The following is a 54,650-nucleotide window of genomic DNA, read 5'->3' as shown; positions in this document are numbered from 1 at the left end:
ACTATTAATTATTGTTATTAATAGTTACTATTAATTATTATTATTATTATTAGTTAATTATCAGAATTATTATATAATAATTAATAATAATTGCTAGTTATTAAATAATTATAAATAATATAATATTTAATTTAAATTAACAACTAATATTTAATAATTATATTTAATTAAAATTTAAGTTATAACTAATATTAATTATTAAAATAATTCGTTAATAATTAATAATTAATAATGGTGAAATAAAAGTTATTAATTTTTAATTCTTAATTATAATAATTTTTATTAATTAATAAATAATAGTTATTGTAATAATAATAATAATTAATATTTAATTAATAGTAAATTTTCTATAAATACTAATCATGATAATAATTAGTTAAAAATTAATATTTGTTATTTGTTAATAATTAATTATTAAAATAATTATTGTTATTAGTTAATAATAATAATAATAATAATAATAATAATAATAATAAATGATTAATGAGTAATTATTATAATAATAAGTATTAATTAGTTATTAATTAACTTTTAATTATTATTATTATTATTAATCAATAATAATTATTATTGCATATGAGGCCCTTGAGTTATAAGGAGGGAGATGTGTTTTGTGTTTTTGGGGTATCATTGAAAAACAAAAAAATATAAGATTCCACTTTAATGTCTGATTTGATGGAAAAAGTAGGGAAAATGAAGGAAAAAGTAGGAAACCTATACAAGGTTTGTAAAGATTTTCTTTCTTTTCCCTACTTTTTCCTTCAAAATAAACATAGTTTAAAGGTCCGTTACATTTACAGGAAAAACAATCTGGAATCGGAATTGGAATGATAACTGTTTGGTTGGATGGAACTGGAATCCCATCTTTATTCCTGGTGGAATGGCATTTATCCATTTGAGGGAATGGTCATTCCCTCCCCTCTCTTGGGAATGAGATTCCATTCCAGCTGATTCTCGATTACCATTTGAATCAAAAGAACACACCATTTTGATTATAATTCTAAAAAGATCTAAATCCGATTTTAGCATTGAACCAAACAAACCTTAAATATTTTTATTTCGGGCTTTAGGGCTGTTCATAAGAAGGCCCAAACCGACCAACCCAGCCGACCCAACCCGAGTCAGCGGGTTATCTTTAGCCCGGGTCGGTTTCGGGTTGTAAAACATCATAAACCGATGGTTCGAGTCAGTTTCGATTTTCTTGTGTGAAAACTGAAATTGACCCGAACTGAACCAACTATTTGTCCCTTTATGAATTTTAAATTAATTAAGCCCTCATAACTAATTGTCCCTCTTCAAATCTATTACATTGGCTCGATTAATGATTGTAATTAACTGTCTTGAAGTCTTCCTATAGAATTCACCCAAATCCCAATTAAGACAATTAAACTTCAAAATGAATATATAATCAAAGGGATAGGTTGGTGGTTTTGGAGATAAAACTTAATTAATGAAAAGATGTATAACATATATACCTCTATAATAGGCATTATTATTATATATGGGTTTTGCTCTTCTTTTCCTCTCCAAAGTCCAAACTGTGGATTAGAGGTATATCATGTTTATCAAAAACAAGGCTTTTTCCGTGTTCACTACCTCACATACTGTGGTGCCATAGTCCCCACATATATATTGCAGTTGAGTTTCTGTCAAGCATGGTTGAACCAACCCAACCCGACCCGTAAACAGCCGACTTTACTTTCATGGGCTTTTTTTTTTCAGATCATGGGCCTTCTCATTTGCATCGGGACTGAGTTGACTCAGTGGCCCGGGTGACTAACAGTGAAGCCGTTTGATTGTACTCCCGATATCTTATACTTTTTCTCCTGGTTCGGATCTACTACTCACAGAACGCACAACGACCTCACATTCTGTCTTATATTTCCACTTCTATTTATTATTCATGGAGATATTCCCGGTACAGAGTGGGATGTGGTCGAATGGTTGCTGTAGAGCGTATCCCAATTCCTTTTCTCTTTGAACGTGAAAATTATAAGTATAAATATTTGTAAAGCATAAAAATGTGCATATAAGTACATTTAATCACACACTTGTCATCGACCGAATGGATGACCCAAAAAGGTTGGAGATCTGAACCCGTTGGATTAGAACTTTTTAACTTGAGATACTGATACGTTAAGATTATTAAACTTTGGGCATGCGCTACCACGTGGTCGTTACAAAGATCGGAGTTCGGATAGGCTCTACAAAGCGCACTCCACACACGTCCCACATGCACATATAACCGTGCACTGGGAATACCTCTCGTACTTATCATGGGAGATGTTCCCATGGACGGTTGGATGTGAATGAGGGGCGTGTTCTGTGGGGAGCTCATGTGAGATTACACAAATTAGAAGTGGAAGTTCCAGTGTGGCGTGGCGTGGGAATCTCCCGGGTTTTGATTTCTGTTTTCTTCTTTCTTCGTTTATAGTCCATATCACACTCAAACACTGTTAGAAATGTCTTCAAAGCCTACTGCGAAGAGAAAGAGAAAGCGACGCAAATCGAATATTTTATTAATTTTAACCAAGAAGTAATGGAAATTTCAGTCCCCCTAAAGAAGATTGAAGCTGATAATCGGTTCCCGCTCGCTTTCTACTATAGAATCGCCAATCAACTCGTCAACCAGGTGTGCTCTTTATTTTCTTTTTTCTTTTTTGGTTTTAGTTTCTTCTCTGTTTTTCTTTTCATCTTTTTTCATCTTTATTTCTGTGATAATTATTGTTTTTCCTTTTTTTTTTTCTTTGGTTTGCTCCTCTCTTTTTAATTAGGCCAAGGTCTATAGGGATGACCAAAACGTTGATGATCTCTGCACAACTCTCAACAGATATTGCAGGCATATATTTCTTCAATCTCCCCTTCCATTTTTTTTCTTTTTTTTTTGGAAAATAAAAGGAAATCTTTCTTAGATTTCTATAGTTAATCTTGTTATACCATTTTTCCTATTACTTCTTTTGAAATGGATGATGCTTTATTGTGATGAATTTTGAAGAGTTGATGTTTATTAAATTTTGAAGAGTTACATAAGATTTACTCAGTTTCTGAGAAGCTCAACAATTTCCTGCCAAGACTTTATTCGCTAGCTAAAATTATTTCTAACTTCCATTAACAGACTTTTTGATGTTATACCTCAACATCGGAGTTACTCTACCTATTCTGCAAAAGAGAAGCTTCATCACAACAAGGTACGGACTACGGAATCAGTTCTCTGTCATTTTATTTTTATCTTTATTTAAGCCAAGTAAGTGCTCCGGGGCATGAAACAGTGTTTGTCTAGATATACTCAGGGTTTTACTTGCTCCGAGCTCGACTATAAGATTACTGCTTGGAATCTGACAAGCTGTTGATTAATGAATTTTTTGGTGTAATCCTTAGCTTTGACTGTTCGTACTATATTGGATCAGATACATAAGGAGTTTGTCAAAGAACTGGAAATTTTGAAGCCTCTACTTGGCCGTGATCTTCAGTCTCCAAACAACCATTCCCTTTCATGTTCCAACAAGGGGAAGGTAACCCGTTCAGTCTTTGCTTTATAACACAACACAAACACATCATGAACTTGTCAATTATAACTGTACAATTTTTATAGGAAAAATCCCTAATTTTCCAGTTTTTGACTTAAAAAAAAGTTAAAGATAATTTTATAAGGAACAAGGTTATGATTTCTGATTGTTGACTACTACTTCTAGACTTTGCATGCAAGCATTTTTTAAGGGGGGATGAATGACTACTTCTAGACTTTGCATGCAAGCATTTTTTAAGGGGGGATGAATGAATAATATTGGGGCAAATGGCAATTCATAATCTATTAGACTGTCTTGGAGTCATGCCACTTAACTATATGATTAACCGCATTTTGGCCCATTCACTCGTTTTTTTTTGTCTTTGGCTGTATCAATCGTCGCTACCGGATTACTGCCAATAATGGTGCAATGGGGTTCGAAACACAATGTTTATATATCAACTAGTAACAATAGTTTTATGAGTGGTTTGAGATGGGGTTACTGTTCACTGCTTCAATTAGCCTTGTAGCCAACTCTTCCTTGATTTCTTTGGAGACTTTGAAGAAGTTCAATATGCTATCTTATTGCTTCAAATAGCATTATTAACCAACTCATTCATATTGTTTCAAATAACCTTTGCCTTTTGGCAATTAACTCCCTGAGAGACAAAGCTTTGAGCTGGAAATTAGAGTTCCAAAGCCTTCAACATTAGTACCTTCCCCTGGAATTGTCCTGTAGATAATCAACCTTTATCAGAAACATTCCTCTACGCAGCTGCTTCCTCTTCTAGAAGATGATAGCGACAGTGGACTAGTCACCTCCTTCAAGCGGCTGGTTGAAACTGAATTTCAATGGGAGTTGTGTGGGCAATCCTGGCCCCTCTGGAATTGGAGGAATAATCAGAGATGATGAAGGAAATATACGTGCTTTCTTCTCAGGTCCAATTGAGCAAGGTGATGTGGCATCTGCAGAATTCTTGGCAGGTGTTTTTAGAGTTGAGAAAGCTAAAGAATTGGGTGTTGAAAGATTAGTTATTGAAGGTGACTCAATAGTTGTGGAATGGTTGAAGAAGGGAGAAGGAGTATCTTGGCATCTAAGGAATGTTCTTAGGCATTCAAATGGCTCTCTAGGATATGTTTATTCAAGTCAATTGGGTTAGAAGATCTGCCAACAGCCTAGCAGATGGTCTAGCTAAGCAAGGGGTTCAGAGACAGACTATGTTTTGGGTTCAGCTGTAATATTTTGGGGGGTTTAGACACTTAGTGTCTTCTTGTATCTTCCACATTGTCTTGATATTCTGCTTTCTCTTAATATTAATAAAATCTTTTTTTCTGAGTTACTGATAAAAAAAAAATCCTCTATGCAACTATTTGTAGATGTTGACTCTTATATTCTCTACCTCTCAACTGGATTTTGGTTCTCAGAATTAGGATATGGATTTGGGAGTGGCTCTTGGTCCATGTTAGAGCTTGCAGATCATATTTTATGTAGTCTTATACTTTTGTACAACTGTTTCGCATTTTATATACAACAGTACTTGGTGTATTAACTCCTTTTACTCTTTGGGTGTTATCTGTTCTGTAATGTTTTTTATTCATTAAAAACACACCCTTTTTATTGATAAAGGATCTATATGCTGGCTAGAGGAGGTGTAGAAAGATCAGACTTGGGGGGTACAGTGTCATACTTGATTCTGCTTTTCTTTTGGTGGGTTTGGTATGCTACATGCTGGTCTGTCATCGTTTTTCCGTCTCTCTCTCTCTCTCTCTCTCTTCTGGATGCTGTACTGTGATGGTTTGTGCCATTTTATTAGTTATTACTACTCTTCAAATAGTAGTTATCTTTTATTGTGACTGTTTTTTTTTTTTTGATGAATTTATTGTGACTGTTGTTACTGATAAAAAACAATAAAGTGGTTATTTCTTACTAAATATTGTTATTCCATAGGTCAAATGTTGTGGTACAGCAGTAACAAAAAGTCAGAGGTATAATTCTTTCCAACTTCAAGCAATGTTTACCCCCTGTAGGAAACCTAGGTCAAACTGGGAAAAAGTTCTTTACAGGGATCTTACTTACAAAGAGGGTACTTTCTAGAAAGCCTGGGTCTTTTGGTATTCCATTTTATTTCTTTTCATTGTATAACTTGCCTGTGATATAAAACAATGTCAGCAGAATTTATGAAGAGAAAACTGGGTTGGTATCAGTAATGACCATCGGTTCAGCCTTTGCTTCCTCACCACTTGAACCCCTTTGTTCTGCCCCCGCTACTACTGATAAGGATTGGAATGTCCATGTGCATGTTGTCACACAGTCCGTCCCTTCTCCTGCTATTTCCCACACTGAGAGCATGCCTCAGGCTGCACATATTTGGCTTCTCACTTCAGATTCAAGAAATGACCATTCAAAATCTTCAGTTGCTGGATCGTCAGAATCTAAGGTCCTTCAAGATATTCATATTGTAAGTATTCAGAACTTTTTATGTTTCTTTCCTATACCTTCTTGTAGTTGTTTAAGATTGCCTTGGCTACTAAGTCGATGACATTTGTTTTTCACAGTCAGCAAGATTGATGGAAGATTTTCTTGAACTTGCTAGAGATAACACAAATAAGGACCTGGAAACCTGTGGGGTTCTCGGTGCTTTCCTTGTAAGATCCAAATACTTCATACCAATGATTTAGATTTTGATTTTGACCATGCTTTGACCTGATATGAAATTGAAATTTTGGTGGAATTTCATAGTCACGTTCAGACTTTTAAGAATATTTAGAACAGTTAAATAACATAATTAACTATCTTGATTTTTATCTCTTTTTCTCATTATACCTATTTTTTCTTAATCAGGATCCTATCAATTATTATTTATCATCTTTATTATCCTTATTTTTCTCCCTTTGGTATCAAAATTTTAGGGGTTTCTTATTCCCTATATACCTTGTTCCAGTCACTCCCAAAACTTGAACAATATCTCAAATGTTCAAACTTTATGGAGACTCAATCTTTGCTTCATTCATTATGACATTGAAGCACTTGATCTCCTTTTTTCATTACTTTCCTTCAACCTACAACTTGACTTACATGTGAATTAATTGCTATAATGCAAATTGTCACCTTGACCTATCATCCTAAGCATCAGTTCTATTGCATTCCTTTCAATGGCAAATGTGGGGTACTAGGGGAGAGAAAACAAAATAAAGAAAGAATGAAAAAAATATCTTCCCAACTGTTATCAGAACAAGAAATTTTTCATTTGCATTATTTTTGCAGCCTGTCAACTAGAGAGCTCACGTCAGGCATGGCAACATGAAGGAGAGTTAGAAAATTATTTCCAATTATTTTATATTATTAATCTTCTATCTCATGTATCTGATATTATTCTCCATTTCCTGTATCCAGAAGAAAGGAACCTTCTATGTGACCACCTTAATAGTGCCTAAGCAGGAGTCAGCTTCCAATTCTGTAAGTCTATGGGGAACTTCCCTTTCTTAGTGCAAAATTTTTCTGCTCATCTTCTATGGCAGGACCAATCTTGGCACTGCAAGCTGCCTTTGTTTTTTCTTTTCTTTCTTTTTTCTTTTTTTTATCTGTGTGTGAAGTAACCAGGCATGGTGAATGACAGTGTCAGGCACTAAATGAGGAGGAGATTTATGCCATACAAGATGAACAGTCCCTCGTTCCCATAGGATGGATCCATGTAGGTGTTTCCTCAGTTGTATTTGTTTCTTTCTTGTATTGACATTTCCTTGAACGCAAGCTTTAAAGATGGCTTCAGACTTCAGACTCTACATGGTTGCTGTTTCTTTTTTCTAACCTCTAATTGCACTTATAAAACATCAATGTGAGTACAAACTGTTTTTCAAATATAATATAAATCATAAGGAAAATTTATCAAGAAGCAGTTTGTGGCATTAATTCTCCTTTCACTGCTTCCCTCATGTGAGGTGTAATATAGGAAAATTTATCAAACTCCATGACTCCATAGAAAAAACTAAAGAAGGAAGATTACCAAAAAGGTATGACTTTAATTCCTTGTGCCAACTAAGGATAATCCAGGAAAATCATTGCACTAGTTTTCCTCGAGAACTTCCTTCAATTTTCTGTCTCTTATCAAGCCAAACACAGCCTAAACAAAATAAAGATGAAAAGTGTAAATCAAAGGAAGAATATAATTTGACTTTGTAGAAAAAAATACAAATATGAACGAAAATAAAGTGAAAAAACTACTCCATCTTTGGCAAATTTCTCATAAACAATAATCAACATCAATAGAAAGGCTGTATGATGTCTAAAGAGCCATTTTAAAAGTATCTATGAGGTTGAAGTGGCCCATATCAGTGATTTTTCCAAAATAAAAATGCCTGGGACTAACCAGGACACTAGATCTGCTAGACAGACTTTACAGAATATGGTCCTTAGTTCAGCAACGACTATGAGATAAGCCTCATAATTTACCCCTTATTTCTGTGCACTGATTAGACAAACACTGCTTAAACATGCTTGTCATGGTTGTGTCCATTGCTGAGAATGGTTGAAGGCATTGCCAAAATACGTTTTTCCATGTAATTAACAACTCTCATCAGGTGGTGTTCTTTTTCTTGGACTAGTGATTCTACTTTCATACTAAATTGCTTTGTTCCTGTTTTTGGATCACATCTTAATCTATTTGTTTTTATTTCCAGACACATCCTTCTCAAGGTTGTTTCATGTCATCAATAGATTTGCACACTCACTACTCTTATCAGGTAACTGGCTTTGAGATCAGTATTAAGAATGATAACGTATACTGTATAACAGGTGGTCAGATGGCTGTCTGGATAGAGAATTTTTATTTTTCAGCCCAAGACCTGTCAGTTTTCCTGCAGTGACCAAGTAGTGGGCTGAATCCTGAAAATCAACAACTGGTCAATCAATTTAGGTCTTAAACAATATACACTTATTGATGATATCTCTCTCACCAAAATAACAAAATAGGGACACCTTCTGACTCTGAATTCATTGATGAAATTGATTTGATCACCTCTGAATTCAGAAATTGCAAAGTGTCTACCCCTTCCCCCTGGTTTGATTCGTTTGGACTTTCTGGTCCTCTTTAATTTTACAAAAAGTTCATAACATATCACGCCTTATCAGGTTCGATTGCTAAGTTGATTTCGTAATGACTGTTTGTACTTCTTGAAAATGAGACAATGCTTTGTTTGTTGATAGATCCCATATGTTGGTGTTTTTTTGTTCCATTCTGACAGGAACTATGGAATATTCCGGCTATCTGACCCTAGTGGAATTACTGTCTTGAAAGAATGCCAGGAGAAAGGGTTCCACCCCCACCAAGAACCACCCGATGGAAGTCCCCTTTACGAGGATTGCTATAATATTTATATAAATCCGTATCTGAGGTTTGAAATATTTGACCTACGCTGATATTGTAGGATATGCATTTATGCATGCGTGTTGATGGGTGGTGATGTGTATGCAAAGCGAATTCACGTCAGAGAGCTGGACCTGGAAAGCAACCCTTTTCTACAACATTGTAAAATTAAAGGCATGATGTTAGCTATATCTCACGAGGGAATGTTTATTAATCCTCCTGAAAAGATGCATGTATTTGTAATTAATTACCTAAAAACATTGACATGGTATTATCCGTCACATAGTCTGATTGATCGGACTGAGCAGTAAGGAATAAAATGATTTTTAAGTCGTCCCTGCAGTTAACGTGAATTCTCTGGTCTGGTGGTTTCAGAAATCGAGACATTTAAAGTTTAAACTTTAAACCTATGTCACTCTATTGATCTTCTATATCTCATCCTGCCTGTTAAATTTCCTCGTGCTTCTTGCGTTAATAATCCACGGTTGCGCCTCATCTTAAAAGAGATGATTAGCAGTTGCTTCACGCTACAACGTTTCTTCGTCGTGTTCATAATTTTAGTATAGTTGTTAATAACTCCACTTGTTTCTTCAAAAAGAAAAAACTTCACTTTGTTATTTGTCAATGGTTATTACAAAGAATATGCAAGGAAAACTAATTCGTGCTTAAGTACAGTCGATTTGCATGCAAAAATCCAAACAGGAACATTAGGTGGGACTTGTTTTTCTTTGAATTTTATCAGGTGGCAGGTAGGACTTGTTTAAACATTGCAATATGTAGCCGCTTTCATCATAATTCCACCTAAGGTCCAGTTTCACACCTTAACATATCCCTGCGCTTCCACGAGAGAGAAGCTTAGAGTCGTTGGTTGCAACTTGCAACTCAGACAGACTCAGGTTCGCAACAGTAATCTGTAACTTAGGCGAAGGATTTAACACGCAAATCATACCTAAACGAGCTTCCAAAACACAATGCTGCCGAGCGCGTTGCACCTCCACCGATCCAGGTCTCGGTTTGATCTTCTCTGCCTTCCCCCAGCATTGCTGCTTCACACTGTAAGGAAAGCTCCTAGGGTTAGCGTCACAGGGGCAAGATATGGAGCCCTTCAAATCCCACATTACCTTCTTTGATAATCAACTCACAATTGACAAGAGATGTGGTCCAAGACACTCTAGCTGAGCAAGACCCCGACAGCCTTGGCTGGAGCCCACCAAATTGACGGCCCAACTTCTAGTGGCGGAAGGGTGTTTTCCTCCCCTCCAAGGCTTCATCTTCCATGGTCTCACAAGATTAACAGTCACTGGCAAATGAGAATAAAATTGCCTTGTAAGGACCTTGTCAAGTTATCACCTTCCACTTCAGGGATACTACAAAGTGACGCTGCAAGGGTGTCAATACATGGGATACCCCAATGATAAAATCTACCCATCATCCCTTTGCAACCCTACCCCAAATGATAAAATATTCTTCATGTTTCATCAATACCATGAACACAACGGGATGCAAAATGTGATGTGGCCATATGTAGTAAAATCGCCTGTGGTGTGGTGAGCCCAAATCAATTTTGGGTCAAAAGTAAAATCGTTTATAAGACGTTTTGTACTATTGTATGGAATCATAACATCATAGATATAGATTTTGACCTTTAACGAGATTTTTGTAGTCTGAACAAAACCTTCGTCATGTTCAGGGTCAATTCCGGTATAAGAATACAAAACAAGAATACCAGAAGCCTCAATTTGCAAATACTCTATTCAGCACAACTCTTAGCCATTTCACCAATCTTTTGTACATTGTCACTTGTAATAAATACCATATACAAACTTTGGAAAGAAAAAGGCAAAACAATGGGTTTGGATTTGATCAGGTTTCCTAGGCCCCTTGCCACTGGCCCAACTTATTTTAAATGGACTGATGTTTGTCAACGTTGGTCCGACCTAACCTGCATAAAATCAGGTTGATTCATTAGTGTGTAAGCTTAGCCTGGTGAATTCAAACAACTCCCGTAATATTTACAAAAGTAACATATATGTAGAGCTATAAAGTGGGCTATGCCAGCCTTTGTCCTGAGGCCCAGCACAACATGCGACATGTCAGGTTTGGAATACCCCTCCCAACAATTATAAAATGACTAGTTTTTAAGGTGTTTTGATCAATTTGAATCAATTCCAACTCCGATAAATACTATTACCCTCCATCATTCTCATACTGTCATACTCTTATACATTCATTTACTCCCATTACTCTTATACACTCTCATACCCTCTTAATCTCCTGCTCTCTAGTCCTTAATTCTCAGCTCTATTCAAGTTTCAACAAGAAGAATGCTAGACCAAGTATCTCAAGTTAGCAATTTGGGAGGCTTAGAAATTTCATCAGTTGAAATCAAGTTGGGATTCCAGACCAATGGACCAAGTAAGTTGCAATTAATTTTCATTTTTTAGGGTTTTAAAACTACAATTTTTAAAAAATGATTGGCTCCTCTCAAATCAATTTCCCAACATGTTTGGCTTTGAGAATGTACAATCACAATAGGACAACAGCAATATGGGTGCTAGTGATTCTATGATTGATGTTGCTGGAACCACCCCTAGTACTACTACAAGGGAAAGAAAAAGTTTGCCTAGCCCAGTCTGGGAAATATTTATTATCAAAATTGTTGAGGGGAAAGAAAAAAAAAAAAACTATTTGCAATAAATGTAAGAGTGATTTTAGTTATAGCAATAAAGGTGGTAATAGCCATTTGGTTACACATATGACCACTCATCTAAAAAATAATGATAGTCAAAAATAATCACAAATTGGTCATGTTTTTTTTTAGTAATTTTCAATATTTCTAAGAAAAAATGAGGCAAAAATTAGATAAGCATATTATACATGCTGAACAATTGTTTTTATTCGCTAAAGACCCTAAGGTTAGAAAGACTTTTACAACAATTAGTAAATCCCCAATTTAAAAAAGTTTCTAGAAATACAATTATAGAAAATGCTTTAAAATTTTTTTATTCATATAAACAAAATTTAATTTATACTTTGTCAAATTCTAAAATTGCATTTACATTTGATATTTGAACTTCTAAATATAAGTTGTTATAGGGCATTTTATTGATAAACATTTACTTTGGGCCCAGTTGTTGTTGCAAGTATATTAAATAATTTACATACATACGAAATTAAAAATAAAGTTTTTCCTATTAGTTTTGATAATGCCAATAATATTGATTCAACAATAAATATTTTAAGATATCAATTAAGCCATGCTTAAATGGTAAATTATTTCATTTTAGATGTGCATGTCACATCTTGTGTTCAAAATGCTTTAAATATTATTTCTCGTTATATTTCTAAAATTAGATTAAAAGTTTTGGTACAAAAAGAAAGAACTTAAATATTTATGTCAAAAATATGGTCTAAAATATAGAAATTGTGTATTAAATGTTCAACATAGGTGGAATTCCCAAATATTCTATGTTAAAGAATTGTGTTTCATACAAAGATATTCTTATTAATTTTTATAATGAGAAAATGCCCTATAATTTTATAACCGATGACAATTAGGAAATTGTTGCTTGTATAAAAGTTTTTTTTTCAAATTTTTTAAATGAACTTTGGGTGTTTATTATCTAACTTCTTGCATTTTAGTTAATCATTTATTTACAATTAGTGAACATTTTTCAAAATATAGAAATAATTTAAATTTTCAAAATATTATTGATATAATAAAAGTTAAATTTAAAAAATATTGGAAAAATATTTATCCTCTATATTGCTTAGCTACAATATTAGATCCTATGATTATAAAAGATGGTTTAAATGTTTTGCTTCAATCTTATTGTGAAAATATGAGAACTGAATTTGGAACAAAATTAGATAAGACTAATAATTTATTATTTGAAATATACAGTTTACATGAATCTTAATAATTATGACACAGGAGAATTTATACAGGTATAGCCTCCACTATTGAAACATCTAGTTCTAATAGTGGAAGAGAAAAAAAAAATTGGTCATTGATAAATAAAAGGAAAAAATCAATTGTCACTTCATCATCAAGTTCATTTATTAAACTTAATTGAGAAGGTATATAAAACGATGAAAGCTTTGAGATGTGTATATGCTTGAGGGCATGGCACTTCACCTGATGTTTCACTAGAAGAAAATGATATAGATCAAGGTCAAAGAGATGTAGGTGAAAATTGAAGAAAACAATGAAGTTATTTTGTATACTCAATAATTGTATAGCATTTTTAAAATTATTGTAAATTTTGTTTTTTCAATTTTATTTAAAATTTGTTACTTATTTGTTATTTTTTCAATGCCACCATAAATTTTTATTTTCAATTTTATTATATTATTTTTATAATTTATTCCAATTCTAATATTCCATTGTATTTTTTCAATTTACTTTTTTTTTAACTTTGTAATCATTAAATTCAAATGAAATATAAATTTTAAAAGTCTTTTCAATTCATTGTCTATTTTGTATTTTGTTAAGTATTTTTTGTCAAATTTCTACTTTTTTCCCAAAGTTTGTATCATCTTTAGACTTAGTAAAAATGAAAAAACAAAAAAAAAAAAAAAGACTCGACGTAGTTGAGCAAGGGCCCGCCTGAGCTCGTGCCATAGGCCATGCTAGGCCTGACCTTTTAGGGGTTCTGGGCTAGGCAAGCATAACCCACTTAGGTCCACATGACAACACAACACGACTCACTAAGGCACGTGGGGCCTGCAAACACGACACAACCCACTTTACACCTTTATATGTATGTTAAAGTTCTGGTTAGATATGTAATATTTTAGGCTTCTATTAGTATATTTATGTCTTTTTCCCCGGAAAATTAGGAAAATTGAAAAAGTATGTGATACCTATTCTCCAATATTTATTGATTGTAATATGTTTACTTATATAAACTATTAAAGTATGCATTTATTATATGTTTATACCATAGTTTTCAAAACTGGACCAGAAAAATTCTGTTTTACCCTAGAACCGTTATTTCGCCAAAAACCGTTGATTTGGTCAGCAAACCATTGACCCGGGCATTCGAACCATCTAACGGTTTTGGCCTTCTTTATTTTTTTGTCAGAACAGGCCGTCATTCAGTTTGAACGGTTGGACCGTTCGACCTGAGAACCAGACCCCTGACCAGTTCATTGTCTGGTTCGGTTTTAAAAACCTTGGTACCGTTTTTATGATTTTTTTCAAACTTAAATTTAGTGTTTTACAACAAAAAAAATTGTATTTATGGGATTTATAGAAGCTTCCCTGATAAAGTTAGTGTTATACAACAAAAATTGTTTTAAAAACCTTGGTATCGTTTTTATGATTTTTCCACCCTATTCATTCATACCCATCACGATATGTATCCATTTACAAACTTACCGATATGATACACGATACTGATATTTTGAACATTGATCAAGTGCAGCTATTTTGGAGCTAGTGTGACAGGACAGATGGAGAATGCAACACATCGAGCTGCCTTTGCCAACATGAATCGTTCAATTTCAGTCAATGGCCTCTCAATCACCTTCACAATCATGGTATCCTACAGCATTAAGAGCAGATAACGAAATAAATCAATATATGCAGAAATATAATTCAAAATTACTTGTACTATTTTTATAGTTAGCATCTATTCTATAGACTTCATCAAGGTTGCACATTCACAGACTTAGATTTCAAGGACGGCAATCTGGTGCCAGTGAAGACAAACTTAAAAGATTAAATCAAGGGACCATGCAAGATGATGGTAAAACACCCTATGAACGTTTTCTTTACCTTCCATTTGGCACCTTTGCTCAAGGTGCCTACAGTACGGGGCTTAAAGGGCAGACATAAGAAATTAGGGGTTTTTATAGTTCAGTCCACCCCTAGGGTGGAGCTAGGATTTCTAGGGGTGGACTGAATCCTGCCCGTGGATTGATGCCAAATTCACGGGCAGGATGCGGTTTCGGGGGAGGGGGGCTACTAGTAGACTAGGAGGGGGCTGCAATTTCAGATTTCTGAGGTGGATTACGGTCCACTTATCACTAGAAATTATTAAAATGCCTAGAAGAAAATATGAAGCGTAAAACTTGGAACTATTGGAGATTAAACTAGAAAGTGCAAATCCAGTAAAATAGGGGTCCTACAAAGGAAATGAATAATGCTTCTTTAGCAGAAAAGTGATATCATCCAATCCCCTTAAAACAAAACATTTAATTGCCCCCCCCTCCGGTCCAATGGATCTTAGCTGTTGCGGATCTGGGAACAGTGTTGGAAATTTTTATGATTTAAAATAACTAAGTGACAAGAGCAGAAAATTCAAAGAACTTTCATTCAAACCAGAAAATCAACTGCAATAGAATGTAGAATGCTGGTACTTTGTTCTAGTAACTTGCTACAGAATAAGCATAGTTTATTTTTCCAAAGAAGCTTTTCGGAAGTTGATGATTGTGTTCTGACAAGGGCAATTCAGTGGCTGAAAACATAAAACCTTTTTGATACCTATTCCTTTAATGATCTTTGGAGGAGTTGGTTAGTAGTGGTTAATACTTCTACCAGGATGAACAGATATTTGGTAGAATGGCTGCCACCTGGGGAGGATTTTATTAAGCTGAACTTTGATGGGAGTAGCCAAGGTAACCCTGGAGAAAGGAACTCAAGGCTTTTCTCTGAAAGAGAAAAAAGCGTTGAAAATTTGATAGAGCTGATTCACATAAGGGTGGTACGGTGGCTGAAATCCTCAGACTTATTCACAGATTTTACAGTGAATGATCTGCTGGGAAAATGGAGAGATTGCTAGCTGTGCCTAGGTCAAAATGGGGCTAAGTCTGTCTTGGACCCCTCCCCCCACTGGTTTTATAAAGTTTAACTTTGATGGTAATTGTTATAATTCAGGTCTGCCTTAGAGTTCGGCCTGACTGAGTTCAGTCATGTAGAAGAAGAAAATGTGATAAAGAGAGAGAGAGAGAGAGAGAGAGAGAGAGAGAGAGAGAGAGAGAGAGAGAAAGAGAGAGAAGAGAGAATTTTGGTTTGAACTGACAGAGTCAACTTGACTTCTCCCAGTCGGCCAGTAAGTATTTATATTATTATTAAAACATGACTGAAAAGACCTATGTGCCCTTACTTAAGTTAAGAGCACATGTTCCAACACAACATTACAAATCATCAACATCAATCAAGGTATAAAGACAGAAATACCCCTACGCTAACACTCCCCCTCAAGTTGGTGAGTATATATCATATACTCCTAGCTTGTTACATATGTAGTCCACTCTTCCCGGACTCAAGCCTTTTGTAAATAAGTCAGCCCACTGATTTCCTGTATTAACATGTGTAGTGTCTAGCTCTCCATTCAGCACATTCTCCCTCACAAAGTGATAGTCAACCTCAATGTGCTTGGTTCTTTCATGAAACACTGAATTAGAGGAGATATGAACTGCAGCCTGGTTATCACAATAGAGCTTCACTGGAGTGTTAATGTTGTACCCTACTTCCTATAGAAGGTTCCTTAGCCACACTAATTCACTAGCGGTGTGCGCCATAGCCCTATATTCTGCTTCTGCACTGCTTCTTGCCACAACCGTCTGCTTCTTACTTTTTCATGTCACTAGGTTACCTCCCAGAAACGTGCAATATGCTGTAGTAGACCGCCTATTAGACATAGAACCGGCCCAATCAGCATCAAAATACCCTTCTATTTCAAGTTTTCCCCCACTCTTGTATATCAGACCGCGACCCGGAGCCCCTTTTAGATACTTCACAATTCTCAGAACCGCATTCCAATGAGGAATCAGAGGTTTTTGCATAAACTAGCTTACCACACTAACTGCAAACGAGATGTCTGGTCTGGTAATGGTTAGGTAGTTCAGTTTGCCCACAAGTCGTCAGTATCTGTCAGGGTCTTCAAACACTTCACCCATATCACTGCTTAGCTTAATATTTGTGTCCATGGGTGTTTCAGCTGGTTTGGCACCCAACAAGCCTGTTTCTTCCAGCAAATCAAGCACATACTTCCTCTGGCACAGGTTAATCCCATACTTGGATCTCGCTACCTCTATCCCCAAGAAGTATTTCAGTTTACCCAGATCCTTTGTCTGAAAATGATCCTGCAGATAAGTCTTCAGCCTGTCAATACCAATGTTATCATTCCCAGTAATAACAATATCATCTACATACACCACCAACAGTATTTTTCCTCCCGGAGAGTCATGACTAAATACATAATGGTTAGCTTTGCATTGTTTCATACCAAACTTCTTTACCCCCACTGAACCTACCAAACTATGCTCGAGGAGACTGTTTAAGCCCATATATAGCCTTCCTTAGTCTGCACAACTTACCATCCTCCCCTTGAGCAACAAACCCTGGAGGTTGCTCCATGTAGATCTCCTCGAGTAAGTCACCATGCAAAACGGCATTCTTGATATCAAGCTGATATAGTGGCCACTCATACATGGCTGCAAGAGAGATCACAACACGAATTGACCCTATCTTAGCAACCGATGAGAAGGTCTATATGTAGTCAATGCCATAGGTTTGGGAGTACCCTTTTGCAACTAATCGCGCTTTCAGGCGTTCAACACTACCATCAGGCAAATACTTAACCGTATAAACCCATTTACAACCAATAGCTTGCTTCCCAGGAGGAAGAACAGTGAGGTCCCAAGTATGATTATGATGAAGGGCTGAGAGTTCTTCTTCCATGGCATGGCACCACCGTGGAGAGGCAAGGGCTTCCTAGACATCTTTAGGAACAATAACTGATGATAACAAGGTAACAAACTAGCGATGAGAAGCGGAAAGGTGAGTAAGAGAAACATAATTAGAAATGGGATGAAGGGTGCAAGAATGTTTACCTTTCCGCAAAGCAATGGGTAGATCAATCTCAGATGCTAAGTGCAAGTCTGGTGTCGGATCCGTCGACGGAGATGTAGCCGGAGTAGTAGTTGGTGCACGTGGGCGATGTGTATACACATGACGGATAGGTGGGCATTCAACAGGTGGTGGCACCGGAGGCAAGGATTTGGTCACGACTAGAACAAAGGGAGGAGGATCGACAACGGGAAGTGGAAGAGGAGGTGATGAGGAAGAAGCATCACCAAACCCCAAAAAGAACGGAGTAGACTCAAAGAAACTGACATCAACACACATAAAGGACCATCGAGAACCAGGATGGTAACACCTATGCCCTTTTTGGGTCCGAGAATAGCCAAGAAAGATGCACTTGAGAGAACGGGCATCAAACTTGTAGTTCCCGGGACCCAGATTATGGACAAAACAGACACACCCAAAAACTCTTGGCATAAGAGAGAACATAGACAAAGTGGGAAACAAGACCTGAAACAGAGAATGACCATCAAGGATGAACGTGGGCATCCAATTAATCAGAAAACAAGAGGTAAGCACTGCATCACTCCAAAAAGGTTTGGGAACATGCATGTAATGCATTAGGGATCTTGCTGTTTCAAGGAGATGGCGATTCTTTCTCTCAGCCACCCCGTTTTGTTGCGGGGTGTAGGTACACGAGGTCTGATGTATAATGCCGTGTTGGTCCAGGTATTCCTGAAACGATGAGGATAAATATTCGCGGCCATTATCAGAACGAAAAACTTTGATATGGGTACCAAATTGGTTACGAATCTCAACATAAAATTTTTGAAAAATGGTAAACAATTCACTTCTTTCTTTCATTAAATAGAGCCACGTCATCCTTGAAAAATCATCCACAAAAATGACAAAATATCTGTATCCATTATACGACATCACTTTATAAGGACCCCAAACATCTGAATGAACTAAAGAAAAATGACTCGACACATGGTTATCAACCCTAAAACTAAAGGGAACACGATGGTGTTTCCCAAACTGACACGACTCACAATCGAAAATAGAAAGCTGACTCAAGGACGGAACCAAGAACTTCAAGACTTTTAGCGATGGATGACCAAATCGGTAGTGCCACTGGAGAGGAGAAAGAGATGACTGGAGAGCTGTTGAAGTTCTACCACCACCACCGTCAAGATAATATAGTCCACCTGCTTCATGTCCTCCACCAATCTTCATCCCCGTCTTGAGATCCTGAAAGACACACATAGAAGGATAAAAAGTAATGGAACAGTTAAGTGATTTGGTCAGCTTACTAACAGACATAAGGTTAAAAGGCAATTTAGGAACATACAGAACTGATGAGAGGGATACAGGATCTAGGTCAACATTACCAACACCACAAATTGAGGATGTGGAACCATTAGCAAGGGTGACGGATTGTGATGTTGAGCAATGAGATAAGGAGGAAAACACACCTGGAGTTCCAGTTATGTGATCAGAGGCTCCAGAGTAAATGATCCAAGGATTGGGTGTAGATGCCAAACAAGCCATACCTGAGTGAGCAAAAGTCGTCGTGTTCTGCTGTGATTGGATAAACCTCTCATCTTCATCACAGGGAACACTCACCATCTCCTTCATGGGACCATCTGTGGATGTAGGAGGCAACTGGTCAGATGAATGATTCTCCTGTCTAAAGCTAGAACTTGAGTCACTGGTCGCAGCATAATTGGCCCAGGTTGAGGGAGGACCATGTAGATAATAACAATAGTTGATGGTATGTCCATCCATACCACAATGAGTGCACTTCCTCGGGCCAGAGCTACGTCCTCTACCACGGGCTCCCCCTGAATCTCTACTCCCAGTACGACCACCACCACGATTATGAGTAGACCCACCATTGCCACTTCGTCCATATGCAGAACCACTACCACCACCACGGCCAGACTGAGCTCCCCGAGCTCCACCTCTACCACCACAGCCTCTCGATGCAGCAAAGGCAGATCTATCTAAGATATGAGAGTTCTCAGTAGATCCGATAGAAATCCTTCGAAGTCGAGCAAATACATCTTCTAGGGACGGAAGAGCTGATCCCCCTAATATCTGAGCACGTACTAGTTCATATTCAGACTTTAGTCCCACCAAAAATCTAGTCACATCAAGCTGCTCTCTCTGTTGTTGCTGAATCTTGACATCAAAAGTGAGAGGATGAAAGGCATTCAACTCATTACGTACGTTCCTCATGTTGGCATAGTACTCCTCAAGACTCTGATTGCTCTGTTGCAGATTAAAGTACTCTTGATAAAGCTGATAAACTCTGGTTGTATTGTCTTGCCCCAAATACAATTTCTTCGCATGCTCCCACGCATCTTTGGCAGTATCAAGGAACATGAAGTTCACACTAATCCTGGGTTCCATACTGTTCCACAACCATGTGATGATCTGAGCATCCTCTTGCTCCCAGTCTTCATACTCGTGAGAGTTAGATGAGGGTTTTTCCTCTCTGATGTGTTTTACCTTCTTCTTTGCCTTCAGAAAGACTTCAACGGATTTAGCCCAAAGCACATAATTCTCTCCATTTAACTTAATGGAGGTCATCTAACCATTTAGGTAGTCTGTAGGCACCATCACACTAGGTTTATAATCATTATTGTCTCCCATTATGTTATCACCAATTCTGCACACTTGTTGAATTCTATTATCACTGAGATTTGCACACTACACACCACTAGGTCACACCTGTCACACTGATTGCAGCACTAATTGTTGCTGGAATGTGTGCTCTTTACACCACAAACCCTACTCCTACAACTACCTGAAATCTCACCACTATATGATCATATCTCTTCCTTCAAAAAGCACAAAGAAACCAGCATAAACCCTAGCCCTTCCTATTTAATCCGAAACCCTAGCATATGGTCTGAAACACACTTCCTATTTAATCCATAACAGATATCATGCACTGAAATCTCTTACCTTATCGCTGAAATAACACCCATACGAGCAGGAGAGCAGTCCACACACAACAGCCGCTTCACACACAACAGCCATTGCCCACACAGTTCGGTTCTCTATTCTTCCTCTACTAGGAGAGGGCGATCTCAGAAATCACAGCAACCGACCACATATGACCTGACTGGAAGCATAGAGACCCCCAAGGGAAGAGGGCGATCACTCCTTTTCAGCCCTTTCCCTTATCTCCAATCGAACACAGAAAAAAAGAGGAAAACCCTAGATAGGGTGCACAGAGAATGAACCCTAGGCAAGCAGAAATCTAGGCAGATTTAACCTAGCTCTGATACCATGTTATAATTCAGGTCTGCCTTAGAGTTCGGCCTGACTGAGTTCAGTTATGTAGAAGAAGAAAAGGTGATAAAGAAAGAGAGAGAGAGAGAGAGAGAGAGAGAGAGAGAGAGAGAGAGAAGAGAGAATTCTGGTTCGAACTGACAGAGTCAACTTGACTTCTCCCAATTGGCCAGTAAGTATTTATATTATTATTAAAACATGACTGAAAAGACCTATGTGCCCTTACTTAAGTTAAGAGCACATGTTCCAACACAACATTACAAATCATCAACATCAATCAAGGTATAAAGACAGAAATACCCCTATGCTAACAGTAGAATAGAGGGAATCCTGGGCATTCAGGTGTTGGGGGTGTATTTAGGGACTAGAATGAGACTTTCAGTCTTGTTCTCAGGACCAATTGGAGTAGGTAACTCTCTCAGGGCTGAGATCTTTGTGGTCTTGGAAAGTGCCTAAGGGCAAAGGATATGAACATTAGAAGGCTTGTAATTGAAGGGGACTCAGAGGTGGTGGTAGGGTGGCTGAAAGAAGACAATGTTGGGTTATGGAACTACAACAATGAAAGGAGGAAATTCATATGGTTGGTTAAGGACATGGAAATAAAGTTCAGTTGGGTGAAGAGATCTGCTAACTCATTTGCTTGATGGGTTAGCCAAGCAAGGGGTGATAAGGGAATCTATATTTTGGGCTCAGTTGTAATTCTGGTTTTTCTATTTTTGGGGGCTCTAGCCTCTGTTAGGGAAGTTAAGAGAGTTTATCTCCCCCTCTTTGAAATTATTTATTTTGTTTGATTAATGAAAGTTTTGTCATTGATCAAAAAACAAAAAGGTAACCCTGGACCTTTGGGCATAGGATGAGTTCTAAGAAATAACGACAATGGTATCATCTCTTTATATTCAGGTCCGTGAGTCTGAGAGACTACAATGGCTGAACTGCTTGCTGCTATACGAGGAATCCAGCTTGCAAACCAGCTAGGGATAGAGGGGCTCAGATCTGCTACCCATGAGCCGTTCCCACATCTCTACCCACGAGACATTAGAGCTGCTCATTGGGAATATCTCCCTTGTCATTCATGGGGAGATATTCCCAATACACAGTGGTGGTGCTCTGTGGATAGGGATGTGGAAACAACTAGTGGGTAGCAGATCCCAAGTGGGGATAGAGCATTTGCTTATTGAAGGGGACTCGCAGGTGGTTGTAGGGTGGTTTCTGAATCCGGATTCTGTGGTCTGGGGCTATAGAGATCTCCTTAAAAAAAGTCAAATGGCTAACTCCTGTTCATTTTGAAATTGTAATTCTGTGATCAATCTTAAAGGAAAGGTCGCATCTCATGCCTTTCCTTGGGTTGCCTATAACTATTATCTGTTGGATTAATAAAACTTTTTACTCATTTATCAAAAAAAAAAAGTTTAGAAACTCAAATAAGAGAGTAAAATAAGAATAGCTGCCAAAACAGGCTTACCTTTGTCTGGTGTTGAAAAGAAGGCCTTACACTGGCAATATCTCCCACCATAATTATATTGTTGATATTTCCCCGTTCATCAGTTTCTGTTGGTGAAGAGGTTGAGTGCCTCCAATTCCCACTGACAATGAACTTATAGCGGTACCTGAAAGCAATTTATATTACAAATTTATAGAAATAAAATTAATGATGGTCACACAAAAGTACAGTTACAATTTAAGTACTTGCACGTTGTTCTAGTCCAGATTCCAGAGTACACAAAGTAAGTTACAGTTTAAGTACTTCATATTGTTCTGGAGAGTAAGCTGTCATCAAATGTTTTGCTACATGATGATCACACAAAAGCTTGGAATTTTCAGAATTAATGACCAAAGAATTAAAGTGGTATAATGGTATTTTTAATGGTTCTTAAGACTGTAATGAAATATCTTTGAAGAACTCTACCAATGAGACAACCCCAACAGGTATATCAACTCCAGTAAGAAAAGACAACATAGACTCAAGTCCAATGAGAAAGACTTGTCTCTTTCTTTTTCTTCCATTTTTCTTTACTTTTATGCATAACAGCAAAGTTGCATCAAGGATGAAAGACTATACAACACAAAAAAAACAGGGTAGAAAGCAAAAGCACTTCAAATGAGCTTTAGAATGGTATCAAGTTAATACCATACAATCACTTGCTCCCCATCCCATTTCTAGCCAAAGAGTCAGCTAAATCATTAAATTCCTTTGAGATCCATTTTACAAGCATCATTGTTACCAAAAACGCATCTCCCTAATGCAGTGAGGCATCCTCAATGGAAATTTACAACTTCACCTCAGACTAATAACAGCATAGCTTGAATGACCCTCTACTAAAATGTGTCCAAACCCTTTTACTTTGACGATAAAGCCCACTGGCCCAGGACTAATGATGCATCAACCTCTCCCACTGGACCAAAAGAAGCCAGAATAAAATAACCATCAGTCCCTTCCCCTCTTCCAGATTCAAACTACTTAAGTACTGAATGAACTATTGCCAAAATTCTTTATTTTCTTCAGTAAACCATTGATGTTCCTACCTTAGCACACAGTGATGCAGAAGCCGGAGAATCAACATTGAACATTTTATGTATTTTAGACAATGGGGTATTTTGAATTTTGATAATTTTGCATGATGGGAGGGAGGGGGGTTGCAGCCTAAGAGTTTGATTTGTCTAATCATAGTTTAGTTACGTTTCATTTAATGATTCATATTTGAGTCAATGGTTATGGTAAATGATTCTCATAAACCATAAGAGTGATTTTAGGTGCCTGTTGTCTGATTCTGTGCTTTCTTTTTCTTCTTTTTCTCTATCTTCTCTTTAATACTGCAAGCAGCCATTACAGCCATTAACATCCCAGTCTTCATTAAAAATTCACTCATCTCTCAAGGACTAAAGTTAATCGAGGCAAATTTTTCAAGTTTACATCATCATATCATCTAAGTCTTTCCTCAAGTTTTTATCAAAACCCAAAGTTTTTCTTCTTTAGCAAGCTTCATCCTTTTTGTGCCAAACCACTTCAGAATGCCCTTATATTTATTCTCCCCCCATAAGTTCGAATCACCATTCATTCTACCGTATTTCATCCCAAAATTCCACCTAAAACCCTAGCTTTGAAAATTATGTCAATTTCTCATAAAGGGAGTTCTTCATCCTTTTATGTAAAGCCTATGACACATAATGAAAAACTACTATGCACGCTAGCATGCTACATTGAGCAGCTCCAGTAAAGCTCCAGCTACAAAAGCCAAAACACAATCAAGAACAAAATGAAAAACTATAATGCACTAACGCCCAAAGGTTTAGTGCCTTCAAATTAAATTGCTTCATATTTACGATAGATGTCTTGTTTGTTTTTTTTTTGGTATTGATTACTCGCCTTTTACCCCCATAGAGGCCATAATCCAATTCCCGTGGCATAGTACCGCAATTCTTTATCTAGCACGATTATACTTTTTCGCAAAGGTGGATTTGGAGTTGTTAGTAGCGGGGCTCGAAACCACATCAGGTCTGGGGCTTTCCCAGTTACATGCCAACCAAGCCACCACTCTGTTGGCAATGGATGCCTTGTATTAAGGACAAGGAAACAGCATTAGCAAAGGGGGGCTCTATCAAAGTGTATGCAAGTGAGCAAAGTAAACAAGATGGAGAGGAGCAGAACCTCCCTTGTACAAGATACTCAGCATGGTTCACATTGAAGGTGTTGGGAACCTAGGGAATGTCAGTGAAATTTGCATGTACAATGTCCATACAGGAGTATAATTGGAATACCAAAAAAAAGAAAAACCTTAACTCAATGAAATATAAATACTTGCATTCTTGATAGGGTTGTAATAGTTGATTGAGAAATAGTGAAATTTTCACAAGGATCCTCCATGGACATAATAAGCTCAATATGCTGAACCTTGTAAATCTTGTCTATTCATCATGACAAGTTTTGTTAAAAAATTCATTCCAACACTTGGTTTTTGAATTTTCTATATTTTCACCATCCCACAAAGAATTTGCAATTCTCAACAATTTGACCAGAACTTTTCCAAATCCAATGAATCCCTACTTTTAGTCCTACAACCAACTCTAAACCTTCCTCACACCATTGTCACTCTCCTAGTCTCATTTTTGGGCCATTTCCATCCAACATTAGTATCAGAGCAAGTGCTCTTTCATTAGTTTGATACCGGTCTATTGGTGTTAGAGCATGCAGTCCTACATTATTTAGGTAAAAGAACAGATGAGATTCATGTTCCCTGCAGCTCCACTTTCTCCAGTCACTAGCAACTTTAGCCCAAGGAACCAAGCAAAATGCTAAAAAGCACCAATTTTGTCTCCCTTTCTAATTTAAATGTTGTAAAGTAAACATTAAATAAAACCCTAAATGGCTGTAGCTTACATGTGTACTTGGCAACATATCAGACCGATACTGATATACTTCCAATTGCTAAAAACAGCTGCCTGGTAGCTAGGTTGTTTCAAAAGATTAGACAATTCAATCTCGCTGTTTCAAAGAGCTAGGCAATTGGCAGTGTAGGTATGACTGCTCTAGTCTTCCTTTATTCATATGTAGCTTAACCCACCATGTACTTCTCATCTGAAATCTGCTTAATTTCAATCTCCTAAACCTAAACCCTCCTACCCTGCCCTCATCCTTCAAAGGACCTCATATTTCATGCTGTTCAAAACTTTATTCTGTCTATGAAATATCAACAACCCACTTGAGTAATAAGAACTTAGAATTGTCTCAAGTTTAAAATGTCTGAAGAATCAAGCACAAGCAAATGGATACCTCTCTTGCCATCTGTCTTAAGTAACTAACATAATGAAAATACAAGCAAAATATGAGATTCTCCCTGGTAGGGATGGAAGTTGGGTACCCAATTTCAAGAATTTACACTGCATCAGGGGCCTGGTCCCATTCAAATTTTAACTAATGCTCAACCCAAGCCTGCAGAAGTTGCACCCTACTCCCTTGGTGATAAGATGCCATCAATAATATATGGAAATAGAAATGCAGCATGCGAACAAGGAAATAGAAATGTGCAGAAAAATTCAATGCATAGTAATATAAAGTCGATCTTTAGTCAAATCAAATGACTGGTAAAATCAAATGCAATGCATAGTAATATAAAGTCAATCTTTAGTCAAATCAAATGACTGGTAAAATCCTAGGTGCATGAATATAAATTTATAGGATATTTGTGAGCCAGGTAGAGTAGGGCATGTCAAATAGGAAACTTACTTTTGGACTTTTCAGAGGAAGAAAAAAGAGGTAATAGAACTCGGTGAAACTTACCTCCCATGTGTAAGTCTGACTTCAACCTCATATTTTGAGCCACCTTTATGGACAGCCTTAATTGGTTCTTTCCAATTTCCTGTGAAATCTCCAACCAAGTATACATCCTCTCCCTATAATAAACAGAAGAATGAAATAAGTGATATAGAACAATAGTAGCATTCACAGTCCTGTAATCCTGCAAAAGTGTTAAATCATTTGCAATGATAATAGGGTGAATCTTACGAATTTTATCATGTCTCAAAGTTTAGCCTTCTTCATTTTATTTTATCTTCTTTTTTTTATTTTGAGGTGGGTGTGATTTTAACTTTGAAATGAACAAAGAAGTTCATACTAACCTCTTGTCCATTCCACACAAATGTCACAGCATGAGTTGCAGGTCCATCATGCCTCCCTTTTTCCACCATAGCTATAAGATCCCATGTTGCCCAGGCAATTGCTGGTCTGCATTCAGATGCCCAACATAATGCTTTTATAAACTAATACATAGAGGTAAGAATTTCTGCTTGCAGTAAATCAGACAAATAGAAAAATAAAAGTTCTGTTTACAGTGTATTTATTCAAAAGATAAACTTGGATCAAGAAAATTGCTGTCCTAATACCAGAACAATACAACCAAATCCTCTTTGGTAGTATAGATATTGAATAGCTTTTTTTTTAGGTCAAGATGGGCAATATTTATGATACTACCGGTGACTTTTCATGATGCCAACATGTTTCTATGGATAATTACAATGTAGAATCTTTGGTGATGCAATTAATCATTAAAACTCTGATTGTGCAGTTATTCATAATTAGAAAAACAATTCCAAACATCACACCACCCAACAGTTTAAGGTGAAAGACATTATTTGTTGCTCTTTCCAAATTTTATTTTTACCTAAATGAGACCAAATAACTGGTAAAAGTATTAATATAAATTATAAAGAAGGGGGAGAAACCGTCAAAAGCACGTAGAAAGAAGTGTCTGTAACTATGTACAGATCATCAACATTCAGAACCTATACAAAAGAAGTAAAAAAATGACAGACATCTATTGATCCACAAAATGGTTATCTGCTTCCCACAAAAAGCTTTGAACTACCGGCATGTCTCCTCAATGTCCATTCCACCTTGCCAATGGTTGCCTCCACAGGATCAGATTTAGCCTAAAAAGTTCCAAGGTTCCACTCATTCCAAACTGCCCAACTGATGGAAAAAGGAAGTCAATTCCATAGATATCTCCCTTTAGCTAAGAGAATACCCATTCTCCAGGGGGATAACAGATCAGCTATAGCACGAGGGGGATCCCATTGGATTTGAAAGAATTTAACAAAGTGGCACCACACCTGATAAGTAAATGAACAATGGATTAGCAGGTGATGGACAGACTCTGAAGCTTGTCCAAACAAACAGCAGGTACCATCTAAAACCATACCATGTCTTGCTAAGGCATTCACAGTCTGAATCCTCTTCCTACCAGCTAGACACACAAAGAAAGAAATCTTGGATGTAACATGGGCTTTCCAGATCCAAGACCAAGCAATCTTGACACATGGCCCCCGCAGAGCATTATAACAAAATTTAGTAGAAAAAAATAGCCATTTTTCCACCTTCCAATCATTCAGGTTCCTCTGGAATCTGAGCCCACACCGGATGACCATTAGCCACCTCCATAAACTCCTTCACCGCCCCATCCTTACTAGAATCAATGCAAAAAGGGATGGAAAGATCTCAAAAAGTGGCTGGTCCGAACACCATTATCCACCTCCAATAAATGAGACCAGAATATTGCAGCCATATCTAAAGAAAACCATGTCAATAATAATATAGAGTTGTCCAAATCAAGGAGTATGGATACAAGACCACATAAATTGTGTTAGAAAGCACTCAACCCCTTAAATTGAAGATGCAATAGGAAGACCAAGCACAAAATCTTAAAATCTTACATGGTAATACACACAAAGATTGGCCTGAGAAAGAGGAAATAGTAACTCATAACTACCTTGTAGCCACTGATGTAGAAATAGAAGCTCTGCTTTTTCATTACTCCAAGGCCTCGTATTAATATTTTATCTTGGCTTTGAGAAAGTCAAGGCAAAGGGAGATTCACCAAGTGTTTATTGGATGGATGTGAAATGGTTTTGATGGCCTGTTACCTTGATTGTTCAATGCATCATATGAAGGAGGTGAGAGACTTGGATTCCAGAGTGAATCTATAGTTTAGATGGATCCATGACCATCAATTCATTTGCAAATAGTCTTGCTACGGGAAAGCCTAGCAATGATGAGTTTGTTTTAATTTGAGTGCTGATATCTCCATAAAGCTTCTGCTAGTTTCTATGTATTTCAGACTTGTAGACCTGCTCTTTTGGGGCTTCATCCCAGCTGTGGTTGTATGGTTATATGTATTTATCTCTGTTCTGGTATTTCCCACTAAGTTTCCTGTTTGCAGATGTTGTAATCATGTTCATACTCACTCTTGATCATTAGTTAATTGTGTTGCTACTAATGTTACATGGACACGAACACTCCAACATGCATCCAAAAGGCTGAATTGGCAAGGTGAGAAAACATGGACATGTGGAAACATCTATTGAAAAGCATACACTACTAAAATAGTTAATATTGCAGTTCATCTTTCAAAAGCATAAAATGCAAGTTGCACATCATCCATGCCTTATCCCAACCATATGGGGTAAGCTATAAGATGTAAGTTGCACAACTTCCTAAAACAGAAGTATATGCAGTTAACAAGAATCAGATCAAAGTTCTAGCAGAATATAACGAAATATTCTACATATACACAATAAGCTAAATATGCATCAGTTAACATCAAAAGAAAAGATTTCAGTTCCAAGATAGATACACTCTGAGAACCTTCAGTCATCATGTACATGTAATATCGACTTGAGTGACATTATTTTTCAAACAATATTTTATACACTTCATTTAATTGAAAAAAGGCCATGCAGTCCCAAATTCTCAGTGAGTTTAAATTGGGAGCATCAGCATCATCCTGGGTCTTTCTGGGCTTTGTTTGAGTAAGTCCCTATACCATTGGCAGTAACCATTATATGTGGTATCGCATAAAGTTTGCAAGTCCAACCTGTCTGGCCTGCATGCACACAATCCAGTGACAAAATTGTAAGCAGCATGAAGCGAGGTATCTGTCATCCAATGCAAGTATGCAATTACACAAGCTGGGGATCTATCAAACCCAGTGGTACAGGTCACAAAAACTCGAAGGTTCTTTTTCAACAACCGTAACAATAGACCAACGCAGAATGGAAGCTTCTTCCTCAAGTCAAATGAATCTACCTCCCTGCAAAGAAATAAATAGTACCACTTAATATGATACAATGAAAAGTACATTCTGAAAATTATTGAGGTCATTATCTGCAAGTTTTCAAAACATACAAATAATATTTGACTATGACACTATGGCAGTAGCCAGTAAGTTCAACAATTGAATGTTTTAAAAATAATATGAGACCGATAGAAACAGGTAGGGAGTCCTACAACTTTCAGATCTAGCAGTAAGCTTTGTAGGGTGAAGAAAGCTGATTTGGGTAATTAATGATGAAGAATAGAGATGGAGAAGCAAGAAGACAGCTTGCTGCCCACCAAAGAATGAGTAAAAGATTAGAAAGAAGGAAAAGAACCATTGCTATTAGGATTAATGACAAGTAGACAGATCACTTAGAAGAAGAAATAACTAAGAAAGGAAAAGGAGAGAAACAAAAAATAGCCAACAAGAACCAAGAATTTAATAAACCAAACTTCACTTATCAAACCAACTTTCCTTTTTTCAAATATAATGATTCTGTTTATGGACTCGACATAAGAACTCAGATCTCCCCTTAGAAACTCTAATTTAGCCTTCAGGCTCACCTCAAAGTGAGGGTCAAGGAGAACACCTCAAGGTTCAATCTTCAAGCACACCCTTGAAAGTATCAAGTTCATTCAACACTCCTTGAGGTGCCCTTTATGTGTATATGGGTATATGTATATTTATGGATATAAGTCCTCATATATATGTTTTTACATATTTAAAGCCATTTTTAGGCATTATTTTAACATTTAGAGCTTCTTAATAGTTATTAAATGATTTGTAAGAATGTGATGGCTTCTTCTAAAGCTCCTAATATTCTCAACTCCTTTTATATGGTTGTTTGTTCATTTATATGCTTTTGTTGTATAAAAAAATATATCCTCTTATGGAGATATTTCTATACTTCATATTAGTTTGATATCTTTCTTAAAAACTGGAAACCTATGACACTTAAGCCCCATGTCTTGAGGCTTACACCTCATGAATCTAAAGGTCCAAACACCTTGCCTTAACCCTCCATCATGTTTCTAAAAATTGCAACAATTAATAATTAAATAGAACTAAATGCTAAAGAAAATAAAGGAATGTCAAAAAAATGCAAGCAGTGGACATGCATTTCAATAGAATAGAAAATACATGTTTTTGGTCATTAAAACAGTCTTAGCAATTCAACACCTGTAATCACATAAATGAAATGGCAGACCTTTAAGTTGGAAATATATCTGGTGAAAAATAGACCCAATAATCTCCATTTCCCATCTAGAAGGGACCAGAAAGATGGTGATAAGAAATGCAGGACTTAATAATAATTCTACTTTCTATTAAGTATTTAACTCCCAAAAAAGAGGATGCCAAAATTCACCTGCTAAATATAATCAATAAGTATATGAAATAAATATCAATTACCTTATTGGATAGTTGATCATAAGGATATTAAGTCGATAGCATGCATCATTGATTAATTTGGAATTGATTCCCCAATTTGTAGATTCAATTTCACTCTGGAAGTTAAGGATAGCAGTAACTCCCTGGTGCAACATGCCCTAACTGTTATTAATGAAAACATTGAACAAAAAATCATGAACCACACATGAAATGAACATTCCACTGTATCAATAGGAAATAGAAACAAAGGAAAAGAATATAATAATGAAGTATGTAGGACGGATAGATAATAGCAGAATCAAGATGCAAATTTGGTTTCATACTGCACAAAGAAACTAAATTTACTAGAATAAAAAATACATGCTTTAGAACTATGACTTAAAGGATGAAAATATACAAATTCAGAACGTAAAATCCACAACTATTCAATGATGATGTCTTCTTCATCAGAACCTACACGTGTACTAGAAAAGGTATGATATGGGTTAACACCCTTTCCACGCATATAATATTTTCTTCAAGATTTGTGTTGGAATTTTCTGTCACTGCAGCAGCCTTCTATTTTTGGTCCACTGTCAAGTCTGAGAGCCACTATCATGTCCTTTCCAATCACATGGACCGTTTACCACCTCAGTCAGAATACTGAAAATTCTTATTAAACCTTTCTTTTCTTTTTCGGAATTTCTTACTAAGTGTCAGAATTTTCTGTCTTACATCATCCTCTAAGTCTATATCTCTTGGTTGAACTGAAATGCCTGAATGAACAAAGTCTTTGTCTTTCTCTACAAATGATGAAACTGTACCTTTGATCAGCCAACCTTTCTTTATCATTATTTGCATTAAGTTTGTCCAAACCTTGTTATTGTCCTTATTTATATGACAGCAATGAGGGAGGATCAATTGAATCTGAGATTCTTTAAGGATCCTGATTATGGATAAGAAGATATTTCAGCAACAATTCTCAAGTATATATGAATTATTTAGGATAGATGGTTTCCTAAGGTATTTTATCCCATCCCCTCTTTAGTGATGCATCTTTTAAGTCTTTAGGATAGAGAGAATTTAACCATAAGGCTAATAGGCTTTCTAAATCTGGGATTGATGAGGCCCTTTCGTATAGTAACACTGTAACAGCTCTATGTTTTTTTTCTTTGAAGAAGAAGAAGAAGAATTCACAAGTTTGGATCTCAACAGCATGGATTTCTAACATTATAGACCAAAGTGCAAGACAACTGAACTGAAACAACAACAAGGGCAGCAGCATATACCACAACTTTAGACAGAGTTTCCGCATCTGCTTCTCTTTGTATGCATGATCCAACATATATTTGCTCTGTTATCTGTATCAAAACCATCAGCAACAGAAAAATGAATAGTAGAATGAGATCTGCTAAACTAAGCGTGAAGGGCATAACTGTCAGTCTAATGGATCAAATAGGACCCAATATTGGTTAGATTACATTTTCATTCTTTAACAGAAGATATGGCATAAAGCATAGTGGAATGGAGGAACAGGAGTTATGTTGTTCACCCACTTAGGTTGGATGTTGCATAAATACAAATACAAGCATCAGAATCCAACACAATGAACGCATACCACGGAATCTAACAAGAAATTTGAAAAAAAAAATCTTATAGGACGCAGTTCAGGAAATTTTCACTAATGAACAATGAACACATTTGCACATTTTTTTCGTAGGAAAATGGGCTACACAACAGAGGGGTAGCCCTCCCCCAAATCCCTAGACCCTCCCAACCTGGGCAAAGGCCTGACTCATTCCTAGGTCTCCGCTACAACCAATGTTTTAAAACACGGAAGCATGACACGAGGCATTCCACTACCTAGAGGCGTGAGGCATAGTGCAGAATGCAAGAGGCGCAAGTCTCCCAAACACAAGGAGGCGTAAGCCTCCTTAAGAGAGGGGGGGTTAGGAGGAGGATGAAGAGGAAGGGGGGATCTCATTTTTTCTTTATTTTTAATAAAAGTATTTTATATTAAGAAGAATAAAGATGCATAACATTAGTCTGAAGGGGCAAGGGGCAAACCACTTTCTTTCCCCTTATCTTTTCTTCCCTTTCCTTTCCTTTCTTTTCTCTTTTTGTTCTTCTCTTTCTTTTTCTTTCCCTTCCCTTTCTTTTCCTTTCCTTTCCTTTCCTTTCATTTTTTTTTCTTTTTTCTTTTTTTTCTGTCTTTTTATATCAGATGTGCATGAGGCGTACGCCTCTAGCACACCTCATGAAAAAAACGCAAGAGGTGTATGCCTCAGAGGTGTCAGCGCCTCTGGCATATGCCTCAAGGCATTTTGGGAGCACCTCGCCTGGAGGCGTGCCTCCAGGCGTATGCCTCCCACACCTTTTAAAACACTGGCTACAACCAGCCAAAGACTTTACTAGCAGGCTAGCTAGCGCCTTATGAACACATGTACACATAGACATGTATATTATTCTTATCAGGAAACATTTATACCAAAAGATGGAATGAATAATTTATATTCCCATTCATTTCAAACAAGCAAGAAACAGAAATGAATACATACTCCAGAAGTGTCCAACAGGAATCCATGGTTTTTCGAAAACTGAAATATGCCCAACATGGACATGTCTTCACCTACAAAAGTCTGCAAAACACTGGGTATAGCAATGCCAGGGAAGTGATCTAGGGAAGCATTAATCATGCAAGCATGGAAAAAAGGAAAGAAACCATGCGAAAAAGAAATTTAGTTCCTTCAGATTCTTGCATCATTAGCAATTTTGTAATTTTTGGGTTATCTGCCTTTTGGTAAATTTAAGTTTTTCAGAAGTTATTTCCTTAGTTTATGGGTTTCATATCAATAGGGCTAATAAGGATCAAACTAGTTTAAAAAGTCTAGAGAGCATGAAAAAAAGCCTGAAAACTTGAAGTTGCAATTACATCACTTCCTTTAGTTTATCTTGTAGGGTCAAAACTTCTCTAGTTTGCATGATTTTGGTATCATTGTATAAGCTATTAAGTTATCTATGCAACAACACCAAGGTCTTGTAAATCCAACATGTTCCAATAATATAGGCCATTTACAGGTAGGATCTAAGTATATGATGAGATTCGAATCTTTCTTGCATTGATAAACATTGGATTAAATTAAAATGCCCATTAAGAGAGCATATTTTGAAAACATGAAAATGTTTTCTGGGAAAAAAAATTATTCCATGAACTAAGGGTGGGGATTGGAATAACACCATCACAAGAAATCAAAACGTGAATCACAACATTGGTTCACTTGAAAAGAGCATCGTTCTATAAAATCTCAATGAACTATGAAAAAATGAGTCACAACATTGTATAAAGACTTGTATGCTTTTTTAAACCTTACCCAAAAAACAATAAGTACATAACCAATAATTGAAAAATAGCTAAATATTAGCACTTTAATCATATTGAACAATTGATAAACTCCTTTTTCTCCACTGTAGTGCATAAAATATATAGATCATCGCACCTTACTGTACCGCATACCAAGGGAGTGGTTATAGTATAGCTCGCCTTTAGAACGATCAAGTGCTTTAATATATTCTTCCAAGGGGAAACTTCCATGAGCCCACTCAACATCTCCAGACTCTTCTTCTGAGAAAATACAAACTAATTGGCTTATGGGTGCAGGAAAAACATTGTTCTTCATATGCAAATCAGAACGACCGTTTTGATCATTTAGAAGCTTCCACCCTTGTGATGTTAGGAACTTTGTGGAAAACATAACAAACCCAGAATTTCCACATCCCTCGGATGATGGATGCAAATTTGATGCCAATATATTCCTGTTCCAAGTAGCCACAGGAACCCGACCTCTGTTGAAAATATTCTCAAGATCATTGATGAAATGTAATTGTTGAATTGGGAAAGGAGAAAAGGGTCTCTCTAGGACCAGGCTAAGGGATCCTGTTTTCTCCTTGAGCATCTTCCTGAAGAAGCATTGAAGACAAGTAACCAGCTGAGCTTAGACAAATGAAACAAAAAGAAAAATAAAGCAACTGAAGAATTATTTTAGATGTAGTTATGAACTATTTTAAAGACAAAATGGTCTGTCTAGGTGCATGATTAAGAATCAACTGCTGGAAAAATGCATAAAGTATAAACATGCATAAAGATATAAAGTAGTTTCATGATCTTCTACACTCTGATTTTGGAACCAAACAATGTGGTTCATACAAATGCAATGTATATCCTAGGCTTTCTAGCATGTAGATTCCAACTGGAAATCTTGGATAAACGCAATGTCAGCCAAACTGATGGTTCTATTTATCCAGAAAATCACTAAACCTCTAAGTTATTGATTGAAAAATCCAGGAAAAGTCCTTTTTGGTCAGTCATTTAATCAAGATGATTTTGGTCATAACCAAATGGTCCAAACCAAGAGATTTGGCCATTGAATGATAGTCCTAGACCAGTTTGTCAACCAAATACACAATAGAGGCCATTTGAAATATCATGCCACACTTCAGTATTTGGTCATGCTTCACCAAGCATTATTCTACTGAAGACCATCAAGCAAATAGAATGCTCCAAGACATGTAACTCGTTAAAAACGTGCCTAAGGCATGATACAACTCAATATGAATAGGTCCATATAAGTAGTTAAATGTTAACTAACCATCCATATCAGTAGTTAAATGTTAACTAACCAGGCTCCTTGTATTTTATAAGCAGAAAGCAGTTCAAATTTCACTCATTGTTGTTTTATTGCAAAATTCCAACAAGCATATGTCTTGAACTTGCATCAACTCTTTGTACCCAGAAGAAAAAAGAAGCAGAAGCATATATGAGAGAAATTAAAATGTAGAAGCCTAGTTGCTATATAAAATAAAGTGCCTGCATGTAGCCAGATTAAAATGAAATTCCCGAGTGGAAATTAGACACTAGACTTCTCCATCAGATCAGACACTTTCTATACTTTTGGTTTACCATCAGATTCTGTAGAACACTTCACATGAATTAGTTCTTTTTTTTTCTATTTGCAGTACTGATTGTTATCTACAAAAGCAAGTACATATTCCTACTGTCATGATGTAATTTAACAGGTAGACACATATGGAAATACGTCAGTGATTTAAAAACTATTTTAGTTTCTCAAGCTTCTCTTAGACTTGATTAAATTTTATTCAGGTTGATAGGTAACAAGTTGCCTCGTGAGGTGGTTAATGAAATATAATTAAAAGTGGCATATCTCTAGATGTCAGAGTTCCCTTCATGTGGTCATATTAGTAAAAACAAAATGTTCAAAAATCTGGCATGCTTTTCTAGGTTCAAAACCAATTTGTGGCAGAGTAATTTAATGAACTAATGGCCTTGAGTGCAACTAGTAACTAAGGATCAGGGTATTGGAAAGGAAAATACTTGGGGACAACAATCTGATCTATAACCTATTGGAAGAAAGTCCCATAGAAATGACTGCCTTTATCCTAATGGTATTCACAGTTTAATGGATGTCATGTGAAGGTGCAAGAAGGTTTTGTTAGTTAGAGGATCTCAAGCAATTTATAGCCTCTATGATGGAGTTCTTTCAAATAGGTGGAATGTTATGATCCATTTCAGAGGCAGGCATAAATGAAGAGTATGTTAAATATTTAGAATTTTGAGTATGTAATAATGTATTATAGAAGAGAAGGAAGAAAAGATGCAAATCTTAAACACATTTTACCTCCCCTGAAATTGCATACCCATAACCATCAGCACACTGAAGACAGTTTCTATCAATAAAAGAAAAGAATGTTGTTTAGATATAATTTTCATAATTAGTTAGCACTTGACAGATGTGCACAACCAGCTTTACTTGGTTAAACATGATTCATGACCAGTGATCCGTTAACCATACAACAATGTCATCACACCGTAACATAAAGTTCATGGTTAAACATCACTTGGACACGAAGAAAGAAAATTTGCTATTCGTAACACGCTATGACATGAATAGATACAAATAAAAGGTGAATTCCATTATTTGTTCCTTGAAATTGCATACTTATAATTATCAGCACAATGAATATGGTTTCTAGCAATAAAAAGAAAATAAAAAGATGTTTAGATGAGGTTTCCATTATTTGTTAGTACTTGGCAGATGTGTATCACCAGCTTTAACTACAGAACATGGCCGGTGATATTTTAACAATACGACAATATTATTACGACTGCAATTTAAAGTTCATGGTTAGACGTCACTAAAACACGAAGAAAAGGTAAGTTCCATAATCCATACTGTGTGTCGCCGAAGTCTTTCATCTCAATAAGCTTGCCATCTGATACATTACTTGCTCTTTTCAAAGTGTCACCGACCATGATTATTCTTGATTTCTCTGCATTGCCCTGCAAAATAGGTCTATATATTTTAAGTGACCAAGAAATTAAATGGCAAAATACTCCTCAGCATAAACCTGACTGCAATCCGAGAAAAGAATAATGAATTCCACAAAATCAAATTAAATGTTCCAGAATAACAATTGAAGAACTAATCGTGCAAATTTGGAAAGATGCATCCGAGTTTCGATATAACAAGATCTTCAACCAAATCAACTAAGTTCCTCCGTGCAGAAAAAAAATCCAAGAACACTCCCAAACGGAAACAAGCTGTTGCCATTAACAATGAAATTATAGGTAATAATCAAGGAATTTGGATGAAGTATAATGAACGGACCCCCTTCTTGAGAGCATGAACAAAGATCTTGCCGTCGACGGAAAGCGCGAACCTGATTCCTAGTGGCTTCTCAAGTGTTACCATATACTCATTGAGATTCATCTTAAAGGGACCATTGGACAAAGCGGAAACCCTAGTAGTTGTCGTCCGACTGAAATGAAGCTTCCGTCTAACAGTGAACTTAAAACCTCCGTTAGTTGAACACAATTCCCTGCCCCATAGAGAAGAAGAGAACGCAGGTTTAGAAAGCTTCTCGGGTGAAGCGAAGTTGCAGAAAGACAAGCTTTCATGGAAAGCTCCGCAACTAGAGAGCTGCAGAGTAGACATGGAGAGACAATTCGACAGGAGATCGTCAGGGATTCTTCAAGAAATCTAGTCTACAAAGGTGGTGTGCTGTAGTTTGAGCTTTTGCATTTTGGAGGTTGATGTGAAAATGGTCGCTGGCCTGGTAGTGGGAGCGGGCGGGGAGCGTTGGCGTTGGCGTTGGCGTTGCTTCGGGGATGAGGAAGGGAAGCCACGTCTATTTCCACGTCACTTAAGTGGGCCCGTTAACGCGAAAATCGAGTCGTTATCTAGCATTTCCCCGTAGGATGGCCGCAGCTTGCATTCCACGTATACTGATGTATGACACGTAGGACAGGCTATTAGGACAAGTTGTGAACATGAAGATTCTAAATTTCTGATTGGTTGGGTAAAGGTGGACCCTACTCACCCGTCTTTTCACTTGTACCGGACCTAGCGGATTTGTCTGCATCCAGGAGATATTGGAGCTTTTGTTTGTATCTACGCGATATTTGATTCTGGCTTTGTGTTTTACGCGCCCAACACTAGAAAGGGGTTTCGTCTCCGGCACTCGGCACTAAGCAACCGACGCCAAACATCAACTTCTTTCGGTGGAGTAGCGCTGGGTTAATACCGCGAATCACGGCCCTTGATAGCCAACCTAAGGTTACAGAAATGCATCAAAGGCCACGATTGAATGGTTTTAACCCAGCGCTCCTCAAAGGGGAGTAGCTGATTTCTCCTCGCAGGTGGCCTTTGATGCATTTCTGTAAAATGATTCGTTTATTACCAAAAAAATAAAAATTAAAAAAAAATAATAAAAACAGGTGGAAGGTATTGTTCAATATCATGGTAAATATTTTAGTGGTTTTTTATTAGGAGGGAGAAATAAGAGCAAATCACTGGTCCAAACTCCAAACCATTGTTTTAAAAAATTAGGAGTGAGACACGTACCTTGAGAGGTAACGCAAATATAGAGGCTTATACCTAATAACTTTGTTGTAAGGCTTGTTTCCTTGTGTACGCCACATGGTTTAGTTTGGTTTCGTTATAAGGTAAAACCTGTAATTTACCTTATAGGGGTTAGATCGGTTCTACGGTCTATACCCCCCCCCCAAAAGAAAACTGATATTTAAAAACTTTATTATCAATAATAATAATAATAATAATATATTTCAAAACTTAAATTATGTTGATTGATTGAATGGAATAATTTAATTTATATATTATCATAATATATTAATATGTAGTTCAAAACTTATTATTGTAATTTAAATTTTGTAAATATCACTTTTTTTTTTCAAAACTTATCATTATAAATATTACCTTTTATATTTCTTATTATACAAATTCAAGTATTAAGGTTGGGCTTGGTTCAAAAGAAAAATGTAGGAAAGGCTAGGAAAACCTGTCTTCTTTTTTCAACCAAATATGGCCTAAGTTGAATAAAAATTAACAAATGACTTAAGTGACTCAGTGGTCAAGTAAGATCATTGGATCATTGATTGGAATCTTCATATCCTTAAGGCTCAGTTTGGAAAGAGTACAACTACAAATATGTATACAAGTGCTTATAAAATAATATAAAATGGAAAGTTTTGTGCTCTATATATTTGTATTTGTACTCCTTTCAAACTAAGCTTAAAGTATGTTAGAATTTATTTCAAGACAAGTTTGGTTCTAAGGTCAGTTTTCCATGTCAGTTTGGGTATAGTAAACCTCTAGACCCTAGGTTAACCTAAGTGGGGATCAGTTCCACACCCTACCAGGTAATAGATTGGGTATGGCTAGTTCAAAGCTGGTTCAAGGACAATTCAATTTGATTCCAAATAAAACATATCCATGTGCTCACCCCTAATACGCCTCAAGCCTCAAGGGGTGGAAGCGGGATCTGCTCCTTACAAATGGGCGTCTCACATGCACATCCACCGTGCATTGAGAATATCTCCCGTGAATAATAATTAAAATATTCCCAATGCATGATAAGATATGCATCTGAGGCGCTAGGTGTGAGGAGCAATCTGGTCTCCAAGGGGTGAGGCATACCATGAGGTGTAAAAAAGGTGCAAGCCTAAAGAATCGTTGACTACTAAGTGACTTAATTACAAAAGTACATATTTTATGTATGTTTATGGTTCAAAAAAATATGAGAGAGTTACCCTAGTAATTATGGACCAAATAAAAGGAGTAAAAAAACAAACAATAAGACCAAAGTTCTTAATTTCTCTTTGCTAAATCAAGTGGGTATATCTAGAGTTTGTTATTTGTCTCATTTCTTTATTTTATTTTTATTGTTTTTTTTTTTTTTGCAATCAAATCAATTATGATTGGTCATTTGAATATGTACTTTTGTAATTACCAATTATATGAGTTATATGAATAATATCTTCTAAATAATTGGGTGACCATAAATCTAATATCAGTTATATGAATAATTCATCATATGATCTCATGTGAAAACAATTTTAATAGTGGAGAGTTTTTTTAATTCTAAAACAGTATGATTGGTCATTTGAATAATTTGAGAACTTTGGATTTCGAAACTTGAAATTAAAAGGTTTATAATTGTTAATCGATTAGATATTATCTTGTTTAACACTTAAAGGCTATAGATTATTGCTTATAAACTTCTATTTTATAAATATTTGTATTTTATGTGGTTCTAATTTAGTCTATATATGTTGTTCTTACTATTTAATTTTTTACTTAAGTTTTTAGGCTTATGTCTTGGGTGGGGGGGCGGAGGGAAGTAGGGTGCATATGACCCCATATGTAAGAGAGAGCATATGGTTACACCTATTTGATCCCATGCCTCCATATTTAGGGTGCCAAGTAGGAATGGCAATAGGGTGGGGTGAGGCCAGTTTTTGCATGCCCTTTTTCCGACCTCAAATAAACATACCACACCCTTACCCTTGCCCTGTACAGGGTTAGAAATTCCAATCCCATCCGCATTCTCGTGGCGAATGGGGTTCCACAAATTTGTCTTGTCCCACCCAATCCATTCTTACTTGCAAACCTGGTTTTTTATTTTGTTCTTGAACTTTGTCTAAACCCATTTTATCTTTAAGGCCCCGTTATTCGAAAAATTACCAATCTGAGTAAGTGCATTTATTCATGTTATTTTATTTCCTAGATAAATAAGATAATAACCATTTTGGCCATAAAAAATAATTATTAAAAGGGGCAATTTTGTCTCATCCAAGTGTTGACAACTTCCCCCAAGTGGAAAAGTTAGTAAAAATGTTTTCATAAAAGTATTTTTATAAAAGTGCTTTCATAAAATTATTTTTCACAAAATTATTTTTATAAAAGTGTTTGTATAAAAACACTTTCATAAAAGTGATTTTATGCTATTTTAAAATTTGATTGTTTTTAAATTGGATAAGGGTTTGACCTCATGATCGGATTATTAGTAATTTAGTTTAGGTCTAATTCAAACTAATAAGAATATGGACCACTTTATTTTGGATTGATCCAATCCAATAATTATAATAGACCGTTCAAATATGATTTAATAAGATTTAGATCGAATTAGATCCGAAACAAAACCGGCCGATTGACACTGTAGCTGTATAGCAAAAAAAACTTAGATCTTGGCGCTTTATCTTTCAAAGCGTTTCCGACAACTTTGTATTGTACTTTTAGGATGAAAGAGACTTTGTAGCATGCTTCATGTGGGGTTCGGATCCGTTGACTACAAAACGCTGGCCACATATTGGCCTCAAGACACTGTAACCGCACATCCGGAATATATTTTCATGAATTACAATGTAAAGTATGAGATGTTTTTGACTTTTGGCTCTAGGATTTCGTGGCCAGCGTTTTGTGAAAAGCAGATTTGGGCTTGATCATGTGATATATGCGTTGGTAGATCCATTTGCATAAAAACTACTATTAGCTGAGTCCATACTTTAAGAATTCGAATGAAATATCTTCCCTAGGCTTCATTTATTTTTATTTGTATGGAAGGCTCAGTTAGGAGTACACATACAAATATTTACAGTACAAGTACATATAAAATAATATAAAATATAATGTTTTGTATTCTAAAAATTTGTATTTATATTCTTTTCAAATTGAAGTTATGGTTTAGTTTAGAAATAATATAAATATAAATATGTATGGTCCAAAACCTTGTATTTTGTATTATTTTATATGTATTTGCTAAGGAGTGTAAGTTCTGGTTTAAAGAAGTAAAATAATGCTAACACGTTATATGAAATAGAATGCAAGCAAGATGGTGATTAATTACGGGATTCAACTATAATATAGAAAAAACTTATAATAAATGAGCTGATATCACAAAAGTAAGTGGTAAAAAATCAGGTGGTATTTATCAACATTCACGGTGAGGGGTTGGGTGGAGGGTTGTAGTATCATGTCTTTCCAGCAGTGTAGATTTTCCCAATGAGTAAAGTCTAAAGCAAAAAATGATATGATCCAACTAATCTAATATAAATCCATTATGGATGTATTGAATCCAATTCAATCTAATAAATAGTTTGGATTATTAAGTTTAGACTGGTCCAATTCAATATATTTCATTGATTCATCAAACGGTCTAAATTGATTTTTATTTGATGTAGACATATCCAACCCAAAACCGATCCATTTACATCCGTGACTCTACATTGACCAATCTTTTGGTCTGGGCCCAGTTGTGCTATTCCAAATTTTTGGCGCAAGAGGCATTTTCTTTGAGGGAGAGAGTGAGAGAGTCGAGAAACTATGCATATGGTCAGACAGGTAGTCAACAAATTATTCATGCTTCTATTATCAAATGCATATGCTTATGCATCCCTTCTTCACACATCACACATGCAGTGAGCCAGTGAAGATGCACATGGAGGCTGGATCCAATTGGCCCACTGGAACGTGGGATCAGGTCAACATGCTAGGCCAGGCCTAAATTTCACATTTACATATTTAACAAGCTGGCCTGGGTTTAGGGATAGCAATTTTCCATCCGGGGATCCAATTACTCCATCGGATCAGGGATGGATATATATATATTTAAAACATTATTTATAAATTAAATTTTTTATTTATTTTAAGTAAATTTATTATTTTTAATACTTTAATCTAAAAAAAATTGGAGATTCAGGTGGCCACGAGGAACTCATTTATGTCGAAGATTAGAGATGGAGGCTAAATTTTATCTCTGGCGAGAATCGAAAATGGGAATAGGATTAATTTCAGAATTGGGGTCAGAATGGGGACCCGTTGCCATCTACCTGGGTCGAGCATGCAGTCTGTTTAAGTAAAACTATGATGCCAGAAATGTATGATAGTTTGTGGTGTACATATTCACATTTGCATTAATTTTTTCAAATTGAGCCATAGTGACATATGGCTAAACTGTAACATGTTTAAAATTTTCTTAAAAAGATGATACAAGTTGCTTATGATATTATTTTATTTGTAGTTGATAAAACTGTTCCTTTTATTATAAGGTCATCAAGACATCTACCTCTAAAAAATTTATACTTAAGAAAATCTTAGGCGATGTTTGGCATTGATGTAGTTTTTTGAGAAAAATGGCACCTCATCAAAGAAAGTGATTCAAATAGCGCCTTCTTGTTTGGTACCACTTTTTCAGGAAAAAAAAAAGTGTTGCTCCAGACCATGCCTTGGAAATCAAGAAAGTGTGGTTTGGAGCAATGCCAAATTCAACATTTGTTTGGCATCGATGTCGTTGCTTCAGAAAACGGTGACACATAAGTGCCACATCGGAAAAAACGGTGCTCCAGGAAACACTTGTTTGTTTGGAACCATTTTTCCATAAAAAAACGGTGCTCCAAGTTTTGGAAATCGGGAAGGCATGGCTTGGAGAAACGCCAAATTTGGCGTTTCCTGGAAATGCAGGCCATTATTACCAACAGGGACATGAGGTGGCAATGATAGGGACATGACGTGGCATTGGATAATATGTACTAGTGTTGAAAATGTTTCTTGGAGCATTGGAACCAAACAAAAAACATTGTTATTGCTCCAGGAAATGTTCTATCTGGCAGCAACGTTTCAAAAAAAAAAAAAAAAGACAGCTTTCTCAAAAAGTGGTGCTTCCAACCCACACATCAGCAGCACCAGAAAATGGTGTTGTATCTGCAGCATTAATACCAAACATATACTCAATTTTTATGAGAAAACGGTGCACTATTGTCAGCGGTGCAATAATGTGGTGTTATCTTAGACATTGGATAATATAGATCAATATTAAAAATGTTACTGTCAGCATTAGTACCAAATAAAACCAATAGTATTTTCTAAAAGAAACGCCTATATAACAACACCAATTCCAAACAAAAAATAAACATAGAAATCCACATGCCCAACACTGTTTTTATGAAATAAAGGCTTGCACCGATGCCAAACACCTAATTAAGATCTTAAAATTATGAATCGGGCTCATTATTTGTCATTCTAATTTTAAGTTCTTATAATTGGGTGCATGACTTCCAACAATGTCAGCAACATCTGAGTTGTGCTCTTCATGCAGCAGCGTTGTTCTAGATCTGGATTTTGGAGACGCGCTTCTTTACTCAGTACTTACAACTGGTTCTCTTTGTAAATAAAACCGATGATTCAATAAGTTTGGATTGCACACGCTTACTTATTCTGAGTGGGGCGGCAGCCGGCAACACCGAAAAGTGAAAGAAAAGGAGATGGTGGCTACTGCCTACTGGCTTAGAAGGAGAGTGCTTGAAGAATGAAAAATTTGTTAATTTATGATAAAAATAAAGGCAAAACAATCAAATTGATGAGGTGACCTCCACTTTCAAATGATCAAATCAAGTTAGGAATTCAGGATAACCACCTTTTAGGCTTTTATCTGCCCAACGACCCCAATATATATGTGGTGGTGGGGGGGGTTAAATTAAATAAGAAACTGAAATAGGGAATAGAAGAGTAAGATTTCAAGAAAAATAGGGTGAAAAAGTTTGGATTTATTATAGATTTTTCTAAAGAAAAATAAACAATTTTTTTATTTGGGAATTGGAGTAATATTAAAGAGATAAGGACCCACTTTAATATGTTTTTTTCAAGAACCCCCTATGGCCCTACCAATATATTTGGCTCGGCCCTTGCTCCTATGTCGTCCTTCTAGCATGCAATCAATATCAGAGACGTTAATTCATTATGCTTTACAAGAGTGGGTGATCATTTGGAAGAGCTTTCACGCAGTAGCTTTTGGTATTATATGAGCCGATAAATCTAAAAAGCTATTATGCTATGTTTTTTGAAAAGCTCAAAATAGGCTCATGTAAGTCATAAAAATCTACTTTCATATAAATTTAGGTAATTTGTACTATATATAAAAGTGTTAATGCAGTGTGAATTTTTTTTGGACTAAAATTATCCTCTATTTCCCTATTTGAGAAAGGGTATAAAACCCATTTTATTATAACTTTAATGCCAACTTTAATGGCTACTAAAATGGCGATATTTGTGTATTTAATCCATCTCTAATTGTAAGGGTTTAAAATGTAACTTCAATTATTATTTTCCACCTAATTGAATCCCCTCTCATTAAGTCTTAAGCTTTATACTTAAGGTATTAAATCCCATTTTCTCTTATTAAATCATATATTTTTAAGTTATTTTTCATTAATAAATGCTACTAATTAGATCTATGTTAATAATTTTAACAATATAAACCAATATATTTTAAAATTGACAAAAAAACAAAACTATTCTTTATTCAAGTGGTGGCTAAGCAATTTAACCATCTGACTGAAATTGATCAACCAATGAAGTCATAGTTAGGTAATAACATTTTTAAAATAGTAATAAATATAAAAAATTACAAAAAATGTAGAAAAACTTGACACATTTATGGTATTTTTTAATCAAATTAAAAAAAGTGTAATAAACAATAATTATTTTTATTGATAATGAAAATGAAAACATAATTTAGGATTAACCAAAAATTAATAATAAATAATTCAACTTTTGGGTTAAATGTTTTAACCTTTAATGTCATAAATATATAATTAAAATTTAATAAAATACAAAATAAAAAAAAAGTTGCAAAAAAAAATGCAAGCAAATGTATAATATCATATATTTATCATACTAAACAAAAAGTAAGTGTAACATATCAAAATTATTTTTACACACAAAAATACAAAAAAATTATAAAAAAAATAAAATGCATATATAATTCTATATTTACACTACTATTACAAATATGAATAAGATTATGGAACACTTTGGCTTTTGGTTTTTGGGTCAACGGTTCAACTATCCAATTTGAGTGGGTCAAACCAATAAGATGTAAAATATAATGTAACTTTTTATTTTGATTGTTAGATTAGGATTAGATTAAAGTCTACCACATGGTTTTGAAAAACTGGACTAGACTGGAAAAACCAAAAATCGGTTAGGCAACTGGTTCTATTTCACCCTAAAACTGCTTTTTGGCCAAAAACCTTTGATTTGGTTGGTGACCCACTGACCCAGACGGTCAAATCGTCAACTTGGACAATGGTTTTGGCCTTTTTTTATTTTATTTTTGTTTTTTTTTAAGTTAGAACGAGTAGTCTATTTGAACTAGACAATCGGACTGTTCACCTTAGAAATTGGTCCCTAAAATGGTTCCTTGTCTAGTTCGATTTTAAAACCCTTGGCCATATATATATATATATATATATATATATATATATATATATATATATATATATATATATATGAGAGGGGAGTGTGAAACTTTGAGAATGAGACAACTGGTTAAAGTTGATAAGTGAGAAGAAGAAGAAGAAGAAGAAGAAGAAGAAGAAGGAGGAGGAGGAGGAGGAGGAGGAGGAGGAGGAGGAGGAGGAGAAGGAACTGCCACTGATGACTATCTCCATTTTCATCATCATCGTTGTTATAGCACTGTTTGCCCTCTTCTTACATCTCTCTCTCATCTCTCTCAAATTCCAAATTATTTGCTTCATTTGTATCTTATCTTAGGTTTCTAATATAAGATTAGTGTTTAATATATCATCTCTTGCATCAATTTTTCGATTTCTTCATTGGAGTTGTATATTTTTTGCTATTACAACTTAAAAGGAAGGGCCTTAAAAAGAATCACATCAATGAAAAAACTAAAAATCAAAATAGAAAAACTAAAAACCATAACTAATTTTGGCAATTCGGAATAAAAGAAGAAGATTATGAGATATAAATGTTTCTTTCTTCATTTTTTTATTTTCTACTTTCTATTTTAAAATAAAAAAAAATGGAATTAGTTTGAAAGCAACCTAATAACCACTAACAATGTCAAACATTTTAATGGTTAAACTGCCCAGGTCAATGATTCTCTAACCATTTCAATGTTTATTTTTTTTATTTATTTTATTTTTTGTAAAATAGTGGTTCAAGGCCAAAACGGAACCGATGACTTGACCGATTCCCATGCCAAACAATCTGATCGTCCGATTTGGTCCGGTTTTTAAAGCGTTGACTAAAATACTCATTTTTTAATTTATTCACTATTTAATTGTTTAAGGTTTAAATTGTAAATTGAACTACTATTTTTCACCTCATTCAATTCCCTCTATTTAAATAATACATTTTTAATAAATAAACAAAATAAAAAAGATACACCGAAAAGATAAAACACTACAAAAAGATGAATCTAGCCAAGCATGTAGGCCTACCAATGATACTTGAAACTTTACAATTCAATTTGATTATCGCATATTTGGATGAGATGTTTATGTAATCAGAGTTGGATTTTGCATTATGCATTTGCATCTGCATCTCATTAATAATAAAAAGCAAAATAATATATACATATATATATATATATATATATATATATTAAACAAAAAATAAAAAAATACATAAAGCTCTGAAAATTTTGGATGCATTATTACTATAATTATCATCATCTAGAACTGGTACACACTTACTAGTTTCTCCTAAATGGTCCAACTTATATTGTGTTGGATTCGGACTCATTCTAATTTTGACAGATTCTTAAACCTGAGCCCTAGGTTTTATCTAAATTCAGACTCAGACAATTGGTGGAAAAATCTTTCCCATGTTTAAAAACATTACAAACCCATGCAAGTCCAATTTGACACCATTTTTTAAAGAACATCCTTACCTTTTTTATTTTCCCATTTCTAAAAATAAGGCTCCGTTTGAAAAAGAGTAAAAATACAAATTTGTAGAGTATGAAACCTTGTATTTGTATTATTTTATATGTATTCGCACTGTACATATTTGTATTTGTACTCTTTCCAAACTGAGCCTAAGGTTGTGTTTGGTTGTAATGCAAATAAATTTGCATTGATGCAAAATTATGACAGTGTAAATGAATTGAGTGTAAATTTTGACCTATTTATGTTTCAAATTTTAGCTTATTTTGTTTGATTGCAATACAAATGAAGTAAATTAAGACATAAAGCATAATAAAGTAAAACCCAAAACAAAATTATAAGAGAATTTGCATTCCCATGTACTTATATTAGTGCAAATAAAATTTCACTACAACCAAATGCAGCCTAAGGTTCAAAATATTGATACATTCCAAGTTGGTACCTTTTTATTTTTAGAGAGGCCCCATTTTATGTTATTTTATTATAAAATAAAAAAATTTCTTAAAACCCATTAAAATATGCATGTTGGTCTTCAAAAGGTATGATAGGATTCCAAAATTTAGAACCTTGGTCAAAAGGACAATATCTTGTTATTGATTACCAATCGAGTCATGTGTTAAGCACAAATCCCATTTTGTTTTACTTCAATACTAGCAGAGAGGCCCTGCATTGCAAGGGCTCGCTCATAAACTATCAGGCTCGAGCTCGATTCGAATTAGAGACTTGAGTTCGAGCTCGAACTCGGCTCAAGCCAAAAGCTTGAAAGTTCGAGCTCGGCTACTTTTAATTGCATGTTTCTCAAGCAACTGAGGTGCCGAGCCGATGTCTCCCTCAATTGTAGAGGTACCAAACCGAGATGTCCCTTAGCTGCTGAAGTGTCAAGTTGAGGTTTCCCTAGCAGGCGAGGTGTCGAGCTAAGGTCTCCCTTAGTTGACAAGGTTCCGAGCTAAGGTCACCCTCATTTGTCGAGGTGTTGAGCCGAGAACTCCCTCAATGACCAAGGTGTAGAGCCGATGTCTCCCTCAGTGGTTGAGGTGTCATCTAGCTCGAGCTTGATTCAAATTAGAGACTTGAGCTTGAGCTCAAAAGTTCGAACTTGACTCGGCTCGAACCCAACTACCTTTGATTGCAAGTCCCCTAGTAGTTAAGATACCGGTCTAAGGTCTCCCTTAATTGGAGAGAGTGGCATTCTTATAATTTACAAGGAGAGAGATGGCAAGAGAGAGAGAGAGAGAGAGAGAGAGAGAGAGAGAGAGAGAGAGAGAGGGAGAGAGAGTTGGTAGGAGAGATAAAGGTGTAAAGTGGGTTCTGTCGAGCAAGCACTACACGACTTGTAGGCCGTTGCGGGTCGTGCTGCCCTCCCTGGTGAAAAATTTGGGGTCGGCCCGGTACGATCCATGGCCCAGGCCCATGCTGTGTTGTAGGCTGTAGGCCCTTGGGCCAGGTTGGGCTGTGCATTGAGCCAAAGCTATTTATTTAAAAAAATTGACAAAAAACTTAAATTTTTAATTTTATATGAATTTTGTGTATATAATTGCTTATATATACAATAATTAATAAATTAGTATAATAATATTATTTATTTTATTAATATATTATATACTATATATTATTATATAATTATAATTTATATAAATATATAAATATATATAATTAATATATATGGGTTGTGTTGTGTTGGGCTGGTTTGTGCCGGCCTGTAGACCTAAAACCCTAGGCCTAGCACGATCATGTTGGGCCTGGCATGGCCCGTGGACCGTGGTGCCCACGGCCCGATTTACACCTATAAGGAGAGAGTGACAATCTTGTAATTTGAAAGAAAAAAAAGCGAGAGAGAGAGAGAGAGAGAGTGGCATTCTTGTATTTTTTATGAAAAAAAGGTAAAAATACTGTCAGATCCGATTTCCCTCTACCTAAATCCTTCTTAAATACACATTTCCATCCTAGCTATCTTTCTAGAATAATGTTATTTAAGTGACTAATTAAATAATTATGAAAAATAATGATAGAAGAGAACAAAGAAACAATATCATCATTGACTACAATAACAAAAACAAAGGCCATTTTAATTAGTAATAGATGGCGATAAAAAAAAAAAAGTCCAGAGTCCCAAATTGCAAGTGGAAGATGAGAGGTGCCCATATTACAAATTTTCTCATGATAATGATAACAACACATCGTAGCTCATAAAATATTTCCAGGAGGTCAGAATCCGATGCCCATATTACAAATTTTCTCATGATAAAGATAACAACACATGTAGCCCATAAAATATTCCCGGGAGATCAGAATCCGATGCTTTTGTAGGCATTAGCGTTCCTCACAGAGGTTTCCGTTGATGGTATCCAGGTCTATTTATTCGTATATTTGTTCTACTAAATTTTTTAGGGTAAATTACAGATTACACATGCCATATTTTGGGATGGTGACATTTAACCTCCCAAAACTTTATTTGCAACAAAGAACTCCCTTAAGCTGCGTTTGTTTTTGAATGAAAATTTATTGATGTAAAACTCAATTGATGAGTTTAAAATTTTAGTGATTCGTTAGAACCTTTTTAATGTGATAATCGATGAAAAAGTCAATCGATAGGAAGTTTTGCATCGATTTACACTGGTCTGTATTTACATTGAAAATGCAAATTTTCATCTAAATGCCAATTCGCATTTACACAAAAATAAATACAACCTTAGCTTTCAGATTCTAACACTTTGATGAACTTCTATTAACAATCCACTAATTAATTTTAAAAAAGATTTTCATTTGATCATCATGCACATGTTAAACATTTCTTATTCTCTAAACTACCAATTTCTTAATTTGCAATTTTACTTTGTCCTTTCTCTTATATATTTGTATATATCCTTTACTAATGTTTCTTTTCTTTTTCCTTCACTATTTGTGAAGTGAATGAGAAATATATCCTACCCATTTTTTCCGTCCATACTTTGGTCAAATGGACATTTTAATAAATTAACTTTTCCTATTAACAAAGGGGAGGTTAGATGTTGGAATCTGAAAATTCAAAGGGCGTATTTGTCACAAATAAAAAAAATTAGGGACTAAATGTCACAATCCAAAAATAAAAGTGGTAATTTATAATTTATCCAAATTTATAAGCCCCACAAAGTGGTAAGCGTGGTCTACAGGAACGAGCACTCCCTCGCCTCTTCTTACGTAAGTGGAGCAAGCACGAGAAAGCGATTGGAGATTGGGGACTTTGGGAGCGGAATCTTGGCCACTAATCCACACAGCATAACGCAACAACAGCCAACAGCATTAGAAAAGCGAAGACCCCCACAGGGAAGTGAATCCCATGCCCACCATGTATATGGAGACATTGAATCCCATCAAATATTAATCGGGATTTGCTCCTTACAACGCACCTCACACTGACTTCACATCCCTATCTAACCGGAGCAAGGATTAGCTCAACGTTTTAGCTGTTCAACTGGGAATGAGATCTGCTTCTCACACTTGGGCGCCTCACATGTATATCCACCGTGCATTGAGAACATCTCCCATGAAAAATAACTTGCAAGTATGAGATATTCCTAATGCATGGTAGGATGTGTGTGAGGTGCCCTCTGTAAGGAGTAGATTTGGTCTCATTCATCCAGCTCTAGAATTAAAGATAAGGTTTCATGCCAATTCATCATTGGTTTCAGTGTTGAACAATCAAAGCGTTCAGTTAATCTGAGTTCATCTCACCATATGTTGATAACATCTATTTAATAGAAACCAAGTTTTTTAAAGCTGACCTAGAGATTGAATTGGTCTGGGGTTCGATTTTCAGGTTGAACGGTTTGATCATTTGAATCGAACGATTGACCCATTTTGACAAAAAAATTTAAAAATAAAAAACAGCCAAAACTGTTGAACAATTCAAGCGATTCAATCATCTAGATCAGTAGTTTGCTAACTAAATAAATCAATGGTTTTTTTTTACAAAAATCTGATTTTAAGGAAAAATGGAACCAGTCCTGATTTTTTGGTCTGACCATCCAGTCCGATTCAATTTTGAAAACCATGATATAAACTACAAAATACCGGAAATGAAACCGATGCACGATTGAGAGACATTGTGAGGTTAATGTGAAAAGCGCCCTATAAGATGCAGATCAGGATTCATCAAATATTTTTTAAATGAATTAATTATTAGCTTTTAACCATTATCTTTAGGTGACGGGATCTGTTCCTCGCAAATAGGCGCCTCACACGCACAGATCCGGTCTCTATCTTTAGTGGTATGTGAATGATATGGTACCTGACCACTTTAATACTTTTAACCAATTAATTATCAGAAACCCACGTGAATTCGAATGAACCCGTTGATTCTTGATTGATGATACCGGTTGACGGTTGTTTTTGGTTATCAGTTTTTTAAGGTACCATACTCGGGCTATATTTTATTTCGTAAACGGCTGTCAGCCTGTCACACTTAGAAAAAAGGCTTTCCCAGGTATAAAATCCAAAAACAAGATCACTATACTCCACGAGACTGGTTTATTGCAGCCCCCCCGTCTTATCTTCTTGACTCCTCCCAGCTTTTAATACAAATTGTTTCTTCAATCCCGAAAGAACGTTTACTAATCCTTTTTTTTTTGGGTTTTTTTAAAATTTTTCGAATTTTCTCATCATTTGTTGGTATTCTTGTTGAACGGTGATGGCTCTGAAATTTCCGTCTCCCACAGAAATCGGGGGCATTTCTTTCTTGGACTCCAGTAAAGCCGACCTTTTCAAACATAAAGGTCCAATCTGTTCTCCCTCCCTCCTTTTTCATGCATTTTCCACTTTCTTTCAACGCTTCTTTTGTTGTCATTTTCACATATTCCTCCTCCCCCTTTTTAAGAGTTTTTTTTTTTTTTTTTTCCGGATTGACTGGCTTGATTTTAAGTTCATTACTTTTGTTACTAGAATGATTTATCGACTGATTCAAACGGTCTGTGCCGATTTCCCGATCGTAATTTACACAAAAATGGACTTTCTCTGATTTTCAAGTTAATTTCGGCTTTGTTTGTTGCCGTAGTGAAGTAATTTATATATCAAGTGAAACAGATGACAGCTGAGTTTCTTGTATTTATTTTTGCTTTATAATGTCATAAAATAATGGAGTTTTCTAGCTCTAAGTTTTAAATCGTTACTGGTTTCATGTTTTTTTTTTTCTTGTAATGTTTGAATTATGCTGTTCTGGATGATTATCTTCTTGTAGTTTTCGTCATTTATGCATTTTATTCAGAATTTGAGATAAACAAATTGTATTCTATTTGGTTCTGTAACTTTATTTTGGGAAATATGAGTTGTAGTGTGATACGAGAATTGAAGTATAATAAAATACATCTTCACTTTGTTTTAGCTCTATGTTATGTTAATTTATCTATCAATTCACAAACACGATTTCCAATTGCTTTCCTCCTACAGGGTATTTGTAGTAGTAGAAGATTTTCTGCTGCTTTGAAGTGGAAGTCTAATGTTTAAGTTCTTTATGTCAGATGTACTGCTATTGAAGTATAATAAAATACATCTTCACTTTGTTTTAGCTCTATGTTATGTTAATTTATCTATCAATTCACAAACACGATTTCCAATTGCTTTCCTCCTACAGGGTATTTGTAGTAGTAGAAGATTTTCTGCTGCTTTGAAGTGGAAGTCTAATGTTTAAGTTCTTTATGTCAGATGTACTGCTATTGAAGTATAATAAAATACATCTTCACTTTGTTTTATCTCTATGTTATGTTAATTAACCTATCAATTCACAAACACGATTTCCAATTGCTTTCCTCCTACAGGGTATTTGTAGTAGTAGAAGATTTTCTGCTGCTTTGAAGTGGAAGTCTAATGTTTAAGTTCTTTATGTCAGATGTACTGCTTTTTAATTGGCAATACCGTTTTTTTTCCTTTTCACATTCATTATGTCTTATGGTATGATGTTGTAGAGAGGACTAATATTTGTGTTTTTTTTTTTTTTTTTCTCGGGGAAGTTCAGGGGGATTTACTTTGAAGAGGAAGGAGAATAGAGTAACATTTGGAAGAAGAGCCCATTGTTCAGCACAGGCACCACCTCCTCCAGCTTGGCCGGGACGGGCTGTTCCAGAGCCAGGACGTAAGAGTTGGGATGGTCCGAAACCCATCTCTATCATTGGATCCACAGGTTCCATTGGAACTCAGGTATCACATTTATAAAAAGAATTTCTTATATCTGGGCTTTTGTTATCTTTCGACAAGCTGCTATTTTTTTTTTCAGATAGAATAGCGCTCTATTGACCTAATTCCGTCACTCTTAGTGCTATCTATTTTCTCCCCATGGTAGAAAAGCCGTCTTGCTTTTGTTTTTTTCCCAATGCAAATTGATTCCAGATAACCTGATTTTTTTGCCTTATTATTTTTTTTTTACTTCTTCAGTTTCTTAGACAACTTTGTGATTTGGTACTTTCAGACTCTGGATATTGTTGCAGAAAACCCAGACAAGTTCAGAGTTGTGGCATTGGCAGCTGGTTCCAATGTGACTCTTCTTGCTGATCAGGTGATCATAAGATCTTCTAACATAAAGGATACAAACTGTCAGCAGTTTGGTTGTTGTTTAAATTCAAGGGAGTCTCTGGGTATTCAATGCATAAAAGTAATTTGTGGCAGGTGAAAAGATTCAAACCTA

General features: G+C 35.7%; 3 protein-coding genes and 1 long non-coding RNA gene across 5 annotated transcripts in view; 2 read left to right on the top strand and 2 right to left on the bottom strand.

The window, feature by feature from the left end:
* Window positions 1-2,235: 2,235 nt before the first annotated feature.
* Window positions 2,236-9,215, top strand: LOC148853906 (AMSH-like ubiquitin thioesterase 2). 2 transcript variants are annotated; one of them, XM_088984537.1, is made up of 11 exons: window positions 2,375-2,632; window positions 2,775-2,839; window positions 3,116-3,188; window positions 3,408-3,512; window positions 5,454-5,491; window positions 5,676-5,964; window positions 6,062-6,151; window positions 6,900-6,962; window positions 7,123-7,197; window positions 8,183-8,245; window positions 8,709-9,215. In XM_088984537.1, the coding sequence occupies exons 1-11, from the start codon at window positions 2,540-2,542 to the stop codon at window positions 8,919-8,921; spliced, it is 1,167 nt and encodes a 388-aa protein (XP_088840663.1). In that variant the 5' UTR covers window positions 2,375-2,539; the 3' UTR covers window positions 8,922-9,215. The 2 variants fall into 2 exon arrangements, with proteins under 2 accessions (XP_088840662.1, XP_088840663.1); XM_088984536.1 differs by lacking the exon at window positions 8,709-9,215 and having other exon boundaries at window positions 2,236-2,632; window positions 5,679-5,964; window positions 8,183-8,429.
* Window positions 9,216-9,453: 238 nt separating this feature from the next.
* LOC148853905 (uncharacterized) lies at window positions 9,454-10,157 on the bottom strand. Its single transcript, XR_016112518.1, has 2 exons — window positions 10,011-10,157; window positions 9,454-9,921 (listed from the first exon to the last, which is right to left on the bottom strand). It is a non-coding gene; the product is annotated as an uncharacterized LOC148853905 (long non-coding RNA).
* A 434-nt stretch (window positions 10,158-10,591) lies between these two features.
* LOC148853904 (phosphoglucan phosphatase LSF1, chloroplastic) lies at window positions 10,592-38,150 on the bottom strand. Its single transcript, XM_088985433.1, has 11 exons — window positions 37,623-38,150; window positions 37,188-37,294; window positions 34,437-34,896; window positions 32,229-32,300; window positions 30,982-31,103; window positions 29,350-29,565; window positions 26,600-26,705; window positions 26,262-26,374; window positions 22,449-22,593; window positions 14,252-14,417; window positions 10,592-10,810 (listed from the first exon to the last, which is right to left on the bottom strand). Exons 1-10 carry the CDS (start codon window positions 37,947-37,949, stop codon window positions 14,298-14,300), a joined length of 1,788 nt encoding a protein of 595 aa, XP_088841559.1. The 5' UTR covers window positions 37,950-38,150; the 3' UTR covers window positions 10,592-10,810; window positions 14,252-14,297.
* Window positions 38,151-52,432: 14,282 nt separating this feature from the next.
* The window catches only part of DXR (1-deoxy-D-xylulose 5-phosphate reductoisomerase), an 18,218-nt gene continuing 16,000 nt past the window's right edge, over window positions 52,433-54,650 (top strand). Inside the window, exons 1-4 of the mRNA XM_088982111.1 lie at window positions 52,433-52,749; window positions 53,985-54,166; window positions 54,435-54,521; window positions 54,632-54,650. The exon at window positions 54,632-54,650 is cut by the window's right edge and continues 107 nt beyond it. Coding sequence (XP_088838237.1) covers window positions 52,665-52,749; window positions 53,985-54,166; window positions 54,435-54,521; window positions 54,632-54,650 — 373 coding nt within the window. The 5' untranslated portion in view covers window positions 52,433-52,664. The remainder of the gene's footprint in view (window positions 52,750-53,984; window positions 54,167-54,434; window positions 54,522-54,631) is intronic.

Source organism: Nelumbo lutea, chromosome 4 (assembly GCF_056320005.1).
Source record: "Nelumbo lutea isolate HS-2025 chromosome 4, American lotus-T2T, whole genome shotgun sequence".
NCBI lineage: Eukaryota > Viridiplantae > Streptophyta > Magnoliopsida > Proteales > Nelumbonaceae > Nelumbo > Nelumbo lutea.
This window is presented reverse-complemented; position numbering and strand designations above follow the sequence as displayed.

Excerpts from the sequence above, each read along its gene's own strand:
- LOC148853906 (XM_088984537.1), top strand. The coding sequence starts at position 2,540 with ATGGAAATTTCAGTCCCCCTAAAGAAGATTGAAGCTGATAATCGGTTC. Across the intron at positions 5,965-6,061 it reads TCCTTCAAGATATTCATATT|TCAGCAAGATTGATGGAAGA; the intron begins GTAAGTATTCAG and ends TGTTTTTCACAG. Across the intron at positions 7,198-8,182 it reads TTCCCATAGGATGGATCCAT|ACACATCCTTCTCAAGGTTG; the intron begins GTAGGTGTTTCC and ends TTTTATTTCCAG.
- LOC148853904 (XM_088985433.1), bottom strand. The coding sequence starts at position 37,949 with ATGTCTACTCTGCAGCTCTCTAGTTGCGGAGCTTTCCATGAAAGCTTG. Across the intron at positions 31,104-32,228 it reads AAACTCTGTCTAAAGTTGTG|GGAGTTACTGCTATCCTTAA; the intron begins GTATATGCTGCT and ends ATGTTGCACCAG. Across the intron at positions 22,594-26,261 it reads GTCAGACTTACACATGGGAG|GTACCGCTATAAGTTCATTG; the intron begins GTAAGTTTCACC and ends AATTGCTTTCAG.